Source organism: Varanus komodoensis, unplaced genomic scaffold (genome assembly GCF_004798865.1).
Source record: "Varanus komodoensis strain SLA01 unplaced genomic scaffold, ASM479886v1 scaffold2, whole genome shotgun sequence".
NCBI lineage: Eukaryota > Metazoa > Chordata > Lepidosauria > Squamata > Varanidae > Varanus > Varanus komodoensis.
In genome coordinates, this window is record NW_025335568.1 from 31,102,878 (window position 1) to 31,167,192 (window position 64,315).

At 42.8% G+C, this 64,315-nt stretch overlaps 2 protein-coding genes across 4 annotated transcripts in view; both read left to right on the forward strand.

Moving 5' to 3' along the window:
• Window positions 1-6,970: 6,970 nt before the first annotated feature.
• On the forward strand, window positions 6,971-35,421 carry LOC123022987 (interleukin 18 receptor accessory protein). Of its 3 annotated transcripts, XM_044429226.1 has the most exons (12): window positions 6,983-7,078; window positions 7,250-7,292; window positions 8,647-8,808; window positions 9,856-10,126; window positions 10,736-10,910; window positions 12,627-12,804; window positions 14,095-14,163; window positions 16,110-16,224; window positions 18,171-18,328; window positions 19,161-19,301; window positions 30,957-31,127; window positions 32,937-35,421. In XM_044429226.1, exons 3-12 carry the CDS (start codon window positions 8,739-8,741, stop codon window positions 33,353-33,355), a joined length of 1,767 nt encoding a protein of 588 aa, XP_044285161.1. In that variant the 5' UTR covers window positions 6,983-7,078; window positions 7,250-7,292; window positions 8,647-8,738; the 3' UTR covers window positions 33,356-35,421. The 3 variants fall into 3 exon arrangements, with proteins under 3 accessions (XP_044285160.1, XP_044285161.1, XP_044285159.1); XM_044429225.1 differs by lacking the exon at window positions 7,250-7,292 and having other exon boundaries at window positions 6,971-7,078; XM_044429224.1 differs by lacking the exon at window positions 6,983-7,078 and having other exon boundaries at window positions 7,089-7,292.
• Window positions 35,422-38,867: 3,446 nt separating this feature from the next.
• The window catches only part of SLC9A4 (solute carrier family 9 member A4), a 29,426-nt gene continuing 3,978 nt past the window's right edge, over window positions 38,868-64,315 (forward strand). Inside the window, exons 1-9 of the mRNA XM_044428540.1 lie at window positions 38,868-39,314; window positions 41,711-41,970; window positions 44,380-44,597; window positions 47,452-47,654; window positions 48,519-48,605; window positions 49,827-49,897; window positions 54,763-54,924; window positions 60,194-60,290; window positions 62,760-62,891. Coding sequence (XP_044284475.1) covers window positions 38,883-39,314; window positions 41,711-41,970; window positions 44,380-44,597; window positions 47,452-47,654; window positions 48,519-48,605; window positions 49,827-49,897; window positions 54,763-54,924; window positions 60,194-60,290; window positions 62,760-62,891 — 1,662 coding nt within the window. The 5' untranslated portion in view covers window positions 38,868-38,882. The remainder of the gene's footprint in view (window positions 39,315-41,710; window positions 41,971-44,379; window positions 44,598-47,451; window positions 47,655-48,518; window positions 48,606-49,826; window positions 49,898-54,762; window positions 54,925-60,193; window positions 60,291-62,759; window positions 62,892-64,315) is intronic.

Consider the following 64,315-nt stretch of genomic DNA (forward strand, 5'->3'; position numbering starts at 1 on the left):
TGAGTGCACTGCAGATGTTCTAGGCTGTAACGGGCAGCTGCCATCGTGAGGGGTTCCATGTATTGCGGCCATTACTAAATGGAAGGAATCGTCTTCCCAGAAGTTCTCTGAGCCAGGGGAATCCTCTTGTAATGGAAGGGGGTTGTGATTTTTTCCTGTTTTCCTCCTCTCTTTTCCCAGCACATGGAGGATTTCTGTGCACAGGTTTTCATGCTCCTGCAAGTGCTGGGGAAATTGGTCAAAATGCTTCCTGCAGAACAGAAAGTCCTGTAACTAGAAAAGCATCACCAGGTAGGGAGGTTTTGGAGGCGCAAGCCTTGACGATACACCTAGTTACTGGTATCATCAAGGCTTATCTAGTTATCTAGTTATGTAAGGTGGGGAGGTGGAAGAGAGCACCGCCATGGATGCAAAAGGAGGTGGTTAGTGGGATCAGACGAAAGAGGAACCTCCATAGGAAATGGGTTCTGGGGCAAATAGACCAAAGGGTATACCGGGAGGAGGAGGCCCGTTGCAGAAGGATTCTTCGCAAGGCTAAAGCTGATTACGAGCTGAGGCTTGCCAAGAATATCAAGAGCAACAAAAAGGGCTTCTTTCAGCATGTAAATAGGAAGAGGAAGGGGAGACAAGTGGTGGGACCACTAAATACGGAGGAAGGAGATCCAGTGACGGATATGAGGGAACAGGCACAGATGCTAAATGACTATTTTGCCTCTGTTCTCCCCAAAGCAGGACAGGGGGTATCCGCAAAGGAGATTAGATGAGGCTGGGGACTTAGAGGCACAGATTAGTCATCACCCTTGAAGTTGAGGGGCTCCTCAGGGCATTGGACATTACAAAGACGTCAGGCCCTGATGGGTTACACCCGAGAGTACTTAGAGAGTTGGCAGAGGTTCTCTCACACCCACTGTCCTCCATTTTTTAGGCCTCGTGGAGAATGGGTGAAGTTCCAGAGGACTGGAGGGTGGCATCAGTGGTCCCAATTTTCAAAAAGGGTAGTAGAAGGGACATGGGGAATTACAGACCAGTTAGCCTTACGTCCATTGTAGGAAAAACAATGGAAAGGCTCATAATAGAGAGAGATGTAGTGATGCTAGATAGGGGAGGGAGGCTGACAGCCACACAACGTGGCTTCTGCAAAAACAGGTCCTGCCAGACAAACCTTGCGGAATTCTATGACAAGATTTAAAGATGGCTAGATCGAGGGGATGCAGTGGATGTGGTATACCTGGATTTCAGCAAGGCCTTTGCCAAAGTGCCCCATGATATCCTGGTGGAGAAACTGAGGAGTTTTGGGATACACCAAAGCACTGTCCGGTGGATTAGGGCATGGTTGACTGACTGAAAGCAGAGGGTAACCATTAGTGGGGAATCATCAGGATGGTGGCCAGTGACAAGCGGGGTCCCCCAGGGTTCTGTCCTGAGGCTGATCCTGATTAATCTTTTCATTAATGACATGGAAGAAGGGGTGAACAGTCTGCTGATCAAATTCGCAGACAATACTAAAACTGGAGCAGTGGCCACAACTGAGGAGCAGGTACTCCAGATCCAAAAGGATCTGGACAGACTATGGATGTGGGCAGGAGGCAACAGGATGGTGTTCAATGTGGATAAGTGCAAGGTCTTGCACTTGGGGCATAGGAATAGGTGTCATAAGTACAGGTTAGGGGACAAGTGGCTGGAGAGCAGCACTTGTGAAAGGGACCTCGGGGTGCTGGTTGACTGCAGGCTAAACATGATTCAGCAGTGTGATGCAGTGGTCAAGAGGGCGAACACCACCCTTGGTTGCATAGCCAGAAGTGTGGCTTCTAGATCAAGAGAGGTATTACTACCACTCTGTACGACTCTGGTGCGACCGCAACTGGAGTATTGTGCTCAGTTTTGGGCCCCTCATTACAGAAAGGATATAGTCAGGTTAGAGTCAGTGCAGCGTAGGGCCACAAGGTTGGTGGCCGGTTTGCAGGGGATGGGGTATGAGGCGAGACTGAGGGAACTGGGTCTCTTCAGCCTGGAGAAGAGGAGACTCAGAGGGGATATGTTGGCAACATACAGGTATGTGAGGGGATGTCACACGGAGATGGGTAGAGACCTGTTCTCCCCTGCAGAGGAAGGCAGGATGCGCTTCAACAGAGCAAAGCTCAGGGAACCCTGGTTCCATTTGGATGCCAGGAAGCACTTCCTGACAGTTAGGACCCCGAGGGTGTGGAATGGGCTTCCACGAGAGGTCGTTGAGGCGCCATCGGTGAGGGTGTTCAAGGATAGGCTGGACGTGCACATGGTGGGCATGTTGTGAGCGGAGCTGGCTGGTGCCAGAGGTCAGATTAGATGCCCAGGAGGCCCCTTCTGACTCTCTATGTTTCTATGTCGGTAGAGCCCAGGACAACTGCACAACTGAGGGGCAGAAGGTGCCTTAAGAATGGAAGACTCTTCTATACAGGTTTGGGGGGGGGGGGATTTTAACTGTTCCTTGTGCAAGGGATTCACAAGTACTGAACTTGAAATTGTTGTATTTAAGCTGTTCTGAAAATTGCATGGTTGAAACATGCTCAGGTGTAAGGACTGATTTTATAATCAAATGATTTTGTACTGACAATTTCTTGAAGATTTTATAGTATATGAAAAATTAGTGTGTTGCCGTTTTAGTCACTTGCAAGAACAAATAAATACATAAACAATTTATTGTATCCTGAGTTTCTTTGTTGGTCAACATGAACAAGAACTGCCTGCAAAAGAGTTGTTGTTGTTGTTGTTTAGAAACACAGAGCACCACCAACAACAAAGCAACAATTCTATGAATATTTTGGACTGGCTGGACTATTATAAGTCAGTTTACTAGAGACCTGTGGAAGCCATAGTTTTGGAGGCATGGAATGTGTTGCAGTAGCTCTTCCTGTTAATTAAACAGAATTTGGTGTCAATGGTAGCTTTCATCCCAATGCAAATAACAACGTATACTGGGATTGCAGTAGTGGAGAAAACACTGTAATAGCCCGACTGAGACTTCCGATATCTGGGGCTAATAAACATGTGCGAAGAGGAAGAGTGTGACCTTCCCAGGATCTTGGTGGTTTCCCCACCACCAGAATGATCCCATGAGGAAGTACTTATTTATTAATTAAAATGCTGCATTCCATCTTTTATTCAATCAGGATCTCTAGACAGCTTACAGAAAATAAAACAGAATAGCTAAATCAGCTATAGCACTTGAGTTACCCTCTCCAGATAGAGTGCTGGCAAGAGCTGTCTTCTAACAACATCTGGCAATTAGAACACTGGACTAGGAAAGCCCTTTTTTTGCACAGTTTTAATTACGTTCTCAGGGTTGCGCCCTTGTATTGCTCAACAGACTTGATAAGGTTCCTTTTCTAGCAGAGCAGAATACAATGCAGTGTATTTGCACTGAGTTCTCAAAGTTCCCCGACTACCAACTCAAAAAGCAAGAGCTATTTATGGCAAAAATAAGCATAAATCTTGCGGATCTTTCCTGGCTTGTCAGCTAATCTTTTCAAACCAAATGCTGCATGGTAGAGATTTGCATAACCGGTGACTGCCTCCCCAGCCGGTGGACTGTGCCTCAGATCTGTTCCTGCTCCTCTTTTTGTCATGCTGGCTTCAGAGAGGCAGGGGCCCTGCTAACTGGATCGCTGGCTTGATGCCTGAAAGGTTTGGAACTCACACTTTGTCACTGTTCAACAGATGTGCTGCCTTGTGAGTCTGGTAATATGGAGTAGCAGGTAGGAATTCAACTCTCTCCATGAGTAACTTGTCCTCTGGATGGGGGGGAAGAACAAACAGGACTCAAGCTCTTCTCCCAGTTCTGGACACATGCAAGAGTAAAACGGCATTTCCCAACTTCCTGGCTCCCCCCAAGCCCAGATACTCTGGTAGAATCAACAGATATGGATGGATGACTGGAGGACTGGCCAACCATTACAGTGGCCACTGAAAAGGATAATACTAATTTGATCTGGGATGGTCTGAATGAGGAAGCCCTCATTCAAACCATTTGGCCTTTTGGGTACCCATATAAAAAGACCTTCCAAAAAGCCCCACTCCACTTGGAGTTTTGATTTGGTTCGGGCACAAAATCAGCATTGACTCCCCTGATGTATTACCTTTATCAGGAGATAGATGGAGGAATACTACCCTGTTGAGTCTGCTCGATATCTCACCAGCTTTTGATAGCATCAGCTCCATGGACTAGGTGTTAGAGGCATGGTGTTGCAATACTTCTGGTCTTACCAGCATCTGACATCAAAGGGTAACAGTGGGTGACCATGCCTTGGCCCCTTGGCAATTGAGCTATGGCATTTTACAGGTGTTGGGAAAATTTAGATAAATCCTGGCAGCAAAGGCATGCTTATGTGTCTTTGTGTTATAAAATGCCTGCACCACTTTCTCAGGAAGCAGCCAAAAATTCCAAGCCAGATTATTGTTTGGCATTTGCTGTTACTTCAAGAAGTGGGGCCTGATTGATTCCCCATGAAGCTGACAGGGCTATTGTTTTTCTGATTAGTAAGAACTGGTCAGGCTGCCAGGTTAACAGCATTGCAATCACTCTCATTTGCATGCCAAAACTCACAATAATTCCATGATTGTTACATTAATATCCTGCAATCAATTGCCATTGTATTAAGTCCCCTCTGCAGACCTCTCACATTTTCGACTGTGTTCCCCTTATTTCAGCATCAACTGCCCAACAGCTGGGCCCATGTGACTCAGAATATATAAAATACTCTGTATATGTTCAGAAGGCTTGTAGTTGGCAGTGCAGAGCACTACCTAGTAGCATGCTGTCGTAATTAACTGCTGGGGGCCAAGCACTGGGGTTCAAGGCAAGTCATTCTCGCCATTAGTAAAGAGGCCCTGAAACAGGCTACCATCTTGTTCCCAGTGTTGTGTTAACACCTATATGAAGCTACTGGGAGTAGTTCTGAGGGGATTTGGAGAGGATGACATGGGCCTCTATCTCTCTGTGATAGCAGAAGCAGATGAGGTTGTAGAAGTACTGGATCTGTGCCTAGACTCTGTGATAGGTCAGAGAAAGGTCAGTAAACTTGAAATAAAGAAGCAGTGGGTGAGTTGCTCCTGAATCCAGTACGTAGGCTGATTGTCTGCTCTGAATGGGTTTGCACTCTCTTTGAAAAGCCAGGTTATAGTCTTGGGATACTCCTAAATCCATCATTATTGCAAGCATGCAAAGTGGTCATGGTGGCTTGGAGAAAGCTGGGACCTCTCCTGGACAGAGATGATGCCCACAGCGGTAAAGGACTCCCAACCTGTATTCTCCTCCCACCATGATCGTAAGCCATGTTCCATTTCCCACAGCCTCTCCCCTCCCTTTTAACCATTTTTACCAGATAATACGATTGCCAGTTTGACAGCTAGTTTTCACAATCTTTTAGAAAATTCCTTTAAAAGTATGGTTTTGATGGGGCAATGGGTGTTTTTGCCCCTCTCCCTTTTTTCTTTGGACAGAAAAACAGTTTGTTGTGTCCTTGTTAAATTAATAATAATAAAAAACTGTAAAAGCCCCAGCTAGCACCTGGGATGCACTTTTGTATTTCCTGAAGAGGAGGAGGAGGTTCTTACCATGAAGGGGGTATAAATCTTGCCACCACACTTTTTGTAAGCAATGTTCCTGCAGAGGTTTGCCTTTCCTTGAAAGCTCACTTCTTGACAACTGTCCTGAAAAATCCAACCCAACCCAACCCAACTTGGAGTCTCTCTGGGTCGAAGTCCAGAGTTGGTGCCTGCTGCACTTGGACAAAACATTGCTCAGCTGACACTGCTTCTCATTTTCACACTTGCAGAAGTGTGCACCACTGCAGGTGTGCATGTGCAATTAGTTTGAAATTTTAAAAGTTTAAAAATATTTGTGCACATATGTTGTGTATACAGAGAGAGAGAGAGAGAGAGAGAGAGAGAGAGAGAGAACAAACAAAAATGAGGAGGGGGAGGTTGTCTGCCCTGGATCGTCCAATATGCTGCTTGAGCACAGGGGAGGGGCTGAAACTCTCTGCCAAAATGGAGATTCCAGCTAGTGATAGTAATCCAAAGTACTCCTTGGACTTTCATGGGGTAGCTGGCACTAGATTGGGTGAGCATGCCAAGAGTGGCGAGGGCTTTTTGTCACTCTTCGTAAGAGGCTCACTTGCTACTTCTCAGCAGAGATGAGTTCACATGATGGTCCCACCCATCATGGGTGGAACTGCCCTTACAACAAGCCATGGGTTGTCAGGATGGCTTGTAGCTCATGAATAAGCCACCTTGAGGAACACAATTTGCGTTCACACAATGTGACAGCCCACTGTGGCCTATCAGGTTTGTTGTCTCATGCAAACTGGGTCACTACATTAAATATGAGTATTGGACCTATTCGTATCAGCACTAGAAGCCTGGTGGAGGGAAAACCTGGAGGAGATTAGAGCCAGACCAGCTATCATGCTTGGAAATTAGCTTTTCCTCTAGTGTCTTCCAGAAAAGACAGCTTCTGCAGACTCTCCTGCATATCACATCCGTGACAGATGGATCGGTAGCTGGTGAAAGAACAGGATGTACCGGGTAGCAGTAAGAACGGACTGTACTTGCAGTAGAAGGAAGGAAGCAGCAAAGTCCCCAATTATTTCTTTTTTGTAGTAATTTTGAGAACTTTTCTGTAAACAAATGATAAAAATAATGAATCTGTATTGATATATGGTAGTATCAGCATTTTAATGCTATATTTTATTGTTTCTGCATTTTATATTATACTTTAATGTGTGTGTGTGTGTGTGTGTGTGTGTTATTTTATGATTGCTGCGAAGCACCCCAAGAGCTTCAAATATTGGTGAAATAAAATAATAACAATGATGATGTTATCTTTATGCAAATACCATGTCATTTCCCTCTTTTCCCTTTTTACAAGAAAAGTTGCAGTAAATATGTACTAAGAGAGGAAGAAATGATGACATCGGGTAAAGGAAACTCTGATTGAAAGGAAACTCACACGGCATATCCAGTTTAGACATAACCACAGCTCTTATCGCATCTGGTGGTGTACAGCATTAAGATTTCTATCAAGATAATCTACTTTCAGGTACAAGTTTTGCAATAATCTCCATTATAGAAATTTAAGTAGAACTGTTAAGTCGGAGACGTTTATATTCCTTGCTTCTTTCTCTTACTCTCTTTCTTTCTATTAGTCACTGACAATTATTTTAGTACTTTGTATGTCTTTCTTCCCTCTCTTCAACATCCTTTTCATGAGTGACTTCAAGGATTTCTGCAAAGGAAGTATCACCATTCCAGTTGTAAGTACTCCATTATTAATTAGTGTAACCTAATAGCTCAGGGTTATATAATACTATGGTTATAAAGTCTGTGGTGAAACCAGGTATCTCTAGGCAATTTTATGCGTCATACAAAAGCTATTCTCACAACCTCTAATCCAGCAGTTTCGTGAAAATTTTAAGTTCTAATTCTAAAGCTCTTCCTTTAACTATTTTACTCCAACACTGAAAAATCTGAAATAGTGGACTGGTAATTGAATATATTGTATATTATTATTTATGTTGCTATCAGAAATGAACAGTGCAAACATATACCTGCCTACTTGAGAGTTGATCTCATTAAGTTCAGTTGGACTTATTCCAAGGGGTGTGTGTGTGTGGGGAGAAATAACTAAAGTTCTGTGCAGATGCGAAGGATTGTTAACATAATATGATCGGTGATTCTGGCATATCTTTTGAGTAAGCTGAGGGAGTTTGCTAACAATGCTGTTGTATTTCTGAAGGTAATCTTGAATGGGGAAAAGGAGACTGCTTGCATTTTCTGTTGAAAGACTTATAAACTGCCTGGAGTTGCCTCTTGGGTAGTACAGAAATAAAATAACAATAACAGTGGCAACAATTTAATGTAATACAGGAGGATCGATCACTAATTTTAGTAATGATGCAACACCTTTTGTAAGTCTGAGTCAGTGAAATGGAGAGGGCCATTTTGATTATTTGCCCAGGATGGAATTGGGGAATGGAACCAGGATGCATCCATTTAACTTACCTCCTGTTAATGAAAAATGTTCAAGGGCCAAAATGGGTGTTAAATCTGCATCTAGCAGCTGCATGTTGTATAATCTAGAGTACATGTAGGGCCCTAATTCAGACGAGAACCCTACTGTGGGGAACTGGGACAGGTTAAGCTCTCAATCTAACCATCTGTCCTGTCCTATAGTATAATGTAGAACAAAATATGTAACTGGTAGAATCAAATTTAGGGCACCAGTCCATGCATGTATAGACAGGTCCCCCCCCCGCCCCCGCACACACACACAAAAAAAAGCTTCCAGCAAGCCTCAGCCTGAAGAGATCTTGCCAGAGAGAAAAAGGCCATCCTGGGGACGATGCTTTAGGAAACTCAAAGATGAGTCCCCAAAGTGCCAGATGTGGTGAGTTCCAGCAAGCAAGATGGAAACCTACAAGGATGTCCAGGAGTTCAGTTGAACTGTAGATATTATCTGCAGTTGATGCATCTTTCCATTGTATATGAATACTGCTGCTGACCTGGGGAAATTTCCTTTGAGAAGCTGTCTGGGACAAATTATTTTTAAAGATCAGAGGCCATCTCTTTTCCCTCCTTCTCCCTCCCTCCCTCCCTCCCTTTTTGCAGCTACATGAAAGAATCCCCAGGGAAAAATATCAGAGAGCTGCACTTGCTGTGAAAGTTGTTTGTCAAAGATGGAAGCAGAATGTTAAGAAGCAATGCTAACATTTTGTTGGCTCTTCGTGTTGCTAATGAACAGAGTGGCAGCCACGGATGTTAGTGTCACAGGTAAGACATCATGTTAGGATGTTTCGCTGCACACTCAGAATGCTTTTTGTCTGAAAGGGTCATGGGTTATCATGATGAACTACAGTGCATGCTGGAGGTATGAGGTCACCATTTCAGTTACAGAACTGCCAATTGCGGGTTGTGCCATGGCATGTGAACTCAGCCATCGTGGGTTATTCAAGAGTCAACCAACCCTCACTTAACCTAACTGCAAATTGTGGGTTTCTTGTCCAAATTGTGGACAAAGGTTAGGTTGAGTGTCAATGACTATCTCAAAGTCACCAGATGAGTTTCATGGCCAAGTAGGAGTATAACCCCGGTGTCCTACATCCCAGTCCAACTCACTAATAACTGAACCACACCAGCTCTAGATTAGTGATGCAAAGATCCACACAGCATCCAGCTTTCTTACACTCCCCATACTTCTATCCTGCACTTGGCCCTTGTCTAGGAACTGGAAGAGAGGAAAGAGCATGACTGTGGCTGCTTGGAAATGCTCGCAGGCTTCTCGTTTGCTTGAATTTTCATGGAAAGTACACAAAGCCCGCAAGCCATGCCTACAAGTGTGGAAACAGAACTCTGCTTGCACTGCAGGGGCACCTGCAACAGGCAGCCAAAGTGGGCGGTGGGCAGTGGGAGTGCAAGCCAACCGCGCTGGTCTCGCTTCCTGCCAGGCACTTGTGTGGATGCTCAGAGCGGGGGGGACTTAGGGCAGACAGAAAGCAGGCTGAGGAAATCCAAGAGGGTTCCACCTCCAAACCAGACTCCTCAGCCTTCACTGCTCTAGATAATTCTGGCACAGAGAAAAGTCATCTTGTTTTCCTATGTACCTGCAGAACATAGGGTGGTTATAAAGGAGAGCACAGCCCAATATCAGGGGGAAATAGCTAGCTTTAATGGCTGATGAGTTCAGCTGAAAGTCTGTTTCCCTTCTTAACTATATGTCCAGCACCTGAAAGCACTTGTTTTACCTAGAAGAATAAAGGCATGGATCATGCTTACCAATCGAGTCTCTTTCTCTTTTTGAATTTCACAATGTCTTTTCAGGATGCCTCCACAAGCACACTGATGCAAGGTACCGGGCCATCAGTGGCCAGAAGTTTGTTGTATCCTGTGATCCACCATCTGAAGACCCTGCTTCAATTTTCAGCTCTTCCCATCTACAGGAAAGCTGGGTGCAGTGGTTCTGGCAGTCAAGCGATGGGGAAGTCACAGTGCTTAAGCAGAATGGAAACTCCAACCTCACACTTCAGGGCAATGTCCTTTGGTTTAATCCAATAACGGTTCAACATTCCGGAAGATACATCTGCGTGAATAGGTTTGTTGCTGTTGTTACAGAGGCCCCAACAAATCTTTTTCCACCTTAATATTTTGAAAGTCCAATACTGTTTATTTTCCTTATCACAGTCACCATTATTCCTCAATTACCTAGGATGTCTGTTACTAGTGAAAGTAAAATACTTTAAAAATTGCATTGATTTCAATGGGCAAGCTTTAAACACAAATTAAACAAAATAGTTGCAAAATGTCAGCCAAAGATAAAAAGAAAGCAAAACTGTGCTACATAAGATTTGAATAGATCTTTTTGAATGCATAGATATGAAATGTGTCTAAAAAGATAGAGAGATGCTTTTCCAGAAATGCTAAAAGCTGCAATATGGAAGAAAGATAGGAAAGCCTCATTCAGTAAGTTAAACCTGCTTTGGTACATTAGTTTGCAGTGGTACAATTATTATTATTATTAAAATAATAATACATTCCTATACTGTTCATTTCCAAAGCTCTCAAGGCGGTTCACAACATGACTATCACATCTACTTGGATACATTCAATTTTCAAAATTCACCCTATTCCTTTTTCCCTGCCTTCAAAGGATCAAATCTTTTCTGGATACAATTGATCTGAGTTTTCTTTCTGTGTCACACAGGGGGAAAAAATTGCCATGTGTCAATATACATATAGTGGTTCAAACAGAGAAGATGGCTCAGTGTTCAGATAAGTTACTGAATGACATAAAGCTACTAGTTGGACAAGGGACATCTATTGCTTGCCCAGGGAAAAGTTGCTTCGGGAATCTTTCGCACTCAGTTAAATGGTACAAGGTAAGAGTCATTATCCTTGAAGCAATATATACAAAGATGACTTTATTCATTTCTATCAGCTTTACTATGCAATTAAAGCCTTTTGGGGAAGAAAGATGTACTTTCCTGTAGTGTAATGGAATGCAACCAACATTGAGTGCTTTTCTATACAAGCTTGTTACTTACTGTATCTATTTTGGTTTCCACCGCAGAATTTAGCTCTGTGCTCTCAGCATTTGCCCTGTTTTTCTGCTTTAGAAACTCTAGGTGATGCAGACAATCTCAATCACACAAGTAGGAAAATACATTTTCTTTCATTCTCAGAAATAATTCTTCATTTTCTCCTCTCTATAAACAAGGGGGAAGGCAGTGCTTTCAAAATACTGGAGGGTCACAACACAATCTGAATAGCCTGCAAACTATGATAACTAAAGAATCTCAGGCACACAATAAATGTCTTGCAATGTGAAAATGCCTTTTCACATTAAGTTATATTTTGGTCACTCATTCAGTGACTGCTTGTCAAGATGTCTTTATACTATCCCAGAAATCGGTGCTTTTGAATACTAGTAACTGCAGAGATGGGCTTGTATGTTGTGTGTACGGTTGCACTCATCTCCTGTGTTTGGGTCTCGCAGAGTCACTGCAGGAAACAACATATTAGGCAAGTCTGGTTTGAGCTTGCTGGGCTCCTTTTGGAACCTCATTTTGAACACACTGTGAGAAAGCACTGGGTAAAAACTCCAACAAATCTTTGGTGAAGTGTAACTCTCAAAATCCATCAAAGCGCTTGGGTAAACATTTTGAAGCGTCTTATTTCAGCTTCATTTAGGAAATGGTGGGTTGGGAAGGGACAAGCTATCTTCTTGAGCCTGTTCTTGAGTCCAGGCTGGTGGGGGGGGGGTGTTGCAGGAGCGGGGACCTCAAAGACATCAGTTCTCCCTTCAGCCTGTGATACTGACTTCCAAGGCAAAGGATACTCAGAGCTTTTCTAGACAAGACTCTGTGAATATTCACTGTTTTATTCCCACTATTCTTTACTCATGTTATTGGCAGGTGCTTTAGATACCATTTCCTTCCTCCAGCTCTGCTCTGTGCTTTCAAAGCATTTTCATGCATTTTGGGGTGCTGGTGTAAATCTGATTTTTTTTTTTTTTTTTTTGGCATCTGTAAATTCCCAAATCTCCAAAATCTCCACTGATGTAGTTACACTATATTGATGTATTTTGTTCCACTGAATCATAATGTCTCCTAATGCTTATGTAGCAGAAAGTACAGAAGAGCAGCTGGGAGTGGGCAGGGAAATGCAAAGATTAGATCTTGATTCTACAAAATATCCATAAGCAGAAACAGCAAGATCAACACTTTTATGCAGGAAAGCTCTGTATGACAGGGAAAAGCTGCGCTTGTGTAAGAAGTCCTCATGCCATGTTTGCTATGGTGAGTGTGGGACTTAGTGACTGGGTGGTGAAAGATCAATCTCATTTATGCACAGATTTCTCTTTGATTTCATCCTACCAAGCCATTTTGTCTTTCGGGGATCAAAGGGAAGAAACAGGAGCATTCTAGCCCCCTGCCTCTCCCTCCAAGCCATTTCAGAAATGAAGAGCTGGTAATTTGGGGCAGAAGAAGCCAAGGATGGTTCAGGTCACTAGATTCAGTACTAGCCATTGGCCAAGCCCTGTTTTACTGTCTAATGCAACATGTACAATTTTTCTTTTTTTCTTCTCCCCTTAGAATGGAGCAAAAGTAAGAGTTCGAACTGACATAAGACCAGGCCTGAAAATTAAGCACAATAAAATAGAACTACGTTCTGTCTATGACAAAGATAATGGTACTTACACATGTGATTACACACTGACTGACAACAATACCAAGTGGACAATGAGAACATTAATAGATGTGACCATTATCTGTAAGTCGCTATACGTTTGGCGTATTATGTTCTGATATATATCTGTTTTGTTAATGTCCTACCTTTTCACTGAAAGTAATGCTTAAGGTGGCTCATAGAATCATCACTATCACACTGCATTTATCTCCCATCCTTTTTCCTCTTGTGACAAAATCAAGGCAGCTTATATAGATCCATTTTATCTTCAGAATATCCTTGTCATGAGAGACTGAGAGTGAGCCACTGGCCCAACATCACCCAGTGAGCTTAATGGCTGATTAGGAACTAGAACCTGGTCCCCAATTCAACACCCTTACTCCCACACCACATCAAATTCCTATATAGTCTTTTACTTCTATTATTTTTTATTAAAGATGTTCAAATAGAATTTATTTGCCTCTGTTGTTCCAGACTGTGTACACCTTTTAGCCTCTATCAACCCAATTTATTGGATGTTACTGTGTGCACAAGATCAATTTGGGGACATACTGGACAGTTAGAAAATAACTTAATATAGATTTAGCCTCTACCATGTGGGGATGTGAAATTAGTCACATCACAATTGAAACTGTAATCAAAAGGATCTTGTGGTCTCAACTAAATGTCATGAAATATTTGCTCCAGCAAGGGGAAATTTCAGAAAATAAATGGACTGACATCTAAAAACTAAACACAATAAATGGAAAGTTGCTGTAGAAACAAGGAAAATAACTGCTGTTGCTGCTTTTAAGAGGATAGTCCAACAATCAGCCTGTGTCAGAACTGAGATTCAGTTCTTATTCCCATTTCCAAAATGGACTGAAGCCAGTGCTCTTTCAGCCTGAGGGCTGAATTCAGATTTGGGAGAAGCTGTGCTTCCCAGCAATGGGTGGTGGGAAAGATCTCCACAAGTTTGCAAGCAGACAATTCTTTTTAGAAGCTACGATTTAGGAGGGCACACCACAATCATGGTAGGCCAAGCCTGTAGCTTGAGCGCCGTGTCTGCTGGAGCTTGCAGCAGGAAGACTCGGAGTGCTGCAACCATTATAGAGAATCCTGTATCATTGACAGTGGCTGTTATATTGTCTATGCAGCTGGCTACCTGTCCAAACGAGGAAGAAGGGGCTGCTGATAACACAGTCTGCTAAAACTGTCTGGTGCCTTCCATTTCTCACCCAAATGAAACCATGTTGTCTGTGCTTTCTCATGGATTTCTATGTGTAAACAATAACAGTTTACAAGTTTAAAGAATAGGTTCTTCAAGTGCAAAATTTACTAGGAAGCCTAATAAATAGACTTCATGCTTTTGACATCCTATTTTTTATATTATAGCAAAACCCACTATAAATCCTCCAAAAGTCCTGGATCCCAGTGATGTAAGGACTCTCGAAGTAGAACTTGGTAAGCTGATTACATTTTTAATTTGTTTTGCAATCTAGAAGGTAGATCTGCCTGTGAACCTGTAGGATCCTCTGCTAAGTCATGGAGTAAGCAGTTCCTAAACTACCATATTTTTTGCTCTGTAAGACGTACTTTCCCCCCCTCAAAAGTAAGGGGAAATGTCTGTGCGTCTTATAGAGCGAATGTGTGTGTGCAGTAAGTCTGTCAGATGTGCAGCCCATGGGGAAGTGATGGGGAACGTGCCTGTAATTATGTGCCCATTTGATTCAGAATATTTTTTTTCTTGTTTTCCTCCTCTAAAAACTAGGTGCGTCTTATGGTCAGGCGCATCTTATAGAGCGAAAAATACAGTAACTGGAAAGAAGTAGAAATGCTTAATTCTAGATCAGGACAGGTCTGTGGAGCTAGTAAATGGAAGGTCTGTTGACCTGTACAGGTCTGGAAACAAGCATTTTCGTTGTAACTTGAGGAAGCTCTGACTCTCCAATGCACAGCAGTGGTTCCCAGTGGCACAACAGATTCAGTGGAAATGCAGCTGCAATGTGGGTGTCACCACACATACATTATATACTTATTGATCAAGAGGAAAGGGTTTACTCATATAGCAGTGTAACAAGAAGTTCTTCCTGTGCTACATCTAAAACTTAAAACCTTTCCACAGTTGGACTGCCCTCATTCACACCTGCCTGGACTGCACAATGACAGTCAAGTGAAACATAATATTTCTGGAAAAAGTGTAAAGATTATTCTGATAATCTAAGGACTGGCACACACACGCACACACACACTCATCAGTTGATGACTACAGCATTGTGATAGATTGTATGGGTGAGTGTCACATCACAGGTCTCTGTTTGACTTGTGGTAATAACCAACAGTGCTGTTGGATCTTGAACACCTAAAAGAATTCATGTAACATGTATCTTTCCATGTGAGCCTGTTCACTCATTAAGGCTTTTCAGGGAAGCTTTTCTCCTTGCCCTGACTAAGACAGAGGAGTGACTGATTGGGATGTGGGTGGAAAAGCAGGGGCCATTCTCTCTGGCTGCACTAGATTATGGAAGTCCCTGATTCAGAAGTTCTGGCTGGCTCCCTGCTTCCTGCGCCCCAGTTAAGATGACATCCTCCTCCTCCTCTTCCTCCTGGCAGGCATTTTCACCTACTGGTTCAAGGACAGTTAAGGGGCTTATAACACTAACATTTTTAACTGCTATACCTGTTTTTTTTCTTCATGTTTTCTTTTTGTGATGATTTTGTGGCTTTAATTTGCAGTGAATTGCCATGAATACTGGAATGGACAGATGATTCCATGGTTACATTCAAAGAATGTGGAATCATTTTCCTTAAATCAATTAATTACAGTTAAACCTTTGATATCACCCCATGTCATTTCAAATGTATCCGCTAGTTCTCAAAGGCTGTATAATTAAGAGAACATACCAGCATTTTCAAACTGGTGTAAACTACAGGCAGTCCTTGGGTTATGAACAAGTTCCATTCCTGAAAAATGGAAATTTGTCTTTTAAGTTGAATTTGTAGGTAAGTTGGATCACATATAGTCAACCCCCCACATTTGTGGGGGTTAGGGGTAAAAGACCTCCATGAAAAACTTTGAATAGCTCTATACTTCCCCCACTCAAACTCACCAGTGCCTTCTCCTCCCAGCAGAGATTTCCCTCTCTGGATGGGTGAAGCACGAAGGCATGCTTTGGAGGCCTCCCTCTCTCCCCTTCTGCTTCGTCTCTTTCTATGGTAATGACAATTTTCTGCAGTATTAAAAAAATAAACAAGGTTTATGGCAGTTCATTCGCATGTACCGGTTCTTTGTAACTCAGCCATTTGTAACCCAAGGACTGCATGTAGTTCTCTAGTTAGATTTGGAAGATTTGCCTATTGTGTCTGCCACCTCTCCCACTCAAGCCTTTTCTCTCTCCCCCTGCCATCAGGGAAACAGTTTGAGCTTAAATGCGAAGCCCAGTTTGGTTTTGAAATGAGTGCTTCATCATCAATGCGATGGTTAAAAAAAACCAGCAAAAATGAACAACAGCTGCAGCTAAAAAGGTAAGGAATGTGTCCAACAGAAAGATGAAGCATATTTTTTATAGTGCAACCAAAGAACAAGAGAATTGTGCATTCAGAACCGTGTTCTTAATGTTTCCAGTGGCTTTTTTGCCTGGTTCCTCTTGGAACACCCCACGGGCATAACCCGGGCTGTTGTTCTGCCTCCACTGGGTCTCTTGCCCTGGCAGAACCAGCTGCTAGTGGAAAAGAAACTAGAGGGTCTTGAAACAACCCCAGAAATTGGTTGATTGCTGGGGCAAGTGTTTCTCTACTTTCCCCTTTGTTTCAGAAACCACAAGATTGTGAAAGGATGGTCTGCTTGCAAACTTGTGTCAGGAAACAAGTTTGTGGTGTGCTGGCAGAGGGTAGTCATGAAAACGTAGGTGCAATTAGAAGGAGTTAATGAAGGTGCAGGTAGAGGTGGTTGATGAAGGCTATTCCTCCTCTCATCCTCACTATATAATCAGGATCACTTTGTTTCCACATTTCTGCCTTGGCAATCTTTCCCCAGCTGTTAATCCTACTTATATTTTTGCATATAGAAGCAAACATGCTGAGCTGGGAAGCATAGAAGCAGAGTGAGTTAGAAGGGGTCTCCCAGGCCATGTAGTCTGACCCCCGGCTCTAGCTGGCTCGTCTCATGGCATGCCTAATGAGCTCCAAAATTAAGTAGAGGCCAGCAACTTTTTAAAGAGAGCAGTATTCCTGTGGTAGGTCACAAATTTTCCAAAGGATAAAGAACAATGTCTTTTATTGTCTGATGAGATGATGACGAGACAGGGGCAACAAAGGGTAAACATGCCTTGAATAATAGCTTTGATCTAGCACTTGGGCAAAGCCTGGGAGGGGGTTGGGAGAAAAGCCAGTGGCCCACATGGGGAAGCCCATGCACTGGAAGATTCTTATCCCTGATATTAAGACTCAGTGGGGCATAGTAGTTAGAGACTAGGTTCAGCAGCATGTAAATCCATATTTAAGGCCTGGACGTGGGTTGAAATATGGGTTTTTGAATTGTCTGGATCCAGCTGGACTAACAAACCATAATCAACTCATGAAGAATGACCATGATTTGTTGCTGAGTTGTGGACTCTGAGGTAGCTTGTGGTGAAGAAACTATGACTGGCGGAGTTCAAACAGTGGAATAACCCATATTTCAACAACACATAGTTCAAGACAAGCCACATTCAAACCTTGAGTGTGGGTTACTGTGTCAAATTAGGGCTAAGCAGTGTATGGGCTTGAGCTTTTCCTCTGCATTGAACCTCACCTGCATCACACAAAGGATGCTGTGGAGTTGCAATAAGATAGGATCGTATACCATTCTGAGGTCCTTGGAGGATGGCTGAGCTACAAATGTCATAAACGACTCCAATGTGGTGGCTCCTGTGAGATCACCTTGACCAAGTCCCATGAGAAGGACCCTCTGTGCAAACTTGTGTTCTGTGTGGCTGCTGCATATGACCCTGCCATGATATTCATCCCAGTGGCCAGGCTCCATACTAAGGAATGCAGAAGAAGTCACAGTAGCAGTCATGTGCCACCTCATTTCCAAAATTAACTGGGTTGCTGTATTGCCTGAACCCAAGTGAAGGTGGGTGCTGAACCATCCCAGAACCCCTGTTTTGTTCTAGGGTTCCAACATAGTTTGGAAGCCATCTCCCACCATCCACTTCAGATGACACAGGAGTCAGTGCCATGACAATTATGCAAATGAGGCAGTGCATGGAATGGCAGTGTCATGGTAATTATGCAAATGAGGCCACTGTGGTTCCCCCCCCCCCTTCCCCAAGCATGTGAACCCAGGCTTTGAGTCATAACTGTTGGGAAAATCAGGGCAGACACTTATACATCACAAGGAAACTTACTTGCTGCTGGACACCAAGGACACCTGCAAACATGTCAGAAAGAAAGATGTCAATGGATAACAGAGGCATTATTCTGTTTAGGGTCAATCCAAAGGGACTAGAAGGCCAAATCTTTAGTCTTGTTTTCAAGCTGAAGGAAGTAGCTGAAGAAGATTTAAGCAGTCACTTCATCTGCCTGGCTCAAAACTCGGTTGGAAACTCTACAGGCATGTTCAAGCTTAGGAAAAAGAAAGAGAAAGGTAAATTTAGCAAAATATATTTTGTTTTATTAGGATTACTTCACTAATAACTGTTATGAAACCTGCCCTTCAATTATCTGATCTTTTTATTTAAACAGGAAACCTCTTGCAGTGTGATATTTGACGTTCCTGTACTGACTCTTAGCTTTACAGCTGTGATATCATTTCCTTTCCAGGAAATTAATTGGCAGCTGTGCTTTTCTTGCCCTAGTTTCTCGGCTCCTCCTCCTCCAAACATAAGAAGATCCCTGCTGGGCCAGGAGTGATCAGTCAGAAATTGGTCTGACAATTTCCTATTGAACGGATGGTTTCCCATTTTCTTTGGCCCTGAGGGCTTTAGAGGGATGGGCTTTTGCCTCACGCAAACCTGAAACCATCCCTGAAGGTGGCTTGTTTGATTTGGTAACCAAATTACCCATGGTTCTTCTAGGAATTGTTGTACCCATGATGGGTTGTCATATCATCCAAACCTGGGTGGCTGACACCATCATGGGCACTAAAGATTGGATAGTGACTCGCTTGCCACACTTGTCAAGTGTGACCAGGTACCTGCCAGTGCCAGTTGCCCATAAAGTTACCATTTTGGAGCACCTGGTATTGGTTCCCTCTGCCACAATTACAAGCCATTTGGGCTACCCGTGGCTCTTTTGTGGTTTAACCCCTTAAGATTGCAAAAGCTGCCTCTTGATTTGTTATATATAGGAGAAGACAGTCACCATTTCATCCATGTCCAGAGTAATGGATATTTAATGGCATGTTTTAGCTCTCCTTAATTATGTATTGCATTTGATCTTTCTTTTTTTTAAAGCCATGCTTTCCCCCTTACTTTTAGCTCTCCATTTCTTGCTCACTTTATGTTGCACCATTATCTTTCTACTTGGAGTCATTTTGGGAGGTACTCTGACTTACTGGCACTGGATTGAACTGGTGCTGTTTTATCGGAATTACCTGGCCAAAGATGAAACTCTGAATGGTAAGAACCTTTGAGTTGCAAATGTTTTCTTTACAATATTTTTGTTAGTTGTTATTTTGGTTTTTTAATATTTATTTAGTTGTTTATTTATAATGTCTATATCCCACATTTCCTCAAAGGGGCAAAGAATCCTTTCTACTCACAGCAGACCTGTAAGCCTCGTAGAGTAGTCGTGACTGGCCAAAAGCCACTCAGTGAACCTGAACTTGCTCATTCTTAGAATTTCTCAACATGAGGCTGGTAACACACTGTATCTGCTTTTGGTGTTTCACAAAATTAAGATCCAAGCACTACACAAAGGATGGTTCCTGTCCTACTTTTCTTCCACACAACCCCTAGGTGGCACTGTAGTATAGCAGAAAAGTGCAAATACACAAAGGAAAAATGAGTGGGTTTATTGACTTTCTTCAAATAATATAGCATTTTTCATATCATACTCTTGCCAAAAGTGTTGTTTGAAAGCGAGTGAAACTGGAAGGTTATAACATCATATAAAGAAGCTGTAAGCGGACATGAGAAGGGAAGAATGAGCATGCAGTAAAACTCTCATGCTGAAAGAATCCTTATCTGACACTCTAGCTACTTCATGCCAAGAGGACAAGAAACTCTTTTCTTGCACGGAGGATGTACAGCTAATGTATGGACAAAACGTGGTGGCAGAAGTGTTGCTTTATGATTTCTCTGCCAACTGCCTTTTTGTTACAACTCTCTCCCTACCGCACCCCAGCCATGCGATTTTTTCTTTCGGAAGTCCAAGCCATGGTCCTTCAAGACAGAAACATGTCTTGAAGCCCAGAAAGCGAAAAGAGAAGAGCAAAAAAGTACAGATATTTTTCTCTGCTCTACGCGACCTTATTGAAGTTCCGTTTCCCAACACCTGTTGGGTTTTATGCATTCAGGTTTAATATGTAATTCAGCCTTTGATTCTGTATGACCATCAGTGAGGGTTTGGGCTATTAGAGGGTTCTATTTACCTTTAATGAAGCATGCCTTACTTTTATTTTTATTTATTTATTTATTGCATTTATATACCACCCCAATAGCCCAGAGGACTCTCTGGGTGGTTTATTTATGTGGTAGCCCATCCGTAGGGTACAAAGGAATTTCCTAGCTACCTCAAATGCTTTTAATTACATCCCATAATTTAATGTATTATGGCAAACCATGATTTACATGATTTACATCCATCTGCTCATCATCACAGCAATTTTGCCACACAAGAAATAAAGTTAGAGCTGCTTTGTGGCAGCTCCCCTCCACATCATGTGAGGTTGCAATCCAGACAACAACCTGAGACTTATTTCTGAGTCAACGTGTGCTTGGTGGTTTTGTAGTGCACCAAGAGTGATGGACACCATTTTTGGAACACCCATTTTTTGTGTTCTCCTCAATCCATTTGAAATCTGAAGGCTTGGGGGCAAAAATAGATCTAGACTGGATCCATATGTGTGTTTATTTTTATTTATTTATTTTTATTTTATTAAAACATTTTTATGCCGCCCCATTCACCAAAGCCTCAGTGTCCCCAGCAGTAGAAAAGAACATGTGGGGCTGGTACTTCCTCGGGATGAAAGGTTGCCAGCATGGCACAGCGCAGCCTTCTCCAGCCATCGTCCCAATGTTTTGGGCAGCAGTTCCAGCCAGCATGAGCCATGGGAAGTGATAGGGATTTTAGTCCCTAGAGGACTGGACCTAGAAGAGCCAGGTTCATAGCTTCACTCAGCACAGATGAAGGCTGCAAAATTATGCTGATAAACCTGAATCGTTGAGGGGAATTTTGGAGGACACAAATGATCATAAGTATTTTACTGTAGTTTTCTGACTCATCCGTGGTGAGAAGTGACAGGGTAGAATGAAGGGTATAGAAGACCTAGGAAGTGCTGTATTTTCAGTATGTGTCAGGCAGCATAAATGTCATGTTCGAAGAAAGCCAATTCATGAAAGAAAGAAATCTATCAGAATGTCATTCTGCAGTTATGATCTGGGGCAACCTCTGCTGGTCATTTTTGCAGATATTGTACTGCCTGACTGACTGGTGTGCCACTGGTGGCAGTCGCCTCAACTGGTCCTCACCATATTATGTCTGCCATTATATCCAGATTTCTCCAGGCCAATTATATTGTGACTTCTGCACATTGGGAAAGTTGCATGACATGACAATCCACGGTGCTTTGCTTTTTGCTTTTTGTTTTCACCAGTGGTGGCCTGGGGTGTTATCTGAACCCCTTTGTGGTAGAGCAAGTCTTTAGAAACTATAAACAAACAAAAATAACAGTCTGCTTTATGGTTTCCCAGTACCACGATGGCTTGCTGGGTCATCTGAGCCCAGAAAACACAACTCATTGTGGTACTAAGGCGAGAGCCAGAGAGCCGCTTTGCAAGAGTGGCCTGTTGCCCCTCTAGCCAGACAGCTGGCCAGAGAGCACTGCAGATGGCTGCCACTTTGCACAAAGGCTGTGCTTGCCCCCCAGCTCTGCCTTCCTCGGCCCTGAACATCTTCTTTGGGGCTGGAGTGGGCGATCCACCGGGCAGTGCGGTAGAAAGAAATGGCGCCACTCAGCTGATTTCCCCACTGCCTCTGAGCAAGAGGGGTGCAATCCAGCTGGGCCTGCTGCCTGGCTGCGGGCAATGCCACTCAGGTGGTTCCTCTGCTGCTTCCCATTCTTGTGGGCACTCGGCAGAGAGGTGTCCCCAAACCAGCATCCCCTCCGTGGGCATCAGGTTGGGCATGGCTCCCTGGCAAGTGGGGGCAAGAGACGGGGTCCGCATGCTACCTTCCATCATTGCTGCTGCTTGCAAGAGAGGTGCTCAGGTGGCCGCCCAGTGGGGATGCCTTTCTGAGAAGTGGGAGTGGGAAAGGGAGGGTGAGCAGGGGAACTGGCTGAGCAGCCCTCTCTGCAGCTGGGTACTGTCCACCTGAACCTCGCCGCTCTTGTTTGTGCGCAGGAGCAGGGAGCCAGCTGAACTGTGCTGCTGTTCCTGCGGTGCTGCCCAGCTGAACCCCACCCTCCTTTGCTGCGCTTCAGGCCATGAGCCCTGTTTGCAGAGCAGGGGCTGTTCGGTGGCTGCCGTGTGAGGAGCTCAGCTCACACAGCTGTGATTGCAGCTGTCCAAGACAGGAGCCTCCTTGCCCTTACAGTGCCTCCCAGGATCCTGTTGGGAGGAACTGAGAGGGAAGGAGATGGCAGGAAGAAGGAGCATTACCACCATGAGCCTGATCATTTGTCAGGCATACTGAACTAAAAAACTGTACTCCATGCAGGGTTGTTTGTCATAATGTTTGAAAACTGCAATTTTTTCTCTTTCTTCCATCCATCCGTCTCTCCGTCCATCTGTGCTAAATTTGTGGTGTTGCTCTGGGCCCAGGAGCAGTAGCTTCATTGGGCTGGGGCTGGTGGAAAAGAGGAAATATCCAGTGGGGTTTCAGCAGTACACCTCTCCCTCTCACACAACTGAGAGGACACCTGAACAGGAGGGCACTGTGACACTCAAGTCCTGCTGGTGGGCTTGCCATGGGCAGCAGAGTGGCCACTGTGCACACCGATTGCTGGACCAGATTCCCCTTTGCTCTGATCCAGCTTGGCTCTCCTTAGATTCTTTGTATCAGAGAAATCTCATGAGATGTGGTTCAAACAGCAAGGTCTCTGAACTTAGCAGAAGGAAAGCTGACAGAAGCAATGACAACTATGCTGAAGAAGAGGGTAGCTGATTAAAAACAAACTCAGGAAATGGAGTGGGTTCAAATGCCAGAAGGTTTCTAAGAAAACAAAAACTCAGAAGAAGGATTAAGGTCACTATCTCTACATTTATTTTACTTATTTCAGCCCACTTTCATGCCTAAAGTCAAGGTTAAGTGGCACTTTATTCACATAAGAGAAATGTATGGTTTTATAATGTGGCCTTGCAATTAGTCATAAGAATACAATATTATATTTATTTCTCTTGACTTCCTGACTCAGAGATAAGGACCTAGAGGACAGTTGGAAAAAAAAGATTGTAGATAGTACTGGCATACTTATTTTTTCTATTCTTGCCTCATTTTGCAGGATTTGGAAATAGTTTTTTAAAGCCTTATTAACAGAAATGGAAGAAAATGTACAACATAATCAGTGGTCTATTGTAAAAACCAACCCAACCCAACCCAACTTCATTGAATCATAGAATAGTAGAATTGGACATCCATTGGGTCCTACCTCCTGCTGTTGCAGGATACCAAGTTACACCATCCTACTCAGATGCCTGCCCAGTGTCTTCTTGAATGTCTCTAGTGTGGAAGAGCCCACCAACTCTCTAGGCAGCTGGTTCCACTGTTGTATTGCTCTGACAGTGTGGAAGCTTTTCCTGATGTCCAGCCTGAATCTGGGTTGTCGAGACTTGACTTGATTATTCCGTGTCCTACACTCTGGCACCAGCAAGATCTTGACCTTCCTCTTCGTGACAGCCTTTGAGGTACCTACACAGGGATATCATGTCCCTCCTCACTCTTCTCAAGGCTGAACATGCCAAGTTCTCTCAGTCTCTCCTCATAGGGCAGGGTTTCCCAATCCTGGAGCATTTCCATTGCCCCACCCTTTCTCATTTCCCTGCATCTTTCTTAAGTCTTGGTGCCCAGAACTGGACACACTATTCCAGATGAGGTCTGACTAGTGAGGAGTATAGATGAACTACTACTTCTTGTGATTTGGAAGTAATACTTCCAATGCATTAAGCATTTGCCCTTTTGGTGGCTGCATCACATTGTTGGCTCATGTTTAGCCAACAATTGTCCACAATTACTCCCAGATCTTTTTCTTTTTCAGTCCTATTGAGCCATGTATTCCCCATCTTGTGTCAATCCATTTGGTTTCTTTTTCCTAGCTGGAGAACTTGGTGCTTGTCCTTATCGAATCTCGTTCTGTTACTTCTACTCTTTCTTCTCTCTCTTCTTTTTACAGTAGTTGTATGCTATGTAATAACAGTATTTATTTTCTGGATACCTTACAACAGAGGTGGACAAGTGTGGAAGGAGCCTGGCAACCACTTTTGCCAGCACCCTACAGAATCCCCCCATGCCCCACAGTGGTAGCAAAAAAAAGTGGGTTGGCCACTGAATTTTGGCAGCAAACTGCTATAGAGCGGTAATTAAGTCAATTTTGCCTTGTTCTCAAGCTAAATCTTGCTGTCCTGTAAAAGCATGTCTGAAGTTTACAGCAGATCTAAAATCAGTAGATTAAATGTGCATAGATACTAAAAAGCCTGAAATGTTTTTGTAAAGGTCTTCACTTGTCCCTGGGTAAATGTTTGCTTTCCTGCTGTCTGTTCAAGCAACCTAGTTGGCATTTTTAACTTCACAACAGACAGAGCTGTTAGGAAAGTTGGCTTGAGAGAATCGTTCAAAGCCTCTTAACCCAGATTCACAGACAAGCATGAACGTGAACCTAGCATGCCCCTATTGAACCCAGAGGCTCCATCTTCAGCAATATATTGCAATTCTAGTGGTGGTGAGCAGTTGTCCCTCAAGCAGTTCTCCTCTTGTCTGCTCGGGATAAGAGCTCAGCTGGATGGAGAGGCAGCCCAGCCCAGGGAGATCTTGTCTGTCCATCCGTCCGTCCTTCTTTCCTCCCTTCCTCCCTCCCTTCTCTGCTGGCATACATCAGCGCAGGACTGTGCTTTTCACGTGTCAGGAAAGGTTTCCTGCCAGAAGGTTTTATTATATGAAATCAGTCTTTGGTACAACCGAGAAACTGGCTTTTCTCTCCCTGATGCAGTTGGCCCTGGGTGAGTGAGGCTAATTACATCTCTTGTCTTGCAGTGACCTCTGCTGGTCAAAGGAAGAAAGGCTGGTTTCTGGAGAACTTGCAGGAAACCATTTTAAGGTTTCACACTTCTGAAAGCTACAGCTGTACACGTGTTGCTAGGCAGGGTATGGACATTTGCCCTCTCAGGGTCGTGTCTGTGGATCAAGTACTGGACTGGGACAGGTTCAGGGTCCAACTTAAGCCACTAGGTTGCTTTGAACCAATCCCTACATCTCAGCCTGTCCTACCTTACAGGGACATTGCAAAGGTGAAATAGGGAAATAGCATGTTTAGTCCATCCGGAGCTGTTCCAAAATGTCTGGTTTTCACCCCCCCCCCCATTTTTTCCCCCCTTTTGGAAGGGGAAAGGAGGTAGATTTGGGTGGGAGAAAATGGGAAAACAAATAAAGAAGGGATAGATGAAATTGAACCCTTTCAAAGGAAGGTCAACATCAGTAAAGGTGAAAGTAACTTTCTTTCTTTTAACGTAGATTTCCTATGCTGCTTCCAGCAGTGCAGGGCAGTGGCCAGCTGGGCTGCCTTTTTCCTCCAGAATGGCTCGAATTGATTTATTTATTTATTTAGAATATTTATATTCCGTCCTTCCGTAGACCCTCAGGATGGCTTACATAAATAAATAAAAATAGTAATAAAAACATAATTCAAATAAATTCCAGATCCACCCTGGTTGCATATTAAAACATAAATAGCTAATATTAAGAGTTATTAAAATATTGTTGAAATAAAAAGGTCTTAGCCTGGCACCGAAAAACAAATATATTGCAGGAGATATATTTCAACCCTTTAGAATGGTGGTGGGAGCAGGGGAACTGAACAAACCCCTGGAAACAACCAAGGGAGGAGAAAGAGAAAGGGAGTTTCAGTGGGGGAACCCAGGTGGCTGGACTGCGGCCCCAGATGGGGCAAATATGGCCCCCAGGCCAGAGGTTCCATATGTATAATTTCTGGCATTCTCAGCTGCAAGAGGTGCTGATGGCCACCAGATGAGATGGTGTCTTGCCAGGAGGCAAGTGCTTCTTTCATTTGGATCCTGAAGCAGCAAGCATGCCAGTGGATAAAGATGAAACAAAGCTTTGTGAACCAAAATTCACACAGCTGAGTCGCACAGTAACTTAAACTATTAACTGTAAGGAAGCAAAAAAAGAAAGAAAGAAAGAAAGAAAGAAAGAAAAAAGGTCTTAACCTTTTAAATAAAAAGGTCTTAACCTGGCACCAAAAAACATATAATGATGGCGCCAGGAGGACCTCTCTGGGGAGCACATTCCATAGACGGGGCACCACCACAAAGAAGGCCCTCCTCCGGGTACTCTGTCTCCTAATATCTTTCACGGAGGGTTCCCAGAGGAGGGCCTCTGCTGCCAATCTCAGGGGGCGGGAGGACAAATACAGAAGAAGGCGTTCCTTTAGGTATCCAGGTCCCAAGCCATTAAGGGCTTATAGGTAATAACCAGCACCTTGAATTGAGCCCGGACTTCAATGGGAAGCCAGTGAAGCTGATAGAGGACTGGGGTTATATGGGAATAACGCCCAGTCCCTGACAGCAACTTGGCTGCTCTATTTTGCACCATCTGAAGTATCCGGACTGTCTTCAAGGGCAGCCCCATGTAGAGCGCATTACAGAAATCCAACTGGGAAGTAACCGGTGCATGTATCACTGTCGCTAGGCAATTGTCCTCCAGGTAGGGACGCAGCTGATGGATTAACTGAAGCTGAAGGAAAGTGCTCCTCACCACTGTAGTCACCTGAGCTTCCATGGACAGCTCTGGGTCAAGGAGCACTCCCAAGCTGCGGACCTTGTCTTTTAGAGGGAATGCAACCCCATTCAGGGCAAGGTTTGAGTCACCTACCCAAGGGCTCAAACCACCCACCAACAGGACCTCTGTCTTGTTTGGATTGAGCTTCAGTTTATTGGCCCTCATCCAGCCCATTACTTAGGCCTGGTACCAGTTCAGTGCCGCCACTACCTCACCTGGATTGGCTGAAAAAGAGAAGTAGAGCTGGGTGTCATCAGCATACTGATGATTCTGCAGTCCAAACCTCCTGATGACCTCTCCCAGCGGTTTCATGTAGATGTTGAATAGCAAGGGGGAGAAAATGGACCCCTGCTGTACTCCATGGTATAAGTGCCATGGCACAGAGCCAAAGTCCCCCAGCACCACTTTCTGGAATTGGCTGTCAAGGTAGGAGTGGAACAACTGCCAAGCAGTGCCTCCTACTCCCAGTCCCGCTAGCCTATCCAGAAGGATACCATGGTCGATGGTATCGAAAACTGCTGAGAGTTCCAGGAGGACCAACAGGGACGCACTCCCCCTGTCTCTTTCCCTGCACAGGTCATCATACAGGGTGACCAAGGCAGATTCAGTACCATACACAGGTCTGAAGCTGGACTGAAATGGGTCCAGATAGTCAGTTTCATCCAAGAGTGCTTGGAGTTGTCCTGCCACCACCCATTCCAACACCTTGCCCAAAAACGGGATGCTGGCCACCGGTCTATAATTGGTGGCCATCTCTGGATCCAGGGACGCCTTCTTTAGGACCGGCCTGACTACTACCTCCTTTAAAGGAGCAGGCACCCGGCCATTAATGACCTCCAGGATCCAGGCACCAATCCCGTGTTTGGCTTTGGTCAGCAGCCACTACGGGCAAGGGTCAAGTAAACAGGTGGTGGGACGTACTTGTCCAAGCACCTTGTCCACATCAGGCCACAATAACTGAAATTCATCCAATAATATCTGACCAGACGGAGTCATTGGCACCTCCCCTAGAAGATATGAATCTCTTATGGAGTCCAGCTCGTGATGAAACTGAGCGATTTTCTCCTTAAAGTGCTGGGCAAAGTTGTCACAGCGGGCCATGAGGGTGGTATGGGATGATATAACAAATCTTGAAACTTTTTCAAAAGTTGTTTTTTTAAACAAAACATTGCACTTAGGCAAAAGATCTTATGGGGCATCCCATGTGAATTGCATTTGAGAAGTATGCAACCAACACTTCCCTTTTTCTCCCACCCCAAATGCCATTCCATTACAGCTGCTTCTACAGTTTTGCTGTGTTAGAATAACAGCTGAATAATAATTGCACCAAACAGCTGCCGTTTTGTATTTTAGTCCCCCCTAAACCATATCACCATCATGGCAGCAGAAATAAAATGGAATTTGCCTGCCACTCTCCTATTTGGGGGGGTGCTAATTAGTGGCTATTTAGGGGACTGGATTATGGGGCCATGGACTTGAAACCCAAGGTCCAACACTGGCTGCATCACTGCCATCTCTTCCTTTACATTTAATGCCCAATTCCTCATTTTTTAAAAACCCTTTTCTCTGGCCCCTCTGAGAATTGTATTGGAATACCCTTCCACTTCTGCAGTTGATGACTAGAATTGTAAAAAATGTAGATTATATTCCTCACCCAGCACTATCTCCCCAAGAAAACCCTGGAGGCAGAGAAATCAGAGAAAAAAGTTTGTTGGGTGACACAGCAGATTTGAGTTTTCTCTTATATGTTAAACCTTGGCAAACATTTCACATGTCCTGAATATATTTACTTAGAAGTAACTAACACTGATTTAAATAAGATTCACTACCAAGTAAGTATGTTTAGGATTATGGCTTTAATTAAAATTATACTTTAAGAGTGTATTTAATTTTTTTATTTGTAAGTAATCTCTAGGTGTTGCTAAGGATAAAAATTTAATTTTCTCAAAAGAATGAGAAGATACTTTTCTGATCTGTTTTGTAGAAAAGGTCTTGCATGGGTTGAAAGTTCGCCCATGGCTGCATGGGAAAAATGCATTAGGAAAAACTTTACACAACCGGAGGATAAATTCATTAAAAGCCCCTCTCATTGAATAATTGTAAAATGCACAAGTATCTTTGCTGCAAAGAAAAGGTGACAGTTGGGTTATACTAGTGATACCTTGAGCAATGCTTTGGTAACATGATTCAGGTAGTTCAGGTAAAAATCAGTCAAGATGTTTCAGGCCAATAGGGCATGTGAAGAGCACTGAAGGTAAGATCTCCAGAGAAAATGAGGCAAAGTTAAGCTGAAGATGAAAAAGCACCAGGAAGGAGAGAGTGGGGATGAAATACACATTGAAGAGCTCAGAGAAAATCTGTTTATATACAAGACAGCATATTTTATGCTAATAAGTGTGGAATCCCTCCCTGTCCTTTCGGCAACACACATTTCTATTTCCATCCTTGTACATTCAAAACTGAGGTGGAGAAATAGACTTGGCTGGCAGTTTTCCCGGGGCCAAACAAATCTCAACATTGATGCATCCCTGTTGTTATCTCTAAGACTGGGACTAGGTGGCCAAGACCAAGAAGACTCCATGGCCTAGAATATACTGGGTTACCCTGCAAGTTACCCTTGCAGACCCAGAGGACATCAGGACAGTCTAGGACTATGGCAATGAGTATCCAGTATGGCATGAGGGTGGCTTGTAAACATCCTCATACATTCCAGGAATGGCTAGGATGTTATGGGGCTGTGCAGGTTAAGCACACCCCGGTGCAAGCATTGGCTGCACTGTCAGGGCAGGTGAAAAGGACCCTGCCCATATTCAGCCTTGGGCAGGTGGACCTGCTCCAGGCCAGGAAAGATCCTGACTGTCCCAAGGCAACACTGGATGCTTGACCAAAAGGGCCAGGAGCACATTGATGGTGGGAATGGCTGTTTGATGCTACCCTATTTTCCTCTTGTCTCAATATATGAGGTCTGCCCTGCTAGTCACACCTGTAATTCATTGGCAATGCAATGGGGAGGAACCACCATGGCCTATTTTGCTTCAACCCTACTTGGGTTGTAGCCCATGCAAGCCACATGGTTGGGAGCAGTCCTCCGCCATGGCCACCTGGCAGCTTGGAGAGCTGGTTGGCCACTGTGTAAACAGAATGCTGGATTAGAGGGTCTAGCAGGGCTCTTCCCATGATCTGATTTTCTTGCATTCAGTAGATGAACAAGGAAGTTTTCTGGGACACTTATTTGTCCTCCCCATTCCTATGCCTTCCTTGTAGCACCTCCCCAGTTAGGAAGAAAGACAAACTAAAGACAAGATGTTGCCACTTTGGGAGCTTAGCTGTCATACCACATGTAGTGTGGGACAGATTCTTTACTTATGTCCAATCAGCTCAAGCCCTCATTTCCATTCTGTTTTCATACATATTTTCCTGTAAGGCAGTCTATATTTATTGAGTCACTAGCCCATGGTCACTTAGAAGGTTTATAGCAGCGGTCTCAGTTTAGGCCTATGGGCCAACTCCAACCTCTCTGAGATCCCAATATGTCATTCCCAAATTTGCCCAGAAGCTTCTCTTCTAAGTCTTAATTGTTGGTGGTAAGAATGTGGAGCTAATATAGGCATGTGTTTTTGACTCTCAACTGGAATGTGAGCGCAGCAAGCTTCTCTAAAGTTAAGCTTTTCTACCAGGACTTATGTGTCTACCAGAGACTGGAAGGACAGCTCCGGTTCATTCAGCCTTCTAACCTGACACTACACTGGTCTTCTAGTGTAGCTTATGCAGATGTGGCTGTTAGGTTAATTGCTTACAGTGAGGTCTGAACAGAGATCCCAGTCCACTGGAATGCAGTGACAGGGTGGGGAAATTTAATTTGCCTTTAAAGTTCAAAACTATTTTCTAAGGTGCTTTTAGCATCTCTCCTTCCCAGCTCTATAGTTTCTTTCCTCTAATGTGGTTGAGAGCAGAGAAGAGAATTCACAAAAGACATCCCTCGCCCACAGTTATGTTCCACTATTTTGGAAGAATAATTTCTCCTCCTTTTCCTCTTTTGGCTCTTCTTTATTTAAAGGATGCTTGCTTCATCCTTGTATGTTTTTAAATTCTTTTATTTTTAGATTGCAAGGAATTTGATGCATTCGTGTCCTATGCAAAACCAGAAACCCCTGAAGCAAATCAAGAACTATATAATGAGGAACAGTTTGCCATAGAGTTTCTCCCTCAGGTTTTAGAAAATGAATATGGATATAAGCTATGTCTCTCTGAACGGGACATCCTTCCAGGAGGAGGTAAGAACTTAATATAATAATAGCTACTGTAAAAAACAAAAATGTGTTTAGCCTTCTGTTGATCGCAAACTAGATGGTAGTGCTTAATATCATGGTCAAATATATTCCATGAATGCCATAGCATTCAATGCTCAGTTGAAGATTTTAAACATGACACAATTAGCACATCATCATCATGGTTTATTTGTATCTGGGGTATTATTGAATGCATAAGGAGTCAATAATACCCCACAATGGAAACTACAAAACCTTACACAAATGCTATGTGGAGTATTGCAGACTCCATAGGCTTTTTTTTTTTAAGCAACCCCTCTCAGGTGGCTTGTCTTAATGATCCAGACAAGTTGGCTATCTGCTCAGATTCAGTAGAGGGTTTGATCAATTCTAGATCCAAGTCTATTATAAGGCAGTGACTTTTGAGACATTCAAACTACCATGGGTTGTTCTGCTTTCAGGCAGTGTAGGCATTTATATAGACAACATCTACAGGTGTGTGTGTGTGTGCATCCACATGTGTGCATATGTGGGGAATCATGGACTACTGTTTGTGTTTAAATTTTTTGCAACCCCCTCAGAATCCCTTCTGTTCCATCCATCCATCCATCCACCCACAAAAGTGTGGGAACCATCTGGTCATGGTGTGGGGTGGTGACATGTATACCCTGTCATTTTTCCTCTTGTAAGGCAGCATAAACAATCTCCTCCTTGCCTCACAACAACCCTAAGAGATATATGAGGTGGAGGATCAATGAGGCCTGGCTGTGGGGTGACTAGAATCTGGATTTCCTGAGTCTTAATCTGACGCTCTGACCACTGTGCCGCAAGAGTTCTGATTGCTATCAAAATGAGTCATCACAAGCTTAGTTGGGCTGTCAGATTCTTGCATCAGTATGCATCAAACAACTGAGAACCACAATCACAGATAGCTAAGAAGTCTCTGATCCTTTTTTCAACCAAAAATTCTGCTGTGCACAAAGGCAAGGGCAATGAATTTCTGCTTGGCTGGCTGTTTTCAATTGCCAACCAAAGTCAGATATTTTTTATCCAGTATCTTAGCTGGTAAGAAACTGATGAAAAAAGATACCAGGATTCATACTTCATGGGTGCCCCTGTACATATGGTGCCAGTTTCCATATTGTGGAAAGATCCACTATTCTTTCTTATATCTATCAGCTAGTGACATCCACAGAGCTGCTGTCATAAAACCAGGCTGTCGGTCAAATCCAGCCACATGCCCTTTCCCCCTAACTGGCAATCATTTGGCATGTTCCTGGCTTTGGAACAGGAATGCTTTTTTTTTTTTTTTTTTTTGCATTCTAAAAAGTCAAGGCGCCTGTCCTAATTGCACTTTCAATCTTTAGACCCTGTCTGTTTTCGTTCAGTGCCCCAGCACCAAACTGAATTTGGTCCTCAGACTGTTAGAGGGTGGATCTTCCTGTCTTGAAGTAATCAAAGACAAACTTTACACATAGCAGGTGGACATTGCACATTTCAGAAGCCCAGAATAACTGTCCTCAATCAGAGTCCATTAACCAAGTTTCTAATAATGTTAATCACTAAATGCCAAGGTATAAGAATTCATAGAGTGGGGGCGGGGGGGGGGTTAAATAGCAGAACAGCTGGAATTCTTTTTTGGGGGCGGTTCATTATCTCTCAAATATTACTTGGTTATTATTATATTAATCTTATATGGATATTTTTATTTTCTTCCCTATATAATGTCCTGGTATCTATGTCTAGAAGTAGATGTGGCTTGAACTTTAATAGAATAAGTAAAAATCTGTTAATAAATATGATTTCTTTTCTCAGCATATACTGATGATATTGTAAATGCCATCAAAAAGAGCCGGCGAGCAATAATGATCTTAAGCACAAGCTATGTCAAAAACGAACAGGCCCTCTTTGAACTTGAAGCAGCAGTCAATGCTGTGCTGGAAGATAAGACTATAAAACTCATCCTGATTCAGTTTGAGTCTTTCCAGAAGCCAGAATCGTTACCTCAAAAGGTGAAGAAAGCTCTCAGGATTTTGCCCAGGATTACTTGGAAAACAGCTAGTTCTCCCACTGCTAATAAGCAATTTTGGAAAAAACTGCAGTATTACATGCCAGTGAAACATAAAAGAGGAGCTCAGGACAAATGGTTTTCATTCCCCCACTTAAACTGGACAATGTGTTTTTCTGTGAAATCTGCCACTTTACTAAGGCTTCTGCGTCTGGATTCTTTGTGAGATTGAAAGAAGACCAGTACCCTCTGCCCCAGACTCCTTTTCCTTCCCTACTTTAAGTTTCTATGTGTTCTCTCACATAACTTTTAGGTGGCACTGCAGTATAGCAGCATTGCACAACTACACTAGGGTTCCATTTTGTCAGTACCAATCTTCCCGTGATTAAAACGAAACCAAAAACTGTTGCAAAGAACAGGAGAGGATGATGATGTCATGCAAAGCACCCACAAAATACTGGGCAGGAAGACTCAGGAGTGCACAATAAATGCCTGAACAAGAAAGGCTTCATGGAATGGAGCATCATCTGGGAAACAACTTTCCTCCACAGAAAATTTTTCAGAGGATGAGCTGTGGTTTTTGCACAGAAAAGCTTCTCCATTGCTGTAAAAGGTTATGGAATTGTAGGATTAGAAAAGCCCTATTCCTGATGCTTTAGAGCTATTGACAATTTGAGTATCGGGCTAGCTAGCCCAGTGGGCATACTTAAATTCTGTACAAGATTAGTTAGCTCCACTAAAACCAAAGATGTCACCAAGACCCATGGAAAAAATGGTCTAGGGATGGGCTCTGTGATCCATTTCTGGAATGCCCCCAGGAACCAGTGCTTGAAGGCACCTGCCTACTTCTGAAGACCTAAAGATGTGATTTTTATGACAGGTCCTTAGAGTAAGTGTTATCTCTTTTTTACTGATAATTCAAGCTAACAGAATGCAGGATGTCAGGTTTCTTCAGCAAGAGAGTGGACAGGAGGAGTGGGAAGGACCAGAAACGAGGACCAGAAAGTTGTATATCCATGTACTACAATTATACATTTTGTAGTACCACAAATTCTGAACAGGGCTTAACTGCTGCGCACCACAGTGCACCCTGACATCATGATGGGAAGAACCAGGATGCCTGAGTAACGCTTTCAACAAACACGCAAACCTATTGGTCAAATATCTTCATGAGCTGAAGCCTCCAACAGGGATATGGAAGACTTTGGAGAGATCTCTCTGACATGCCCAACACATTTTGTTATACCTTTTCCTCACGGAAAATCAATGTAACTTGTTAGGATGCTCTCCATAAAGCATATCACATGTTTAAAGGCCTTTTAGCACTCCCTTCCTGCTCTGCTCACTTCTCTTTATTTTAATGAATACTCTGACACAGTTTTCCTATCACATCACCCATCCCTGATGGGTGGCAGAGTTCATGGAAACACAGAGCAGAGATAATTACAAACCAGGATATATGAAAGGGGAGCGGTTGGCAAATATTGTAACCTTTTCTGAAAACTTGCAAACCTAGTGCATACCATGGAAATCTGTTCCAGAGGCTACTGCAGAAGCTACTTCCAGAGGGCTCTTTTCCCCCTTAACTCTCTCTCTCTCTCTCTCTCTCTCTCTCTCTCTGTACGTGTGTGTGTGTGTGTGTGTGTGTGCACGTGTTTGCACGCGCTATCCTTCTCATTTCAAGCAAAGACTGTAAGTGATGGTTTTGTACTGGAAGTGATTCTATGGATTGGGTGCTGTTTTTATTCTCTGATTGCTATGTTTTTATTTATTTTAAGGTATGTTATTGTTTAAATATATTTAAGTTATATTTGTTTTTGTTTGTTTGTTTTGTAAGCCATCCAGAGACTTTTAATATTGGGGCGGCATATAAAAACTTTAAAATAAAATAAAATAAAATAAAATAAAATAGTTGTTTTTGTAAGCCCCCTTGACTTTCACTGTTTGGTAGAATGATGGGGTTTAAATCTATCAAACAAACAAGTAAGAGTTTGCATTCAAACACATAAAATTTGTCCAGGAGTCTTTCAGAGATGTGAAAGTGACAGGGTGGTTTTTGAATGATGATCACAATGCAACACATGACAGTGAGTTCTAATTTCTGTGACACTTGTATTAAATGGTTGTGTAGTAAAACCAAAATGATCACAGATGAACACAGGTCAGTGAAGACATGGGGATGTGGACTTGTATGTGGCAATTTATTAAAGAGAACTGGGTTGCCATGAGTACTTGAAATTTCACCTTGTTGCATGTACAATAAGAGAACATAAATAAAAATGTTATTCCCAACCATCTGCACATTTTTTGGGGAATTGAAGTCTGGATGCTGTTCTTGTGAGCATCCACTAGATGTCTCTAACATAATAATTGACACACAAACCTATGTGAACTAGTTTGCTACAAAGTCAGAAATGATTGAGCTTAGGCAAACCTGGAACAAACAATTATAGGAGGAAGACCTGCGCAATTGACTCTGTCTTCGGATTTCTAGCAACTGAGTGAGTCCATTGTATAATTTCATGGCCTTCTCAGTCTAAATGTAGTAGCACTGAGCATAAATGTTTACTTCTTCTTTCCTCTTAAACGTGGTGAGAGATGACAGTTGGACGTTTTGCTAACTGTGAATTGCAAAAGTCTGGGGAGAACCTCTCTCCATACCTGTATTTCCAGGTAAAGCTTAGTTTTCCATCAGCACCTGAAGAAGATGTGTTTGGGACTACCAAAGCTGCCAGGCACAAACTAGGCCTATAGCTGGGACACTAAGGATGGAAATCTGCATTTCATAAGAAGAGAAGAAGAAGCTTTTCTCTGCAGCATGGGCATTCAGCTTCTTGTGCATCCAAATATTCTCAGCTGGGTGCTTGTGCTGTCAACCTTGGAGGTTTGTATGGCTACTCTATATGTGAAACTACCACATAGGAACACCAGCTCTTTGTCGAATGATGACCCAGTGGATATCACGGAATCGGGCCGGGATCAGCACCTGCATGTGTTTACAGTGGATTATGAATATGTGCAAATCCCTTATGAAGTTACTCTTTGGATACTCTTGGCTTCCCTTGCAAAAATAGGTAAGTAAAAACATCTTACTAGCTCCCTCACACTATATACATGTACAGAGGCAATGTTACATTAAAAGTGCAAAATCCTGTTTCTCAGCAAGCAAACAAGAAAGTCAAATATTTTAGAGTACTAGCAGTGCAATGCCAGGCAGAGGTCTGTTTAGTAGTAGTTCCCACTGAGTTTAGTTAGGTGTACTCCTATTGCAGCCGAAGTATGTTCTACTTAATTTATGGGTCTTGATCAATTAAATTAAATACACTTGTCACTAGAAGTCAAACAGTTTAATGTGAAATAGCAATAAAGTGTAAATGGTCTTAAAATTGCTTTGTCGTTAAGACTGCAACCCCATACTTTCTTACTTGGGAGCTCACTCCAGTGAAGTCGGTGGAATTTACTTCTGAAAACACAGCTGTAGGATTGCTCTGTAAGGAAGCTGCTAATCCAGAAATATCCAGGATCATCTATTTGGTATATTGAATAAAAAGATCACACTTGTTTCTCAGAAAAAACACATTAATTTGTGAAAAAGATTGCCTGAAACTCTTGGTAAAATTCCTTAGTGCACTGCAGCTGAAATTCCTTATTCCTCTGGGTTGATATGAAAATGGGAGAAGAGCAGGAGGTTATACAATGTATAGCAGTCATGTTTACTCTGATATAAATTCCATAAATTCAGTGGAGTTGAAGAATGGGCAGGACTGAAACCTTAATGAGCTGAAATTGTTTCAGTGGCATCCAAGATTTGGTCATTAGTCATGGAATGAGATCTAGCTTGAATGGGACCTAAATCAGTGTGTGTGAGAGAGTTGGATTTCCTGGTGTGATGTACTTGGGAAAAATAAATCCATATTCTAGTTTTATTTTTTCCCTACATTCCCAGCTATTGATACTGTTGGAGGAGGACAAATGTGTGAAACTATTGAATTTTGTTAGCTGGCATTTACCATTATTTCTGTATTTTTAAATGCTGAGAACAATAGATGGCAAAAGAAGAAGGGGACGGCAGAGAATGAGGTGGCTAGATGGAGTCACTGAAGCAGTTGGTGTGAGCTTAAGTGGACTCTGGGGGATGGTGGAGGACAGGAAGTCCTGGAGGAACGTTGTCCAAGGGGTCACGATGGGTTGGACATGACTTTGCGACTAACAACAACAACTGTATTTTTTAAAGTTTAGATTTAATATTTTTGAAAAGTATCCCTTAAACATACATTTGAAAACATTTTTTTTCAGAACAATCTTTCTTCACAATGTTGGTTTCTGTAGCTTCCACTAGTTCCAGAATTATGCAATATTTAGTTCTGGTTTGGTGGAAGCCTATCTATTTCTTTAGCTCCTACCAAGAAGCAGTTCTGTTATGTGCGCATCTCATAGCCCAGTGGTGGAGAACCTATGGCACACATGCAACAGCGGGCATGCAGAGCCCTCTCTGTTGGCACACGAGTTGCCCCAGCATCGCCCCAGCAGCCGAGCATTGGACAACAGAGCGCATAGGGTCCATGCGCATGCTCGGAAAGGAGGAGTGGCACCAGGTCACGAGCCACGACTCATTAGGCGTGACTCATCTGAGCTTTTGCATGGCTGGTCAGTGCTCTGCCAAGGATACACACACACACACACACACACACACACACACACGTATATTTGCTTGCGCTGGTTGTGAGTTGTTTTTGCTAAATGAAAACCTCAGTTTTCAGGTTTTACTGTAGTGTTGGCACTTTGCGATAAGTGAGTTTTTGGATGCAGTTTGGGAACTTGGTTTCTAAAAGGTTTGCCACCACTGGATTAGGCTTAGAAAAACAAGGTGTCCTAGCATGATTTTGATGGTTGGAATGTGTTTACAATTGGCAGAAATGTTGAGCTGTGCAGAAAAAGCTACTTAAGGAAGGCCTTTTCAAAATCGCCGTGTTTTCAATGGACCCTTACCCCTATATTAGGGTTAGGAGTGTGCATCAGGGTAGGGTTAGGGTTAGGAAAACGTGGTGTCCTGGCATGATTCTGATGGTTGGAATGTGTGTGGAATAGTCAGAAATGTTGAGTTAGTCAGAGAAAAGTACTCAAGGAAGGCTTTTTCAAAATTGTCCTGTCTTCTATTGTATTTTACCCCTATATTAGGGTTAGGGAACCAGGGTAGAGTTAGGCCAATGGTGGTGGACCTATGGCAAGTGTATTGATTCATTTCAACAAGCCACTTTAGTTTTATCTGCACCAAGACCTGGTCTGTTTGTAATGTTAATACATCATTACTGCCTATTCCAGGCCATACCACCCAAAATACTTTGCAATAGAACAGGGAAGGATAAACTGTTGCTGGCCAAATACATTCCTCCTTTCTCCTCACCTCCAAACTCCTGTAAGGGACACCCTGGGATGGGTGGCAGATGACACCACTGTCCCTGTTAAAAAGAGTGCCAGCGCTGTGTCCTTGTGAGCCCAGCAGAAGAAATGGTATGAAAGCAAGGAGGGTTATATGTGGAAACTATAACCTGTCACAGGTGAAAACCAACATGATTTTTTTCTATTATTAGCAGGATTATGGGACCTCTGAGTTTGCATAATGATGCCTAGCTAATATCTGAGATGAGGAACAAATGGGGTCTCCATCTAAGATTAAAGTATAATCTCCACCAGGCATTTATTCTTCTGTCTCCCTTCAAGGCTTCCATCTGTATCATCGACTGCCGCACTTCATGCCAGAAAGCTGCCTCCACATTGCCATGGGTCTCTTGGTTGGTGCAATTATTTTTGGCACAGATCACAAATCCCCTCCAGTAATGACCACAAGCATCTACTTCTTGTACCTACTCCCACCCATTATCCTGGAAGGAGGCTACTTTATGCCCACCCGCCCCTTTTTTGAAAACATTGGATCCATTCTTTGGTGGTCCTCAATGGGGTCCCTCATAAACGCCTTCGGCATTGGGTTCTCACTTTATGGGATTTGCCAGATCGCAGCTTTTGGCCTCAAGGATGTTACCTTACTGGACAACCTCCTGTTTGGCAGCATGATTTCAGCTGTGGATCCTACGGCTGTCTTGGCTGTCTTTGAAGAGATGTCTGTTAATGAACAGCTTTATATGATGATCTTTGGAGAATCTTTGCTAAATGATGGGATAACTGTGGTAAGTATGCTGCCAGTTTTGAAGAAACTGGGCCTCTCTGCTTCATGTATTGTCCTCTTCCTCCTTCTCCTCCAAGGAGGTCAGAACAGCACACTGGGTCATTCTCTTTTCTTTTAGCACTTGTCATCTATGAGTAGATTAGGCTGAAAGATGCTGAATGGCCTAGTGAGCTTCCCCTTCCAACACCTTGTCTACTACTGGCTCATTAGGGAGGTAAAGGAAGTGTCTTCACCCAATGCAAAACAAAACCCCCTTCCATTGCAAAAATGACATGGAACATCCCTGTGCATCCCCTGACATTTCACCATGAAAATGTAGATCGCCTTTGTATAAGTGGGTGAGTAAAGGGGCAGTCCAGCAATGTGATCCAGTGGATAATGGCAAAGCCAACAAAAAAGAACTCAAGCCAGTATGTTGCAATCTGAAAGCAGCAGGTCAGGCTCATGCAAGCGGTTGTCCCCAGATGACAGGCAGTGAGGCAAGCTGTGGACGACCAAGCGTGTAATGCAAGAATATGCCTCAAATGGCATCTGCGCTCTTTGGAAGACATCAGCCCCATTTCACAAATGAGCAATAAGTGGCTAGTCTGGATCAGCCAGTAAATGTTCTGGTAAAAGTCTGTATTGGTAATGCTGCCCCACAGGGATCAGATGCTTATCCCATATTTCACACAAATTAAATATGGAACACTCCCCTTTTTTAAATAAAGGGGAAAATTCAACTGATTGTAAAGTACACTCAAACAGCACATTCCGTTCCTTCACAGAGTAACACTGCACACCAGTGCTCTGCTCCCTTTTTGTACAGTTAGGCAACCTATCAGTAAACCACAACAGGTTGGAGGGTTTTGCATAAACTAAGGTGCCACCACTGAAACTGACTAGAGAACTGACTAGAAGCACCAGTTTATACCTAACTAGAAAAATAATATTTGTGGTGCAGCTTTTGGGCACAGACAACATTGATCCATTCCCTACTCTTCCATTTTCTCAGTCTTTGGCAGAACTGATTTTCTTAAAGCTGTATTTATCCCTATTAGTGGTGTTGTCGTGATATTTCTGTAGACAAAGGACTTAGGTGATCAAGATGATCAGTATCTCTAAAGTTGATCTCTAATGATGATCAGAGTATTCTAATGTTGCAAGGCAAAATCCTTGAATGCATGGGGAGGCATCATCTGAACTCCCCCAGTAGGAAGAAGATAATGATCAATTAGCTCTCTTTATCTACTCTAACACATATGAACTAGTGAAACAAGCAGTTTGCAATAGATAATAATCTGGCATATGAATATGCAAGTATGTAGTATATTATTTATCATTTGTTGTAATGGACTATTATTTTGTTAATGAAACTGAAGGCACCCCCCCTCAAACAGATTTGGACCAGAGGAGATGAACATTCCTTCATCCATGATGCTATGACTGGGGCTCCTGTAAAAAGAGAGAGAAAAGACATACCTGCTGGTTACATCCTTAAGGTAGCATGTGCTTTAGATCTCATGCTCCATTAATCCTTTGTGGCCCCCAGGTTATGAATGAGTTCTGCTCCTGAGAAAATGGAAATTAATCTTTAAGTCAAATTTGCATGTAAGTTGGACCATGCATAGTCAGCCCTCCACATTCGTGGGGGAGGGTCACCCCCCCAATGAAAGCAGAAAAACTGTGAATATTTTTAGCCTACCTGCCCAACTTCATCACTGTCTCATCTTTGCAGCAAGGAAATGCCAGAAAAACGTCCGTCTCCAGATGGGTGGGACAGAAAGATCTGCTTTGCAAGCCTCCTTCTCTTCCACTTTGCTTTCTCTCTCTTTATGGTGATAATGATTTTCTGCAGTAATTTTTTAAAAAATTAATAGACTGTAAGGCAGCTTGTTCGTAAGTACAGGTTGTTTGTAACTTGGATGCTTGTAACTCAGGAACTGTCTATAATTCAGTTGCAGCTCACCTTATTTACCATTTTAATTATATCCTATATCAGGTCATTACATTTTAAAACCAAATCGAATTGGGATAGGAAGTGAAAATTCATCCTGAACATTCATTTCCATCTTAACATTCTTCTTTTCCATTTAAGAGGTCAACCAATGTGGAGTTTTGTTACATGGCCCATCTAAGAATGGTTCCAGATGGAAGGCTCCAGAGGCATTGTGCAGCTGTTCCAACTTTTTTCTTTCTTTCTTTCTTCTTTCTAGCAACAAAAAAGATGGAAGAAACAGTGGGAAAACATGAGGCTTAAAAAAAAATGACAAAAAATGACATGATCTAGAACTCAGATAAAATGCCATGACTGAGACATGGAAATTGCCCAGTAAAATCCTTCTTTGGTAAATGTATACCAGAATGTATATCTTTCATAGCATAGCTACAAGACATTCCTTTCTTTCCTTACTTCAGGTCTTATACAACATATTGATTGACTTCACCCAGATGCATCGCTATGAAGATATTGAAGCTGTGGACATCCTGGCTGGATTTGCTCGCTTTTTTGTAGTGAGCTTTGGAGGGCTGCTCTTTGGCATTGCCTTTGGGTTTGTGGCTGCCTTAATGACTCGATTCACACAGAACATTTCTTCCATCGAACCTCTCCTTGTCTTCATGTTCAGCTATTTGTCTTACTTAGCTGCAGAAACACTTTACATTTCTGGCATTTTGGCGTAAGTATAAAAGCAGGTCTTTTTGCACACCACCCTGCCATGCAATAGATGTATCATTTCCTGTCGCTAGGCTCTGGGGTGATAAGCAGCAATGCTTGAGTAATAATAACACTTAAGATATTATGCAACAAGCAATTAAACAAACTGCATTCTTTTAATATTCACCCACCACCAGTTTAATAATGAAACTAGTACACTTACAAAATACTGCTGGTGTTTGGGCCAGTGCACACCATCTCTTTGGTAGGCATATTTTCAGACTGAAGTGATTTTGAAGATCAATCCACAATTCATCTGAAGTTAGTGAAGCAATTACTTCAGCACTTCATCCACCCATATCCCAGCTAACCATAGCCCACAGTTTCTGTTGTGCAAACTCTGCTAGTTCATTAACTGTGAACAATCAAGAAAGAGAGCCCCATGGCTTGTTGATGGGTTGTGAACTTTGGGTTGTTCACCATGGGATGTTGTTTCGTGTGAATCCAGAATTATGATCATGGGTTGTTTATGGACTGTTATGCCAGGCTGCAGAGGCAGGAATAATGAAGTAAAAAGGGGAAAAAGGCAAGAGTACCACAAAGTATTTTGGGATACTGGGAAGGAATATGCAAAGGAGATGGAGAATAACCTGAGGACTGAGAAAGTGAATTATAGTTTGTTTGATCACCTATAAGTCACCTGGGTAGAGCAACAAACCACGGGTGAAACAAACCACCAATTAAAGTTGTGTGTAAACCAGGTCAATGTATTACTATAAATAACATTTTTAAAGAGCAGCATGCAGAATTACACTTCACAAGGGGCACCCAAGTCTCCTCAGAGATCTTGGTCTATCATAGCACCAGCTGAAGAACTTTCTGTTCATCTAGGCCTTTTAAATAATTCAAGTAGTCGGTCTGACTCTCCCAGTTCTAAAATCTGTAGTTTCACTCTGGTGTTGCTGTGAGGTGTGTTGTTTGTTTTTGCATTTAATTTGCATTTCAATTGTTTCCTGTTTGTTTATTGTAAGTCATCCAAAGAATTTTATGTTATGGGGCAGCACACAAACATCATGAATGGCTAAGTGAATAGTTACAGCCTTTAACAAGCATTGTGGTGTTTCTCCCTTACCGTCTAGCGGTAGTGTGTCTATTCAGGGTTTTGGCCAGCCTGCCAAGTTCTCCTCCAAAGTGCTACAAGCTGAACGGTGCTCAAGCAGGGCATTTAATTTTCCTCCCGTTTTCCACTCTTCTTGTCCAAGTGATGCATAATATTCCATGGCTATGGAGCATATCCAATATTTTCATTGGCCTGGTGTTTATGTGGGGGAGAATTGCCCTCTTAGCTTATTTAGCTTTTCTCCCGCAAGAGGTGGAGATGTTACGTATTTTCTCAGTGGCCTTCTTTTGGCTGCAGTCCTGCTGGTGTTCACAACTTGCATTCCTTTTTAGAGGGAGTGACACCATCAAAGATGTATCTGCTAATTAATGTGAGTGCAGAGGTGGACATTAGCAGAGAGACTCACCAGATGTGTGTCAGTCTTTTTTATCTTCCTGCCCTTACATTTCCCTAGCCCATCTCCTCAGGCTGTTCCTCTTGACCCTACAACCTAGCCAGAAAAATTATGGCTAACATTATGTTGGAAAGAGGTTCTTTCAATGGAGAATTGGCTGGTGTGGCAAATGGTAGACACTCCTGCTCACTAATTCTTCCTTACAAAGGACTCTGCCCCGTACTTAAGCATTATGAAGTATGTTGGCATAGCTATTTGAAGTGCTGCTTCAAAGGCTCCAACGAATAATGGCTTCATGAGTGGCAACCACACAGACCTGATGTTTGTTACATTCTTCAGCCACATGGGAACTGTGGCTCTCTTTAAGCTGATTGCTGCTAGCTTTAATGCAATCCAAATTGGCAGCTGACGCCTGGGATTACTTGTTTTTCTGAAAAACACAGTGAAAGGGCAACAGCTCAGAAGTTGAATACATGGTGTGCATGTCAAAGATGCAGACTCAAGTCCAGCATCTCTAGGTACATAGCTGAGAAAGTCCACCTGAAATGTTGGAGAAAGGCTGCCAGTCAAGATAGAACAGTTGGTGCCCACCAAATATCTTGGATTCCAATCTGAGTCTTCCCCAGGGACCATGTTTGCTGAGCAGGATGGAAATTGTGTTCCAGTGTATCTGGAGGTCAACTGGTAGGGGATGGCTCATGAAGACACTCCTGAGCTAGATGGCTGCATGATTTCATTCAGTTTAATGTTCATTCAAACATCATTATGCACTAAGAATTCCCAACATGGTGGTCAAAGAATCACAAAATAAGCCTCAAGATGAATGCAGGAGACAGACTTTTACTGGGGAAATCTCACAAATCTCTTTATATCACTGTTTACAGCAGCTCATGCATCCTCTTTTTGCAAATCAACAGGATTACAGCATGTGCGGTGACTATGAAAAAATACGTGGAAGCAAACATTTCCCCAAATTCCTACGTAACGACAAAATACTTCATGAAAATGCTGAGCAGCATCAGCGAGACCCTGATATTTGTGTTCATGGGTGTGTCCACTGTCAGCCGAAACCATGAGTGGAACTGGGCTTTCATTGGCTTCACACTGGTCTTCTGCACACTTTGGAGGGCAATAAGTAAGAAACAACAGTTTGAATCAAGCCAAACCAGATGACGATGTGTTTTGCAGGGATGGGCAGAAGGCAGAGGGAAATTTCCTGCCAAGTGAAATCTAGATTGGCAAGAGTTTCTAACCATCTATTGTTTAAAAAAGAACAGTGATGCAGCTTGGCAATTTTAGACCACGGACTGGGTGGACTTATAGAACCCTCCTTTACGCAGCCATGTGCCACATGCAGTATAACATTTGGTTTCCCTCCCCCAAGCAAAATAGTTTGTTAGTCTTGATCAGGAAAAGAAATATTCTCAGCATGTGTGTCACATTTTCGAGTCAGATCATGGCTACAAGAATAAAATGTCATTTGCTTCTGCTGCCCTGATGCTAAACATATTTGGGAGCAAGGACTGTTTTGTTATAGAAAGAGTGAGTATGTATTTAAAGTCAAAATAATAAGTTGAGCACCTGTAACCACATACATACCAAGCCACAAACCCCACTTTTTAAAAATACAAATAAGGTAAAGATCCTGCACCCACTAGGATCAGATCCTGCACCCACTAGGGCTGCCCCATCTTGCCAGCCTTGGTACTGACGTGGTTCTATTGCTGGTGCCATCACCAGCCATCATCCCCAAGGTCAGTTGAGGAAACTTGGCTGTGCAGCCCTGGAATTTGCTCCAGGTCCAGCCACTGCACAGGGCTCTCCCTCTGTCCAAGGGAAACAAAAAGGCTCTGTGCTTTGAATGGGTGATATCAAGAAAGCTTGAGGGGAAATCCAGAAGTGGGAACGGGCTGAGGTCAAGGCTGGTTCTGAGCTCACCATGTGCTCTGATGTGCCACGGCCCTTAATTCTGTAGATACCGAAGACCCTGGGACACCATTTTATATGTGACTCCGGGCTGGTGGATTGCAAGGCTCTGATGTTAATATTAATAATAATGCAGATTCATCGAGCCCAAGGTCTGCTCACCCTGATTAAAAACACTGTGAAGTACAGAGAGAGATGAGGAAGTTCAGAACTGACTGGTTTAACCTGTTTATCAAGGACTTCCACAGGTGTGTTCCCTTGTCCAGCTCATTTCATGCATAACTGTACTCCACTGTAATAAACATTAGCTATAGAGAAAAACTCTGGATATATTAAAGAAATTACACTATAAATGCAAACTGATTCCATTACGTATTGCAGAAAAAGCTTGGCACTGTGACCAAGTGCAAGACACAACATGAATAACAGCAATAAATCAAAAAGACAAACAAAATAAACAGACAGGAAAGAGAACTTTTAAGACAATTTGGTAGGGTGGGAGGAGCCATATATGAATGTCAATCTGGATTAAGATTGTATAAAGTATATCTAGCTGCCATAATTTTGCAGGATCTGTTTCTGGAGTTAAGAGAAAGGGACAGAGATAGATGGGAATTGGTTTGGGAATGAGTGTCAAATCTGCGCAGAATGAAACAGGCAATTTAAGATGGACTCACTGAAAGCAAAAACAGGAATCCCACAGATCCACTTAAAATTTAAATTGTTGCTAATGCCTTTTAAACTAGGAATGGTGCTGAAAGCGTAGTGTGTGGCAATGTACAGTTCAAGTTAAGTCATTCTGTAAAGAAGAAAGTTACTAGCTACATTACACTTACTTTCATCAATAAATCTTAAGCACATGCTCTTTTACAATATATTTTTAATAATCAGAAATCCAATCCTGTTAGCTTGAAATGCATGAAATACAAATGGTATAATTAAGTCAGAATGCTGCCATTCTCCATCATTTCAAATGCAAGGTCAGATGATGGCCATGTGTTGTTACTTACATATATCCTTGTTCATGGTGACAACAGCCCTAGCACTTAGCTGAATGTGTTAAGGGAGATGAGATTGGCTGTGCTCTGCTGCCTTCTAAGCTCCGTGAGTTCATTTGAAGCTTGGAATAGATCCCACCCTCTACATGAGCATCACACTCCCCCATGGGACAGCCTGGGTAGTGTTGGGGTCACCACTGGAATCTCAGCCTAACCTGTTTACAGGGCTACGCTTAGTGAGGCTAAAATGGCGAGCAGAAGGCCTATGTCAGCCACCTTGGCTTCTTTGGAGTAGGAGAAAGGACAAGTATAAGAAAAACTAAAATTGAAATCTGGAAAAAGTGGATTTCTAGCTTTATTTTGCTCATCAAATTGCTATGGATTTCAGGAATGTGTATAATCCTGTTTCCCCAAGGGGAAGCATGCATGTGTCCCACTTTGCTTAAAAGAATGTGAAAAAATAGTACTTTTCAAACCTGGTGATCATTTTTTCATACGAAGCTCATCTTTATTTGATAGAATTGAATATAAGCTTCATAACTGGCCTTTTGGATCTGTAATCTCTCTTAATCCAGTGGATTGTTTGGGATAGATAACCCTTTAAGGTATTCATACATGAAAGGTCCATTTTATAGACACTGGAAGAAAAAATGAAGAGGGTCTTGCCAACCAACACCAATAATACACCTTTGGACGCTTGTCCAAGTAGTGTATTATTTTATGCGATGATTTCAGGGGTTGGTCATGGGTGTACATGCAATGTGATGTATATCCAGCCTTTTGAGAAGACTCCCACTTTTCCGAAGCTCACTAGCTATCTCACAAGGCTATCATTCTCAAACTCCTTGGGGGTCAGGCTGAGTTTAATGACCATATAGTAGTGATGTTTTAAGCCAGGGTCTCCAACCAAATCCCAATGGTTCAGTTGCTCTACCATCATGTAACAGGCTTCATGATGTCAGATTAGGCTAACCTGCAATGAAGCACCAGTAGCAACCTGCTTATACAAATAATTTCATTTGGTTAGTGATTCTTGTTACTAGTAAGTTTCTATTTGTTTCCTAGGTGTGTTTTTGCTCTTCAGCATCAGCAACAAGTTCCGGACCTACAGATTTACTCTTAAAGACCAGCTGATTATAATCTACAGTGGCCTGCGAGGGGCCAGCAGTTTCTCCCTTGCCTTTTTGCTTCCTCTTGCTCTCTATCCTAGAAAGAAAATGTTTATTACATCGATTATTGTGGTGACCTATTTTACCGTTTTCATTCAGGTAAGCAGAGTTGATGAATGGGACATATGAGCCATAGGGTGGTTTGCACTGACTGGTTTGGCTGCTTCTGTCCTGCAATCAAGTCCGTCACATGGAATTCAAGGACTGGTAGCCCAACATCCTTCACACCGACCTGCCTGCCTGATGTTCACTGTTCCTGCAAGAGTGGGACATTCCAGTATTTCCAGGGCATGTAAATCCAGCACACGTTGGCCAACATCTAGGGCAGTTGGTCCTCAAATAGGGAGCATTGAAAGAGAATGGTTCTCTCTTTGAAGGGGTCCTCTATTTGATGGCCTGATCTGTCCCAGTCAGCTATAAAGATAAAGAACTACAAGAAGGTAGGATGGGCCAGGCCTTTGAACCTGGAGAGGAGACTGAGCTCACACACCAATCACCTGGTCACGGTCCTTTTGAGGCAGATTATATTTCTATTTACAGTTGACCAACTGTTTCTAAATCTGCATCAAAACATGTAAATCTCCACAAACAAATGCTGTTGTATCCTTTGCTCTTCTTTTTGGAAGATACAGTCCCACTTTTGGAGGAATGCAAAAGAGGCCATCCTGCCAAAATCACATGGTCAGTCACCAGATATTTCTAGAGCATAATTTGCAAGAATTTGGATTTGATATGCCTGGGGCATACTTGCCAGGGTGGCAGAGATGGGGGAGGAAGGCAGAGATGGCAGATCAAGTGGTCAAGGAGATAGCAGTATATTCACTGAGCCCCTCCATGGGATAGGCTGAATGGTATTGTCCAATCAGGTTGTGTAAGTTAAACCAGTATAAAAACATTCTGTATCATAATTGAGTGCCTGAATTAGCTCTGCAACTTTTTTTTTGCTCTTTGTTCCACATGAAGGGAATCACCATTAGGCCACTTGTAAAGTACCTAGATGTTAAGAAGACTAATAAAAAAGAGTCCATCAATGAGGAAATTCATGTGCGAGTAAGTTGAATGTTAATATGGATCATATAGCATCAGGAGAAGGAACCTTGTGCTATGTTTTGAATATCTAGCTCCTTACTGTATTGGACTATTGAATCCAAGTTCTTACTGCAATGGAGGCTGACTTAGTCAATTATGGCGAATGTAAAGCCTGCTCTTTGGCTAAGTCTGGCTGCAACCCATTGCCTGCTATGGCTAGTGCTGGCCCTGGAATTGCAGCATGTTTCTGTATCACAAGATACTCGATCCCATTTTAACCCAGCAAGCCTGGGTTTGAAGATGGGATTTATTGCTTTCATTGCATGCAAAGCATATGCTGTGTCACTTTTTGTTGGTGGTGTTGTTTTTGCTCTACTGCTGGTGGAAGCAGGCATTAGTGCCCCCAGTGCAAGCACTGGTGGTGTGCTAGAGGAAAACAACCCTGTGCAACTAGCACTTGTTTGGGCAGTAGCCAAAAGCAGCGATGTCCTTCCCCATTTATTGGGTGTGATCCAGCACTGCAGGGATTTTCTTGTGGTGCAGTTTTGGTGCTGCCTGTTTTGGTGCTGTGTTTGCAGGCAGCTCTTATTGCTGATAGAAGGGGACAGGGGAAGGATGTCTCAGGTGAGGCTATAGTGATTGTGCTTTGAGCAGCAAGCACCTGGCCAAGGATAACTTGCCCCACTCTTTACACAAGTTCTCAGTACAAATACTGTACCCACCCTAGATAAATCTATTTGTCAGATCTGGTGGCATAATCCTGACTGTATACTTGACCTGGCCTATGGAGCAGATCATAGAATCAATGTATATTTATTACTGTAAAGCTGGAATGGCACACATGCTTAACTTGTCAGCAAGTCCCACTGATGACAGTGAACCTTTGATGAAGGGGGCAGTCCGACAGTCTGATTTGCTGCAAAAGACTGGCAGTGCCCTGAGCCTTCTAGTGTTGTGCTGGGTGCCCAACCATGATACTAATTCAAATTGCAAGCCACAGGAAGTGGTACCCTTTTACCACCCCCTGTAACAATTAAATTAGTCTCTGCTTGTGACAGTCGGGATGACCAACCAAGAAGTATTGGTATTACTGCTCAGTTACTTTATCTTTTGAAAAAATTTTTTTTTAATTTTTAAAGCAATTTGAAAATAAAGTACATTTTAGCTAAGTGCCTGCACTAGTGTTGCAAGAAGTACTTTAATATGAAGCTCACACCTGTCTTGAATTTTGTGTGCCTGTAGCTCATGGATCATCTAAAAGCTGGCATTGAAGATATATGTGGACACTGGAGTCATTATCAACTGAGAGAAAAGTAAGAATGAGTCAGTTCGATATAGCTAAGATTGTTATACACCTGTAGTAAAATGGTCCAAGCTGAATGCATCCTGCAATTATTATCTTCTTTTTCTCACTATGATTTAATAAGGGTTGGTTGCCTTGCTTATTCAGGTTGTATTCACACAACCAGGGCACAAGTGACAGCTGAAATTGGGCTGGATATCTCCAATGCTTATGGGGTCATCCAGTCTTCTGTAGTGCCGAACCTATATTTGTATGACTTGCATGAAAGGGCGGGCTCTTGCCATATGATCTGCAGCTTGCATTCTGTACAGTTCTGGACTACATGGAAAGCATCTACACAGATACAAGTTGAGCATGAGCAGAGTCCATTCAGAAGTTCAAGTCAATATGTGGAAGTATGGTTGGAAAGAAGGTGTGATAATAATCACAGTTTCTTGCCTTCACACATGCACTGTTCCTGTACAGCATTTATTTATTTTAGGCAGATGGTTCCTAGAGTTGCTTTCCCATCCAGATCTCCTACTTTCCCTTCACTGCTCTTTGTACCAGGAGTGGAAAACCTCCAGTCTGCAAGCCAATTTGGCTACCAGGTTAGCTCATCCCACTGGAAAGCCTAGTTGAGCCCCCTCCTTCGAGATCTGCTCATTCAGGTCCAGTATGGAGAGACATACTAAGCAGAATCCCTGATGGGAGATAATACAAGGGATTCCTGTAATGCAGTTAGGAGGACCAGCAGCACACCAGCCCTGTGTCCTCCCCAAAGGGAGAAAATGCCCTGGGCACAGCTGCTTCAGCCAAGGTGCTGCAGTATGTGGAGGACCGTTTCTGCACCCAGCACTTCTGTCAAGGTGGTTTTGTGCACCACCAATGGAGGGGCAAGTGACATGGACTGGGTGGGTTTGGCTCCTCAGTTGAACCATCATTTGGAAGAGCTTCAGACAGTGCTTGTTTTGGACAGGGCCCAAATAACATTAAGGTCCCTGTCTACTGATGCCATCCACCCTGTGGACTATATGGGACATCACCCACTCCTACCTGTTTTCATTTCCCCACTTTTTATACAAATGATTCCCAATCAGTACCAAACCTCCACCAGACACATCTTAAAGGTTTCCTCTTAAACCTCTTGCCATTTCCCTCTTTCTGTCCTGTCCCTCATACTGAACCTTCAACATCATTGTTTACTGTCCTTTTCTTTTTCTTCCACATCCCTCTACCTTGTCAATTGTATATTTCATTGTAATAGTTAACTGTGTCAGCTAAGAGTAACGTTGATCTAAAGTTACAGTAGGCAAAAATAATGGCTGATACTTGCTATTCATATAGTATATTATATATACTATACTATAGTAATATAACCTCTTCATGGATCACTGCCTTGTCGTGATGAAGGGGCTTGCATAGCTCAATGAAGCTATGAATTCTGCCATGCGGGGCCACCCAAGACGGACAGGTCATAGCAGAGAGCTCTGACAAAGCATGATCCACTGGAGAAGGAAATGGCAACCTGCTCTAGTATCTTTGCCATGAAAACCCCATGGACAGTACCAAAAGGCAAAAAGATATGATGCCGGAAGATGAGCCCCTCAGGTCGGAAGGTGCCCAATATGCTACTGGGGAAGAGCGGAGGGCTAGTACTAGTAGTGCCAGAAAGAATGAAGCGACTGGGTCAAAGCTGAAAGGACACTCAGTTGCGGATGTATCTGGAGGTGAAAGGAGAGTCTGATGCTGCAAAGATCTATACTCCATAGGAACCTGGAACGTAAGATCCATGAATCAAGACAAGCTGGATGTGGTCAAACAAGAGACGACAAGACCGAACATAGACATCTTAGGAATCAGTGAACTAAAATGGACAGGAATGGGTGAATTTAATTCAGATGACCATCAGGTTTTCTACTGCAGGCAAGAATCCCTCAGAAGAAATGGAGTAGCCTTCATAGTCAATAAAAGAGTAGGAAAAGCAGTACTGGGATGCAACCTCCAAAATGTCAGACTGATCTCAGTTTGAATCCAAGGCAAAGCATTCAACATCACAATAGTCCAAGTCTATGCCCCAACCACTGATGCTGAAGAGGCTGAAGTTGACCAGTTCTGTGAAGGCCTACAACACCTTCTAGAATTAACTCCAAAAAATGATGTCCTTATCATCAGGGGGATTGGAATGCTAAAGTAGGAAACCAAAAGATAACCGGAATAACAGGGAGGTTTGGCCTTGGAGTACAAAATGAAGCAAGGCACAGGCTAGTAGAATTTTGTCAAGAGAATACGATGGTCATAGCAAACACTCTTTTCCAACAACCCAAGAGATGACTCTACACATGGACATCACCAGATGGTCAACACAGAAATTGACTATGTGCTCTGCAGCCAAAGATGGAGAAGCTCTATACAGTCAGTAAAAACTAGACCAGGAGCTGACTGTGGCTCAGATCATGAACTTCTTGTTGCACAATTTAGGCTTAAATTGAAGAAAGTAGGGAAAAGCACTAGGCCACTCAGGTATGACCTAAATCATATCCCTGATGAATATACAGTAGAGGTGACAAATAGATTTAAAGAATTAGATCTGATAGACAGAGTGCCTGAAGAACTATGAACGAAGGTTTGCAACATTGTACAAGAGGTAGCAACTAAAGCCATCCCAAAGAAAAAGAAATGCAATAAAGCAAAATGGCTGTCTGAGGAAGCTTTACACATAGCTGAGGAAAGAAGGGAAGCGAAAGGCAAGGGAGAAAGAGAAAAATGCACCCAATTGAATGCAGAATTCCAGAGAATAGCTAGAAGAGATAAGAATGCCTTCTTAAATGAACGGTGCAAAGAAATAGAAGAAAACAATAGACTAGGGAGGACCAGAGATCTCTTCAAGAAAATTGGAGATATGAAGGGAAAATTTCATGCAAAGATGGGCATGATAAAGGACCAAAATGGCAGGTACCTAACAGAGGCAGAAGAGATTAAGAAGAGGTGGCAAGATTACACAGAAGAACTATACAAGAAAGAGCTTAACGTCCCTTATAAACACAATGGGGTGGTCACTGACCTCAAACCGGACATCCTGGAATGTGAAGTCAAATGGGCCTTAGGAAGTCTGAGCAGTAACAAAGCTAGTGGAGGTGACAGTATTCCATCTGAGCTATTCAAAATCTTAAAAGACAATGCAGTGAAAGTGCTACACTCAATATGCCAGCAAATGTGGAAAACTCAACAGTGGCCACAGGATTGGAAAAGGTCAGTTTACATTCCGATCCCAAAGAAGGGCAATGCCAAAGAATGTTCAAAGTACCGCACCATTGCACTCATTTCACACGCTAGCAATGTTATGTTCAAAATCCTACAAGCTAGGCTCCAGCAGTATGTAGACCGCGAACTACCTGAAGTACAGGCAGGATTTCGAAGAGGGAGAGGAACTAGAGATCAAATTGCCAACATATGCTGGATCATGGAGAAAGCTAGGGAGTTCCAGAAAAACATCTACTTCTGCTTCATTGGCTATGCTAAATCCTTTGATTGTGTGGATCACGACAAATTGTGGCAAGTTCTTAAAGAGATGAGAATACCAGACCATCTTATTTGTCTCTTGAGAAACCTATATGCAGGTCAAGAAGCAACAGTGAGAACTGGACACTGAATCACTGATTGGTTCAAAATTGAGAAAGGAGTTTGGCAAGGCTGTATACTGTCGCCCTGCCTATTTAACTTATATGCAGAGCACATCATGAGAAAGGCGGGGCTAGATGAATCACTAGTTGGAATTAAGATTCCTGGGAGAAATATCAACAACCTCAGATATGCAGATGATACCACTCTAATGGCAGAAAGTGAAGAGGAACTAAAGAGCCTCTTGATGCAGGTGAAGGAGGAGAGTGCAAAAGTTGGCTTGAAACTCAACATTAAGAAAACTAAGATCATGGCATCTGGTCCTCTCACTTCCTGGCAAATAGGTAGGGAAGAAACGGAGGTAGTGACAGATTTTATTTTCCTGGGCTCCAAGATCACTGTAGACAGGGACTGCAGCCAAGAAATTAAAAGACGCTTGCTCCTGGGGAGGAAAGCTATGGCACATCTAGACACACATCTACTAAAAAGCAGAGACATCACCCTGCCAACAAAAGTGCGTATAGTCAAGGCTATGGTTTTCCCAGTTGCAATGTATGGCTGTGAAAGCTGGACCATAAGGAAGGCTGAGCGCAAAAGGATTGAGGCCTTTGAATTGTGGTGCTGGAGGAGACTCCTGCGAGTCCCTTGGACCGCAAGGCGATCAAACTGGTCAGTGCTAGAGGAGATCAACCCAGACTTCTCTTTAGAAGGCCAGATACTGAAGATGAAACTGAAATATTTTGGCCACCTAATGAGAAGGAAGGAGTCCCTGGAGAAGAGCCTAATGTTGGGAACAATAGATGGCAAAAGAAGAAGGGGACGGCAGAGAATGATGTGGCTAGATGGAGTCACCGAGGCAGTTGGTGTGAGTTTAAGTGTACTCTGGGGGATGGTGGAGGACAGGAAGGCCTGGATGAATGTTGTCCATGGGGTCGCGATGGGTCGGACACGACTTCGCGACTAACAACAACAATAGTAATATAATATGTATAATATATTGTGCAGATATGAGAACACATCTGATGTGTTTACTTCAAATACTTTATTTAGAATATCAAAATATCCCTAGTAATCCTGTATTGTTAAGTTCCAAATTTATGCTTGTCTTTGTCTTGTTGCTTTAATGCAAATGGTGGCTCATAAATCACACATCTTTGCTATTGTTATCAGTCCCTTAAGAGGTGATGATTCAAATTTATCTAGTAATTAATGCAGAACCGATATCTGACTTTTCTTTAAAAACAACAGCAACATTTTGTTTATTGCTATTACCAGATTTAAGAAGTTTGACAACAGAGTCCTAAAGAAGATCCTATTAAAAAAGCATCAGCCAAAATCCAGCATTTTTTCTGTATATAAGAAACTGGAAATAAGACAAGCCATTGAGATGGTCGAAAGTGGGGCAGTGACACCAGCAACTTCTAAATCCTCTTCTGTGTGAGTATCTTCTTCCAGCTGAGCTACTAAGTAGAAGACGGGAAGATAAACGGAATGGTCAGTGGTCGATCCCCATCAGTGTGTTTTACAAAAGCATGGGAATAGGCTTCGGAGTAGTTGGGGCTGAACTTGAGGCCCATGTGCAGGGCTCCTGCAGCACAAGAGTCTCCATCTACTAGTGGTAGATGATGAGGCAATGACAAAGAAGCCCCATCTCACACCTGGGTTGGCCTGGGCATGGCATACTCTCCAGAGCCAAGGCTGCGCACCACAGCATTTTCCATTCTTATTTTGTATTTAGCTGCAGGGAAGAAAGAGCTCTTCCGTTCCTCTTGTCGCTTCAGAGTTGGCATTTTGCTTGCCACAGACAGGCTCAGGCCGTCTTCCAAACTAGCCTAAGACTTCAACAAAACCTTCTGCTGAATGCTCTCAGACGGAAGCATCCTTCTCTTCAGGCCAGAAGCTGTAGGTGTTGCCTCCAACTAACACCACCGCTCATGCTGAATCCATGGTTTCTTTCATATGGTTGTGCTAGTCATGGAAGTGCTGTGAATCAAGTAAGCTTAAAATGCAGTATTGCATGTCTGCAGTGTGGTCCTTTGAGAAGGAAATTTGGCAAAGAGCCCCCCACTTCCTGGAAAAAACCTTCCACAGCAATATATCAGGAGGATAAATAGATTTGTGAAATGTAGGATGGAAGAAGTAGAGAAAAGAAACATTTGATTGTGTTTCACAACTAAGGTCATACATGGTCCTCTAAAATCCCCACCTGCCCCATGTCTTGGTCTAAAGTTATTTAGCACACAAGTGCAAGAAGGATTACCTGTCCTGCATTTTGACTTTACAGTGTTCAATTTAAGGTTGGACTAGAGCTCTGAGCCCACAATACTTGTTGGAGTGCTCTCCCAGCCCCATCTCACCAGACACTGCTCTCAACCTCTGGACCTTCCTCCGAGTGTTAACCCCTCGAGAGGCCCCCTCCCTTTTCTGTGGTGGGACCCCATCTTTGGAATAACCACCCTGTTGCAGCCTACCTAGCACCAAATTTGCCACTTTTTGCCATCAGAATAAGACAGCCCTCTTTGCAGAGGCTTCAAAGACTTCCCTGATCATTCAGGGGCCTGAAACAATTAGCCAGGTGCCTTTCTTTTAATCTTGGCTTGGTCTTTTTATTCTTTTATATGCCTTTATGCTCTTTTGCATTAATTTTTAATTCTTGTTAATGTTTTTATCTATTGCATTTTATTGTTTTTATACTTTGTTTTAAGTCCCAGAGAGCTTCAGCTAAGGGCAGTATAGAAACAACAACAACAACAACATGATCATGCTCAGAAGCCTGAAAGAGCCACGCTCCTGATAAAGACAGCTCTGCATGCATTGTATTCACTTTTTGTTCAGCTTTTCATTCAGCCTTCGAATGAACATGTGCTGGTTGGCAATGGGACCTCCTATTGTGATCCCATTTCCACCAGTCTCCTAACATTCTCCTACCTAGCTTAGTCATCCAAAAAGGTCGATGAAAAAGTGATTGCTTTTCACCTCCAGACCATGACTGAGCAGTTCCTGGGGGCCAGCTGACTCAGTTACAGATACCAAGGAGTATTTATCCTTTGACTTATACATTCAGTTCTGTCTGAAGTGACTCCACCAAAAAAGGTGCTATTGGAAACACTGTGCAAGTTTTCTCAGTTCTCTTTCTTAACTTTTAAGTTAAGTTTTTCTAGAATCTTCAGTTAGATCTCATTTCTCCTTTCCACTCAAAGCTTGTATTAATGTTTGAAAGAAAGATTAACTGCATTGTCCTTCTGGCAATTAGCTGCTGAATGAGGCAATCAGTTATTAAAGGGACATCACTGTGTCCAATAGAGGCGAAACAAATGTTTTTGCTGAATAAGACACAGCCTCAGATCCATAGAACGTACAGGTAGATGTACAAGTGGGAATCCACTGATTAGGCATGTTGTGGCAGCACCCACAGTGGCCTCTCCAATTCTGATAGGCCCACAATGGTTGGGGACCCCTTGTGTAGTGGGACAGATTTCCAGGTTTTGCTGGGACATCAATGTCATAATCTGTGTTTACAAGCAAGCGCTCCCTCTTTAAACACTGTGCTGTCATAGACGAGTGGGATATCGGAAGCAGTCTTTTTGCTGGAATGCTATAAATATTTTGTGTGTGTGTATTACAAAATATACCATTCACTTCTGAATGGTCTTATAGTTATTAAGATAATATCTGAACATCCTTAAAATTATATTCAACACCCTCCCTTTTCACTTTTTGGTGATTCCTCCAAACAGATTATAATTTGGAGTATTAAATACATATATATGGTATCATGTAAGAGTAGTTTACCATAATCTTAGTAGGATTAAATTGTTAGAATTATGTTATTATGCACTTTTAAAGGAACCAGGGAAGGTTTGGTAACACCTGTCCTAGTACTGAAATGCAGAGTATAATGACCAAGGAAAGGCTGTCAATTTAAAAAAAAGGAAAACAACTTTATTGGGTCATTAACATGTTTTACTTGGAAACAGATTAGTATCATAAGTTGTGTAGCACTGAAGCATGAACGTAAAAGGAGTGGGTTTATTATACAGAAACCATGTTACTTTTCCCTTCAATGGATATACTCACAGTTATCAAGTTGCTTGGTTAATAGCTAACTTGGTGAAAAGAGTTTCCCTGTCTTTCTTTGTGTTTTCACTGAATCACAAATTGCCTTCATGCTGTTTGTGGAGTTGCTCATTGTTCACCTGAAACCAAGAGTATTTTAATAGAGACATCCAGGGAACTATATTAGCTGGCAGTTTGTAGAAGAATGATTCTTCTACATGTGAGCCATCCTGACTGAACCCAGGACACAGTGGCACTGTCGAATGGCTCAGCCCTCCTGTATCCCCAAGTAAGGCTTGTGATCATGGAACCTAGAAAAAGTGCCTTCAGCAACTGCTGGTTGATGGCTCTGCTATGACCAAGTTCAGGCTGTTCGTCAAGTATATGTATCTAAGCATGCTTAGAACTGTTCTCGGTGTAAAAGCAGTGCTGTGCAGGAATTGTGCCCTGTGGCAGATTTGGTACAGTAATGTGTTTAGCATTAGTACTGTGGCATGTCCCTGCAAGTGACATCAGTTGAGGTCACTACCTCGTAGCTGAAGACACATTTAGAAATGGCTAAGGCTTGGGGATGGTTAGAGCATGGTTTGAAAGCACATGAGGCAGTCATCCTACTGAAGTGAAGTAGGTCTTCATGGGTGAGCGACTGCATGGGGACTCTGTACACCACCTGAGTCCCTTGTGATGAAAGAAAGGTGAGATACAGGTTAAGCAAATAAGAAACTTCACAGACACAAAGCTGTGTTTCAGTGGATAGAAATATAGATTGCTGTGCCATGAAAAATGGTTGTGCAAATCAGTCCATAGACTTTTCTACCGCATTTTCCATTTGTAGCAGGGGGGTGCTGGGGTGGAGTTACTGTAGTTTGGAAAAGGTGCTACGGATCACTGAGAAATCAAACCCTGTGAAAACAGTCATTGTACTAGGAGATATGGCAGGCATTCCACTGCAAAGATAGCACCACTCTTTTCATGCCAATGGCCTCCACATGTTGGTTGGACTCTCCACATAGTGATGCATGGAAGTAGATAGCAATTGCATGAACAGTGTGCTCGGAAAATACAAGACAGCACAACAGAAATGTGCTTACAATACACATGGTTACACTATACAAAGGCATGCAATCTCCATTACATAGATCAATCTTCCTCAGTATAGTGCTCTTGAGATGTGTTGATTATAATTTCCATCCTCCCCAGCCCATCAAAACCAATAGAATAATGGGAGTTGTCATCCAGAACACCTCAAAGACATCTATTCGGGGGCATCTTAAATAGTTGGTCTCTACAAGAATATGGGATCTTACTTTGGGGAGGCAGCCGCCATGCCGCTGAAGTACTATGATAATATGGGACATGTAGAGACCGCTTCTGCACATCCATGTTGTAACATGATTAGTGCGATCATTTGCCATCACCTGGTAACACTATCTTAAAAATAGGATGAAATGGAAGGTTCTTGATGGTGTCGTAAGGCTGTAACTCACGCCTCCAATTAACTCACACAGCAGCCGGCAATAAAACTAAAGACTTTTATTGCTATTTGCTACAAGATTTACGATGCAACAGATAAGCTCTGGCAATGAGCTCCTCGCAGCTCAGTTGCCCCCTCCTTTCTGAACCCTATAGGAAAGGTCACGTGGATTTCAGTCTCACGTCTTTCTGCACGTGGGTGGGACAAACTTCTCTCTCGTTGTCCCAATTGGTCTAAGCGACACAACTTCCTACTGAGCTGGGTTTCCCCTAAATCACCCGCGATGTCTTCCCGTTCTCCAGCACTGGGGCTCTGAAGCAGCCCAACAGAGTCAGGAGGCGGGGGAGCAACTTGCTCAAAAACCTCAGAGTCAAGAGGAAGGGAAGCGGCACCCTGCTCAAAAAACTCAGAGCCAGGATGTGGGGAAACTACTCGCTTGGAAGCCTCAGAGTCGGGCGGCAGGGGGGCCGTTTGAGCCATGGGCAGCAAGTATAAATCTCCCTGTTCCAATGCCCGACTCTCACTGGGAGCTTCTGGCCCTCTCTCGTGTGCCAGCGCCTCTGCCAAGCCGTTAGGCACAACAATGGCTAGCCCACAATAGTAGAGCACACTTTTTCTGGAGATACTCAACAATCTGAAATAGAACCTGATCGAGAAGGAACTGTACAACATTTCATTTGGATTGACCTTTAATGGCCAAGGTTACACAGCTACACAGGAGTTTAAGCATAGTACTGTATAGTCATAGACATTAAAAACCCACTGAATGTACTGAATAACACTTTCAGCCTTTTGCTGCTCTCTACACCCTACTGAACTGCTCGGTTGGGTTAAAAATTAAACTTGCTAAATAAAATAAAAAAGAAAAATGCTACTGCTATCACTTCTAAAATGGTGCAAGAACAAACAAGTTTTCTTTGTGAGAGATGTTTATTTTTAAATCATTGTTTAACATTGCTTTTTTTTGTACTGGCAGTAAAATAGGTGAACATAGACTCATTCCTGCAGAGGCACACAGATTCTGGGCCCCTTTGCTTTTATGGAGGAATCCTTACTGTCCCTTATTAGCAAGCGATCCTAGATGCACACTGTACAGCACACAGGGCCAAGAGACTATAGGAAAGAACAGTTGGACCTTTGACTTAGTGTAATGTTTGCCTTCCTTTCTGTTTGCAGGAGGTATAGAAACCAAAGAACACGGAGACTTGGCCCCGAAGAGGTGGAGTCTATACAGAACATACTTGAACACAATCTGTATCAAGTGAGACAAAGGGTGTGTGTTTTTCCCACCAGTAACATGCTTTAGAGTTCCTTAACAAGAGCTTGTATTTGTGCTCTTCGGAACTTAGCACCGGAGAGCGATAACAGAAATGTCAATGCCGGCTGTTGCCACTGAGCCACATGATGGAAAAAGGTGTAGGCAATGCGTGTGTTTGTCTGGCGGCTGTGCTTTACTGTGATCACAATTTCCAAAACTTGAAATCTGTCCTTGCTGTGCCTGTTCCCAGTAGCTCAAAACAAAAAGACAACTCACCTTTTCCTTCCGGATGAGTCACTTCTGTTTGTGACGAAGGGCAGGAGGAGAGCTTCAGGGAATGGCACTAGGTGGCAGGCCTTCCTAGCTTAAAAGCCTTTAGGATATTTTCAGCTTCTGAAGAACTCAATATGCATTTTTAGTCTGGGAACAGGCAACCTTTAGGAACCTGTGGGAACATTTTACAATTTTAAAAAGTGCAATTTCTCCCGCCTCCTGCTCCTCTCCCAGTTGCATCTTCTACATTCACCTCACGGTGACATAAACTGGTCCTGGAAGTCTCCCAGTTGTCTAACTTCTTGCTGTTTAGGTTAGTGGTGATGAAAAGGGTAGGACAAAGATTGCAACAGCAACAGAAGTGGGGAAAGTGAAATCAGAGTGGTGGAAGGGAGTTGCATGTGTCTTGGATAAATCATGGTGGGATGCCATGAAATGGCAGCAAGTAGTCGCCTTGGGTACTAAGCACCTTGTCTTGTGATGAGCCAGAGGTGGCGCCATTTGCTTTTCGGTCTCAGGCACCAAAATATTTTGTAAGAAAAGTATTATGGAATAAGATTTTGTGGACTACACTGTAATCCGTGAAAGCTTATGAAATACTAATACATCAGTCTTTAAGGTCCCACAAAGTTCTCTGTTGTCTTTGGTTGTTGTAAAGCATCCAGATAGGATTGCGTACACTTAGTTTCACTTTCATGACCTTGTTTTAGGCATATAGAAACTCATTTTTCTGATAGCTGTAGCAAGCATAAATGCACGAGGAATTGGAAAGCACCTGCTTCATCCCTGCTTAGATTAAAAGGTGTTATTCCCAGAAACTACAAAAACATCCATTGCCATTCCATGACCCAGACATCTAACCCCGGCCATATCTGTGAACTGACCTGTCAAAAGCCCTGGTGGGAAAATGGCCCAATCCTGATAAACAGGCCAGCAAACTCTATCACTGCCTCCTCACATATGGATTAGTACTGCTCTTCTTTTCCCTGTAAGCTGGAGAAGCCACTGAACTTCAGAAGCCTGAGGTCCCCTATTTCATATTTCATAATCATATTTTTCTCCACAAAAGCTCCCAGGTGTCTTGCCATATCTGATGAAGTGGGCTTAAATGCATTCCTCAGCATTTCTTTAGACAGAAATGTGATGGATCCTCTGTACTGTTTTTACTACTGCTAACTTAACAACAGAGGTATAAATACGACTTATTTGAATGGTAGTTATAAAATTACATTAGCAATCTCTGCCTTAACAAGCATTTCTGAGACGGTTCAGGGAAAATGAAGGTTAACAAACAAACAGATAAAATCAAACTTTATTGGGAGAGATGGAACTGTGTGGGGTGTGGGGTTTGTGTGTGTGTGTGTGTGTGTGAGAGAGAGAGAGAGAGAGAGAGAGAGAGAGAGAGAGAGAGAGAGAGAGAGAATTTGGCAGTCATCATGATTCTTAGATTTTTAATAGCAGAGAAAATGTAGTACTACTTGTGAATCCACAAGAAAATACATTTTCTTGTTCTGTAACTGCACTATTCCACTATACCATAGAGTTTATGGTACTACATATGGTACACAATGTAGTTTATGGTACTACATAGATATTATGTAGTAGGAAAACAAGAAAGGATTTTTTCCAGCAGGAATGGTAGTGCTCAGATCTCAATTTTGTGACAAAACTGAAAAGAAATAAATAAATTGGATCAATTGCCTTGTGTAGGAAACTCATCGAAATTTGAGTAGAACAGTTCATGTACATAATGACTGGCGAATGCTTACATTCCCAATGCCTTATAGAAAACATACATGCCTGACCTGCAATACTTTTCCTGTTCAGGGTTCCAGTCAGCCTATGCCCTCTTTCAGAATGCTTCAGTCCATCTCCTGCTTGCTTGGCTTTCCACTCCCCTCAACCAGGTTTCTATGGTCGTTGACTGCTTCAATTTGGCTGTTTTGGGTTCCCGCCACTTTGGGTGGGTATAAGGCTGCTAATGCCTCCCTCCTGTATGTTGATGGTACAGATTGGAGCTACACAAAAATCCACACACAAGGAAAGATCTTTTAACCTCTGGAACATGCATATATGTACATAATTCATTTTATCCTTTTGGGATCAAGATACAATGTCAACACATCTGATTACAAAGCGGTTAGGATGTTCTGTGTACTGTTTGGGAGTTTATCCTGAGAAAGATCTCAGCTGATGCTCTTCCTGTTTCAGACACTATCGTACAACAGGTACAACCTTAGTACAGATCCAAGCGAGAGGCAAGCCAAAGAGATTCTCCTGCGACAGCAGCACAGCCTGAGGCAGCCTACGAAGAAAGGATATAGCCTACCATGGGGAGGACAGGTACTGCTTACACAACCTGGTCTGTTTGTGGAACTGAGCCGTGCAAAAGAGCTGAACCTCCTGCAAATATACACCTTGCTGCTTATTTGCCATGGGCCCCCTTTTTCAGAGCAGTCCACCCTCCTTTTCACATTCTGGTTATGTTCCTGCAATGCCAAAGTTTCCTCAGGGTAATGGTAGGTGTACAGCAGACAACTTCCCAGCATTCTGGTCACACAAATTGTGATAATTAACCAGGATTCTGGCACAATCCTCTGAATTTTTCAGGAATACTTCTGGAAGTGTGTGTGGTGTGCCTCTCTAAACAGCATTAATTGCTTTCTGTAAAATGAGTAATTTTTTCCCTGCTTTTTGGGGGCAAATATTTCAGCCACTACCTCTGCGATATATTCAAGTTTCTTGTCCCTGAGCCACATAAAGTTTGACTTTCAGGAAATGTGTGCTGGAGCAGAAAATTGGAGGTTTTCAGGAGTGGTTTTGCACTCTGCTTTGTCCTTAGGTTATTTGGGCAAGTTACTTTTCTTTGAATCTCACCAGTTCATCTTCTGGGAATAGGAGTTTTGTTGTTTTGTTGTTGGTCACACCTCCTGCTGCAGCCATATTTTGAACAGGCAAGTTCCACAGAGGCTGAATACGCTGTCAAAGTTCCAAAAGTGTCCCCCAGCCCAAAAATTTGAGGACTCCAATCTCTGGAAAAAAGAAAAGAAATAAACCTAAAATGAAGAAGTTTAGTTCAGTTAGGGCAATCATTTTATTTAAAAATCTCAACAACTAGAAATGAATCTTTTGAAACAAGAAAACTAGACTTCTGCTGTGTAGAGAGTAATAGCCTAAATTACAAATGGCTAGAAAAATCAGCCTGATTTGATTGTGATTGGAAAGTCCTGGTGAGGCCTTTAAAATGATTGATGGAGGAGATGATTCTTTTAAGGTGTACCCACCTTTCTCAGGTTGTTTTCAATGCCTCCTCCTGCCATGGCAGCGCGGGCACATTCCAGAGTCTCACTCATTCCTGAAAGTAGGAAGGGAATGGATTTGAAAGACATCATGTGCATTTCTCAGTTGGTAGCTGGCAAGCTGAGTCAGCAATGTCAAAATATCTTTTGCCACTTTCAATCTGATTTTTCAAAGGGACCATTATAATCAATGCAGATGTTTTCAGAAATAAAGAGGACACAAATACTCTTTGTGTCCAGAGTATTATTTATTTTTTTCAGTGGGTGGAAGTTAGTCATGGACCAACAACTGGTCCATTACAGGCAATACACAACCAACACTTCTTCCATGCACACCTGGCATTCATCTTTTGATGACGAAGCAGACTCTGATGCAAAGTCTGATGCTTCTCCATTGACCTGGTTTGTACATAATGGCAACCCAGAGTATGGGTCAACTGTGGGCTGACTATAGGTTCTCAATGAATT

Coding starts and splice junctions, on each gene's coding strand:
- LOC123022987 (XM_044429225.1), top strand. CDS start 8,739: ATGCTAACATTTTGTTGGCTCTTCGTGTTGCTAATGAACAGAGTGGCA. Junction 10,911..12,626: donor ACTCAGTTAAATGGTACAAG/GTAAGAGTCATT, acceptor TTCTCCCCTTAG/AATGGAGCAAAAGTAAGAGT. Junction 19,302..30,956: donor CAAAGATGAAACTCTGAATG/GTAAGAACCTTT, acceptor TTTTATTTTTAG/ATTGCAAGGAATTTGATGCA.